General features: G+C 38.1%; 2 protein-coding genes across 3 annotated transcripts in view; both read left to right on the top strand.

Annotated features, from left to right (window-relative positions):
- The first annotated feature begins 12,744 nt into the window (after positions 1–12,744).
- RECK (reversion inducing cysteine rich protein with kazal motifs) lies at positions 12,745–58,745 on the top strand. Its single transcript, XM_053467616.1, has 21 exons — positions 12,745–12,906; positions 32,925–32,983; positions 34,604–34,678; positions 38,041–38,077; positions 40,060–40,145; positions 40,587–40,634; positions 41,756–41,789; positions 42,107–42,304; positions 44,042–44,309; positions 45,147–45,326; positions 45,793–46,005; positions 46,959–47,095; positions 47,177–47,317; positions 48,495–48,677; positions 50,753–50,875; positions 51,081–51,252; positions 51,527–51,719; positions 54,958–55,168; positions 56,124–56,197; positions 57,423–57,578; positions 58,107–58,745. The coding sequence occupies exons 1-21, from the start codon at positions 12,807–12,809 to the stop codon at positions 58,320–58,322; spliced, it is 2,904 nt and encodes a 967-aa protein (XP_053323591.1). The 5' UTR covers positions 12,745–12,806; the 3' UTR covers positions 58,323–58,745.
- Positions 58,746–68,765: 10,020 nt separating this feature from the next.
- Positions 68,766–72,089, top strand: part of TENT4A (terminal nucleotidyltransferase 4A) — a 17,193-nt gene continuing 13,869 nt past the window's right edge. Inside the window, exons 1-2 of one of the 2 annotated variants that reach the window (XM_053467612.1) lie at positions 68,766–68,955; positions 69,412–70,789. In XM_053467612.1, coding sequence (XP_053323587.1) covers positions 69,927–70,789 — 863 coding nt within the window. In that variant the 5' untranslated portion in view covers positions 68,766–68,955; positions 69,412–69,926. Of the gene's footprint in view, positions 69,036–69,411; positions 70,790–72,089 lie in introns of both variants that reach the window. The other variant, XM_053467613.1, reaches the window with a different exon arrangement.

Raw genomic sequence — 72,089 nt, 5'->3', positions numbered from 1 at the left:
AAACTAACTAGACCCTCCACGTACATGCATGGAAAGCGCTAACACTGATTTTAATGGCACACTTTACTGCAACTGATTAGAAGCTATAAACAGCCAATCAGCTGCAGCTTCTCCTTAAGATAAGTATTTTATTATTTTTTAAATAATGCATTTGAATACTTCAATATGCATTCATCTTTGGTGATCGAGGCTGTCCATTTAATCCTTTGAATGCCAACCATGGATGAGAGACATATGTGGGCCCAGGAAGCCACCCATGCATTCCCCAGCCATGACCGCTCAAAGAGATTGCTAAGAAAAAAATTAATAAGGTCCTAAGAATGCTCAAAGAGCATCTCAAGCTGAGTCGAAAACCACTTTATTTATTAATGTATTTATCAATTTATTTTACTTTCACTGTGTGTCAACCTGGTGCTACCCCCCGGATAATGAGCCCTGACAGACACCCTGGGTTACTCATAGATACATTAATGTTAAGCAAAAGTGCACATCAACAGAAAAATTCAAGATAATGTAAGGTGCTGATGATATAGAGAGACGTAACCAGAGTCACAATAAAATGTTACAAAACAAGGTGTGCCATGCACATTTACGTTAAATAGTTTGTCAGGGCCTATACAGCTTAACTTTGCCCTGACGAAGGTCTTGTATGGCGGAAATGTTGGTAGGATAAATAGGTATTTCAACTATTTAATCTAAATTTGAGTGTGCATGGTATTTACCCTGGAATTACTCAAGCTGTATTGTATTTATCCCTGGAATGTTTTGACTCTTTCATGAAGAGTCATTGTCATTTAATGGAATTAAATATTTTGTAATGTACAGCTTCAGCACTAGGGGGACTCAAGTACAATCGAAGCAGCTACCCCCTATCTATCTATCTATCTATCTATCTATCTATCTATCTATCTATCTATCTATCTATCTATCTGTCTGTCTGTCTGTCTGTCTATCTATCTATCTATCTATCTATCTATCTATCTATCTGTCTGTCTGTCTATCTATCTATCTATCTATCTATCATCTATCTATCTATCTATCTATCTATCTATCTATCTATCTATCTATCTATCCAGCCATCTATATACATAGATTTATTTGGTGTATACTCTACATGTAATCTAATCAGTGGATTCATTTATTTCAGCCTGACAGATGTATAGTGTCAAGCACATAGCCATACAATCTCCATAGACAAACACTGCCAATGGAACGATTTATATTGCATAGGATGCTACCTTTCCAACAAGTCAGTTGCTGCCCTGCTAGATATGCCCCATTAAGTGCCATTATTGTAACATCAAGGAGCAATAACAGCTCAGGTCAGAACACTTACTATCAAGTTCCAAACATTCTCTGGAAGCGCTGTCGGCGCAAGAATTGTTAATTAGAAGCTACATGAAATGAGGCTCTATTGCCTAGCAGCTGCACACAAACCTGAGTGATAAAATCATCAGAATATGACCCTTATAAATGGACACTTACATTTCTTTGTCTAAATGATGTGTGTATATACAACACTGTTTTAAGTATGGCCTTTTGTAGATGTTGCTTTTTAAGAGTGTTTATAGAAAAGATGGAAGGGACCATCTTCCTCCTCAAAATGAAGTAAACATTTTTCAGATTTAAAAAAAATATATTTTACATTTCATAACAAATAAATATTTTAAACACAATTGGGTTAATTTATTAGGGAATTGTGGTTTCAAGCCCTTCAGTTCACTATACAGTATGGAGGTATGACACTGGCAGGATTCTCCCACAAGAAGTGCTGGGCTAACCCTGTATAATGCATGATTTAATGGGTTTTGAGACATTGAAGGATCTCCACATTGTACAGGGCCAGCCATGAGCTCACTGAGGTTGACTCCATGAAGTCAAGGAGTCCAAACCACAACTCTCATGCCCTCTCCTTTCACGGGTCTCTGGGCCTTATTTAATTGTAATGTTTGCTATAAAGTAGAAGGTACTTTGCTGAAATCTCCAGGATGTCATTGTAATCTGCTTTGAGATCATTCCCAATACTCATTTGTGGGGAAAAATGGTTAATACAAATGATGAGTACACCTGAACATTATACATAAGTTAGATATGTTTTAATTCAAATTTCTTTGAAGCGTGTTATAACAATTTTCAGTTAAACATGTTTTTTTGTGATATTTGTCATAGGTGTAGGAGAAGTTAGCTAGAAGAAGGACTGGATATAAGGTGCAATGAAGCAAATACAGTGCTCCCAACGTGATGACCATTAAAGGAACACTTCAGCAATCATAAGAACTGTTAAGTTTAGTGTCCCTTACACTCCCACTATAGAAAACTAAAACAAATAAATACAAAGCTCTTATTTGGCACAGATCTTCTTTGTGGCAGTGTCATTTTTCTGTGTGGTTAAGTATAGATTTCATATATTTTTTTAAGTCACAATGATTGTCATTTTAGTAGATATTTAAGGAAGATTCATGTCATTTTTTCGATGTGATGCTTTATATGTTGAATTCTAATCCCCCAGTTCCCCCCTCCCCTGCATAGTGTTTCTATGGGAAAACACAGCCCTCATGCTTGGCCCATTGGCCTGACAACATTTCATGGTGCTGGACGGGAGCCACCGAGGTTACATCCTGAAACATGCCGCTAGAAAATAATTCATTGGGTCCCTTTATTGTTTCCCGAAGTTATGTTTTATTCAATAAGTCTGAATATTTTCATTTAACATAGGAACGTACGATTTAATGGAAGATAAGAACCATCTGGCCCATCTCGTCTGCCAATTCTTCCTGATGTAATGACTTAAACCTAAATCAGTCCTTGGTCTCACCTTGCGTCTATGCTATGCATGCACTTCTACTGGGAGGCTGTTCTAATCTACCATCATCCCTGACCCTTAGGTTGTGGATTATGACCTCTTTTAAAATTCCAACTCGTTTGAAAGAAACTTCCCTCCTGTGCTTAGTTAAATTCCTTTATGTATTTAAACGGTAATTCACAGATATCCTTTAACTCTCTTGTTACAGTTAAATAACACACAAACATACAAAATGGGTATGGAAACAGAAAACTTAAAACTGTAAAGTACAGGAAACAAAGAAAACAAATGTAACATCTCAGGTTGCATCTATCATACGGTGGCCAAATCTTTTACTCTGCTGGACAATTCCAACAAACTTGTACATGTGTTTCTATTTTCCCACAGAGGGAATTTTCTTATGAAATAGTTCAGTAGGGGTAATAACGCAGAGAGTCGGGGTTTGTGCATGTGTGTAACTTTTGGGTAAATATCCTCTCCATTCCCTCCAGATCTAAATCTTCTTTTCAATTTGAGATGGATGTAAGAGTGTTTAATGTTTCATGGGAACACAAAATCATTGAACAATGTCAAGTATTACATCACTATAAAATATACTGTATTTTACAAAACAAATTTTGTTCACTTTATACCTTATAATTTATTGGATAGGGTATTAGGATGGTCCTTAAAACCTTGGAAGGATGAATAAGAGTTCCACTGCACCAAAAGTACTTTGTGAAACGTCACCTACAAACAAGAAGAAATATGTATCATCATTATAACAAACCCATCTTGCTCTGAGTTCAAAAACACACACAATATTGTATCATCTCAAAACATACAGTGACAAACAATTTAAATACATGTTCATATTTGAATCTCTACATATATTGTTGTGAAATTTTAATTTGCTGCCTTTTGATTGGCTCTCTCCCCTTTCTAGAGTCCATGCCCCAGGTATGATGACAGTGTCTGATTCATTGCACAACTCATAATTTGGTTCCCATGCCCACCAATGTTGTCTACATTGAGCAACCTCTTAACCCCTTAATGACAATGCCTGTACATGTACGGGCTCAAAATGCATTGTTTTCAATGGGTTTAGGGGCCGCTCATTGTCCTTAAGGGGTTAATGGAAACTGTGGTAAATGTAAATACTCTAGTGAGGTTGTTCATGCAGTCCATGTGCCTGCAGAGCTGTGGTCCGTGGGTACCACATTATCTGTGACATAAAGAAAAGCATGGGTCAGCAGAGTTTGTACAATATATCTTATTTGTCTTCATTTGAACAGTAATTCACTAATATAAACACTGCACTTATCATAGTAAGGAAAGCCAGCAGTCTGTGACATCTTATAGATCCATATTATTTTTTCCAGTAAAACATGCTTAGATTTCAGGAACAATTCTTAGAGAGTGGAGCTCCCAAAATGGTTAAACCTCACACACTGTTTCATCTCTGGCTTTGTGAAACAAATTTCCCTGGCACTCTATTGATGATCCTGGAAAAGTCTTATGACATAAGCAGTAGCGTACCTAGCGGGGGGCGGGGGGGGCGGTCCGCACCGGGTGCCGCTCATCAGGGGGGTGCCAACTTGCCGGCACCCGGCACCCCTCCAGAGACGGACAGTAATGTCCGCCGCTGGAGGAGCAGGCTCGCAAGAGAGCGGTATCGGAGGTCTTTAACAGACCTCCGGCTCCCTTGAGTGATTTTAAGCCGGTTCCCTTGAACCGGCTTAAAATCACTCAAGGGAGCCGGAGGTCTGTTAAAGACCTCCGATTCTGCTCCCTTGCGATCCGCGCGGCAACTGCTGCTGTGCAGAGGGCACTGTGGGCGCGGCTTCAGTGCTGCCGGGATCTGACAACAAACCCCGGCGGCACTGAAGCCGCGCCCACAGTGCCCTCTGACCCGGAAGAAGACAGAAGAAGAGGAGCGAAGAGGAAGACTGCTGTAAAAAGATAAGACTGCTGTAAGAAGAAAAGAAGTAGAAAAGAAGGTAGGAAATCATTCATTAAGACTGAGTGAGAGTGGATTGGTATGTGTGGAATCTGTGGATTGGTATGTGTGGAATCTGTGGATTGGTATGTGTGGAATCTGTGGATTGGTAAATGTTGATTGGTAAATGTGTGAGAGTGATGGGTGTTATGCTGTACCATTTCCAATGTCTTTTTCATTATAATTATGCTCTAAAGTACATCATAACTCCCATCACTCTATACTGTTCCGTACAGTGGCAATGCTGGGAGACAGAGGCCTTGCACCCCCACCGCAGGGTGCTGGTCAGGTTCTATGTGGGCAATGTGGACGCTGGCTTTGGGGTGTGCAATCTGTGATCTATGCCTGTAATTTAGGGTGTTTTATCTATAACTTTAATGCTGAGTTTTTATGTGAATTCCAATTGATCAATACCTGAAAAGCTGGGTTTGTGTGTTAATGTGTTGGTCTATATCTGCTATGCTATGTTTCTATACATTATTTATGTTTACCAGCAAATACAGGATTTGTATGTCTTATTCAGTTGATTAATACCTGGGGTGCTGTTTCCATGTGTTGTTTATTTGATCTATACCTTCAGTGCTGAGTGATTTCCAGTTGATCTATACCTGCAATGCTGGGTTTGTGTGTTCTGTTGATTTATACCTGCAATGCTATGTTTCCATACATTATTTATGTATACCTGTAAATACAGGATATTTATGTCTTATTCAGTTGCACGTGCTGTTTCCATGTGTTGTTTATTTGATCTATACCTTCAGTGCTGAGTGATTTCCAGTTGATCTATACCTGCAATGCTGGGTTTGTGTGTTCTGTTGATTTATACCTGCAATGCTATGTTTCCATACATTATTTATGTATACCTGTAAATACAGGATATTTATGTCTTATTCAGTTGCACGTGCTGTTTCCATGTGTTGTTTATTTGATCTATACCTGAACTACAGGGAGTAATTAAAAGAGAGTTGTGGTTTAGTGACGTAGGGGACAAATGGACTTTGGGGATGATTACGGGGAGAGGACCTCCCAATGTCACGGTGCAGTCAGAAGAAGGGAAGGCTGTACTGACTCTCACAGTCTTCCCCTGATCTGCAGTTGAGGGCAGTACAACATAATCCCTATCACTATACATCGATCTAGACATTTACAATAATGCAGCATAACCCCTACCACTATATACTAAGCCAGACACTGAAGTGGTAGGCCTACACCACATCAATGGCTTTGTATATAGTGATATGGGTTATGCTGCATTATTGTAAATGTCAGGCTCAATGTATAGTGATATGGATTACGCTGCCCCACCGTCAATGTGTGCTCAGTATAAAGTGATAGGTGTTATCCTGTATCACCGGCAATGTGGGCCTCAGTATATATTAACAGTTATGTTGTACCACCGTCAGCGCGTGCCTCAGTATATAATGGAAACAGTTATGTTGTACTACTGTCAGCGCGTGTCTCAGTATATAATGATAGCAGTTGTGCTGCACAACTGTCAATGTCTGCCTCAGTGTATAATGATAGTTATGTTGTACTACTATAAGTGTCTAGCTCAGTATATAAAGATAGCGGTTATGCTGTACCACCATCAATATCTGGCTCAGTTATAGTGATAGGTGTTATGCTGTTCCACTGTAGTATCTGGCTCAGTGTATAGTGATAGGAGTTATGCTGTTTCACTGTAATGTTTGCCTCAATATATAATGAAATTACTTAAGCTGCACCACCGTCAATGTCTGTCTCAGTATAGAGTGATAGGCATTATGCTGTACCACCGTCACTGCCTGGCTCAGTATATAGTGATAGGTGTCATGCTATACCACAGTCAGTGTCTGGTTCATATGGTGTATATATAATCATGAGTCGACATGGCAACACCACTATATATGCAAATGCTTAAATAAAAAGAGAACAATGTTATGGTGACTCCTGATTATAATATCAGAATTTTTTTTAGTTTATAGTGTCTTTAGCTGCTTAGCCAGTACTTAATTTGTAATGTTTGTCACTCATTTGTTAGGTCTTCTTAGAAACTTGTTGTGTTTGTTGTTTTTTTTGGGGGGTTATTAAAGAAAGCACTATTATATGTTCAGTAAATGTTATTTAAACATATTTATTTTACTTATAAGTTATTAATTTATTTTTTCAGATTTCTTGTTGCTTACAGTTGACATACAGTTTACAAATTGGTGCAATAAATATTCTTGCCAACATAATTTTGTAGATGTCTTTACATTTGGGGGGGGGGTGCCACTTACAGGATCCGCCCCGGGTGCCAAATACACTAGGTACGCCCCTGGACATAAGTAAACATAAAAGTAATAACAAACCCCAAGGTTAACTTATGGACGTACAGGTAGATCCACATAAGGTGTGGCAAGATTACCTTTAGGCCGTACATGTACGTCCTGCGTTTTTCACAGCAATCAGCATTGCTTCCTGCCAACTGATCATGTGTACACCATTATATAAGGAATGCCTTGATCGGGCATTCCGTTCCAGTCACTAGAAGACAAGAAAGACGCAGCAGGGTCTGTGAAGACCTTCAGGAATCTATGATTGCTCTGCCCCGCTGGCTGATCACCATACCTGGGAACTCTCCGGGGGTTGACCCGGAGATCGCCAGGTGAAGCACCGGTTCTCCGGGTCAAGACCCGAATCCTCCGGGTCGCAGGAGCGGGGTCTTGACATGCCCACTCCCCGCCCATTTTAAATGGGGGTGTTTCCCACGGGAACTCCCCTGATGTCAGTGGGAACTCCCACTGACATCATCAGGAATGGCCCCGACGACAGCGGGAACTCCCGTTGACATCAGGTGGACCTCCCATTGACGTCAGGGGGACCTCCCACTGACGTCAGTGGGAACTCCCACCGACATCACGGGACTGCCCCCTGATGTCACTGGGCAGTCCTGGCCGCGTCCCTGGAGCAAGGGAAGGCTCCAGGTAGCCGTAACCCAAAAGTTCCCAGGTATGCTGATCACACATATTCCGATGGAAGTCTCTGGAGCCCTGTTTGCTGATCACAGTGTGAAGAGGAAAGACGGTGAGAAACAATGTCTCTCCCTCTCCACACAAAGGGAACATGTGCATGAAAAAAACCTTGTCTTATAATCGAGCAAATACATTTTTTGGTACAGATTTTTTACATATGGTTTCAAAAAAATATACATAATTTGAGTGGGTACATCAAACACGGAAGAGGGCAATCTCGATTATGGTAAAAATGGTAAAATTATGGCACTATAAAAGCCTTGCTAAGGAAAGGGTTAAGCTGCAAACTGAATGGCAACAGAGCGCTGTTAGGTGGCACAACCTTATTATAAATAACTGGTTCTCATAGCTGTGTTGTCTAAGCTGAGTTTGCAGGTGAATTGTATCTTTACTATACATTATGAAAGGCCCACCACATGCGCCATCTGGACAAAAGTATTGGGACATCTGACCATTACACTAACAAGGACTTAGATGTCACATTATAAATACATTGACATTAATATGAAGTTGGCCTCCCTTTGCTGCTATAATAGCTTCTACTCATCTAAGATTTTTGGAGTGTTTCTGTGGGAATTTTCATCCATTCATCCCGTAAAGCATTTGTGAAGTCAGGCACTGATGTTGGAGGGGAAGACCTGGCTCGCAATCCCCTTTCCAGTTCATCGCAAAGGTGTTCGACGGGGTTGAGGTCAGAGCTCTGTGTGGGCCACTCAAAGACGTGTTGTCCTTAAGAGGTTAATAAATTGAAAAGATCAACTCATAAATAAGTGCTAATAAACAAGAAGTGACATTATACCAAGGGTTATCTCCATTCTTCAAAAAGCATTCAAAGTAATTTAATCACTAATATAATTACTTTTTACATGTATTAATTGTTATGCCTCTCGTGTCTGCTCACACTCTTTTCTGGCAGGTTTTCCTTGTGATAAAGGGAAACAATTTATAATCTGCCTTTATCATGCATACTTGTTGACTGATCTTCTCTATCAAAGATAGAACGTTAAACTATGTGCCCCAGCCTTCTGAGGCTTCACCATAGGCACAGGTCTGCCTGGCTGTAGGCATGTTAGACAATGATGAACAGAGTGACAAAATGATCTAATCAATGTATTGTCCTGATGTTTTACTACATTATTCACCCTATCCTTATAAAACCTGTCCAAGCCAATAAACAAATTAACAATGATTGCTACAGACTCTGCAGGGGTCGCTGATAACCCCCCTTGCTGCTGATCGCAGAAAATGGGATAAGGAAAGCAGGCCTGAACAAGTACACTTGTACACCCTAGTGGATATACTCTGTGGTATATTTATCTTTGGTGCTGCACTAGGCCTAAACCAGGACAGTGCCACCAGCCGCCCCTCCTTCGGTGTTGCCATTCGAAGGGCAGAAGGAAGCTATGAAGGCTGTGTTGACTAGGCAGTGTCCTCCATAGTGTTAATGGGCTTGTTGAGGAGACTAGTGGTCTCCCTTTTAACCAGTCCATTGAACGGTGGTGCTACAGCGCTCCTAATTGCCCAGCAGGGCGACTGGGTCCCACCACTCTAAGCCTAGTTGGTCTAGGCCAGAATATACCACTAGGTGTACTGTAATGGTCTCATAATTCTTTTCCCTGTCTCTCTGTGTTCCACATGGTCCTTCTTCCTGAGCTCTTGGCAGCAGTCTGGCGCTCACAACACCCACATAGCCAGAGTGAGGCTGTATGTAAGCTCTGTTCTGATTGGCTCACAGAAAGCTCTATCCGCTTATTCCAGTAGGTTTAATACGGCCTCGCTCTGAGTCTGTGCAATGCGGAGTGGTGCTAGCCCTAGTAGTAGACTGAAGGTGCACATGGTTGGGAGGCAGCCATCACATTAGAAGGACAACCCTGGCAGACTGTGCTGCATTGTGTTTTAGAGGAGGGGGTACTAAAATAGTAAATAGTTTACAGGATAAAAATTATCAGGAAATACTAAGGAAGTTCAATAGCTTGGGTAAAAGAAGAGAGAGGGGGGATTTAAATACTTAAGGGGATTTAACAAAATAACAGGAGGGAAGTTTATTTCAGAGGTGAACTGCTGAAACAAGAGGCCATAGTCTAAAACTGGAGGGTCAGAGGTCTAAATGTAATGGAAGGAGTAGATGGAACAGCCTCCCATCAGAAGTGGTAGAGGCAATACAGTGAGGGAATTTAACATAGATGGGAGAGGCATAAAGCTATCCTGAATCTAAGACAAGACCAAGGACACTATGTCTTGAAAAATGGACAAACTAGATGGGCTGAATGCTTCTCCTCTACTGTCAAATTCTAGGTTTCTATGTGTCACATAATGTGGACACAAATAGAGAATCAAGGAGAAACATAGAGCAAAACTTGGAGCTTCCCAGGGCTTCTTCTACAGAGCTCTCCTGCTCCTTTGGAGGAGACAATTCACTGATAACAATAGTAGGTAACCAAAACATAGCAAGAATACCCGGTGAATGCTCATAAAAAAGCCCCACTTATCTAAGGCATAAATCTAAGGCGTTGCTTAGCCCGTCACTACTCCAAGTTTGGTGAGTCCTATCTCATTGTTCATGGCTATGTTGCTTATCAAGGATCTGAATCAATGAGACTACACATTTAAGCCAAAACTCATTGGTAAGCAATGTAACCATGAAAAATCATATAGGACTTGCCAAACTTGGGGTACTTTGATGTAGTGGCGGGCTAAGCAATATACGGCCATATAGTGTGATATTGTTTTGCCCAATCAATGAGGATACGAAATGACAGCACAACAAACAGCAATTTAATCAAGCAAAACTTTAATATAGAATTCTTACTACAGCAGATAGAAAATAGTTGTGTACGCAAACATTTATGTATGTATATATGTTTGTGTAAAACGAGTTAAGCAATCAAATAAATCAATCAATATCACAGCAATCAATACTATAGTGTCAAGTGTCAATACAGTAGTTATCACTCCTCTAGCTGATTAACTCGCAACTCAGAACAGTCTTTTCGAAGAGCCACTTGTCTTGGACGCAAGGATCTCTGGATCCGTCCTGGGCTGCCCGTGCACGTTCTTGCAAACACCACAGGTGAGGTTCCAAAGATTGTGGTTGCGGCCTTAGCTTTTTATAGCCGTCGTGGGGACTTTCCAGAATCCTCCAGTCACGAGTGTCTTTACGTCATGTTGTTATCTCTAGGTGGCTTCTGTTCTGTGAAGCAGGCTGGCCCTCCATCTTATGATGCTGGCCGGGCACCTTAAACAGAGGTCGTTCGCCATTTTCTTCTTATGGGCGTTCCCTTATCTATCTAACACAATGGTCTACACATGTTGATGCCTGATGCCTAAGTCAAAAGACATATGACTATACTAAACTAATTAACCCTATCGTGACCGGGCCCAGGAGTCATATTATTAATCCCCAATCTTTATGCCTTTTATGGTGTTGTTTGAATAGCATTCTCTGGGTATGTCCTGAATTCTTGTTTTGTTTTATGTATTTATTGCTCATTATTATTTAAGCAACCATACCTGGGAACTCTCCAGGTTTGACCCAGAGATTGCAGACTGAGCTATGCTCCTCCAGTTCAAGACCCGAATCATCCGGGTTGCAGGGTCTTGACACGCCCCGCTCCCTGCCCATTTTTTCCTTGAAATGGGGGTGTTTCCCGCTACCATCAGTGGGACTGCCCCTGACATCAGCAGGACCGCCCCTGACATCAGCAGGACCTCCCCTGACGTCAGCAGGCCAGCCCACCGTCAGTTTGCAGTCCTGACCGCGTCCCGCAAGGGAAGGCTCCGGGTAGCCGGGGCATTGAAGTTCCCAGGTATGGCACCAACCCGGGAATCTGACTGTGTATGCTTTTTATGTTTTTTAGGTTGTGTGCTTCCCTAGTTTGTCTTTTCTTATTAATAGTGTGTAACCACTTACTTATTTATCTGCCTGTTGTCAACGGTTCTGCTAATGCTCAGGGACCAGAAGCTCTTCTGGGTGCAAGCATACAGTGTTCTGTTAGTGTTATGCCGTCTGCAGCATCCTGGTTTCAATACACCATTAACTGTATGAAGCATTTTTTACCCCAAAACAGTGTCTGTAAAGTATCAGCGAGGTGTATTCACTAAACAGCGAGTCGCAGGTAAGCTGGAGCAACACTTCTTGCAGGAGAAAGCCTTAAGTCATAATAAATACGTTACCCCCATAGACAAAAATATTATCTCATGTAGAACTTAACAGGTTTTGTTAGTAAAACCCAGTATGATAAAGTTAGACGTTAACATGTAGTAGTAAAAAGAATAAATGGTTGGCACACTGTCTATTTTAAACCTTAATGACTTATTGGTGGACATATGGATACCAACACGTGTGCCGCTCCCTATGCTCACCAAGAAAAAATGCTTTGGGGAGAAAATATTTGGAAATTGCTTTCAAGATTACCCGATTTCCGAGCAACTTCATCAAAAGCAAAGGCTTTGGGTTAATTAGAGCAAAGTATGTTTTATTTGGCTCGCCCGCCTTGGTTGTAAGTGAATTTGAGGGCTGGTCTTTTGGGGGTTTGCAGGGCAATGAATTGACAACAGCCAAGAAAATAAACAAATGGTTGAACCAGGGGCAGCAAAAACAACAGAAATTTGATCCTGTGCATTAAAGACCTAAAATCCTAAACTGGAGAAAACATCTGTACTAATGGAGAACAGAATAAATAAAGTGCTCAAGGATGATGGCTGGAGAGCTGATGGCTGGAGGGCTGATGGCTGGAGGGCTGATGGCTTCTACTGGTGGCAAGGAAGATCTAGGGCGCTATATAGTAGTTAGGATGAGTTGAAAAAAGTGACTGAAAGTTCCGTTCTCTTATCTGAAAGTTAAAGTGCAGAGGAAGGAGGCAGGAATGTGGGGGGTAGTGAGAGAAATAGGGGCTGGTAGGAGGGAGACATCCAAGTGGAGAGGAGGAGTGAGTGGAAGGGGAAGAGGAGGAGAAGGGAAGAAGGAAGGAAGCAGGAGAGGGGATTCTGGCTTTAAAGTGGAGGAGGTCAGGGTAGCAGCAGCGGTGATGTGATGAGCGCGGCTCCTGTGCGGGTCATGTCGGTGGCTGCCTCCCCGGGGCTGCCCGGGCTCTGTCTGCTCCTGCTGGTCGCGCTGCTCCCGGAGGCTGCGGGTGAGTGGCTGAGGAGGGCTATATTGTGCCCAGGGGAGGAGGCAGCTCTTATTGTATGCATTGTATGAATATTGTATGCATAGTATGTATATTGTATGCATAGTATGTATATTGTATGCATTGTATGGATATTGTATGCATTGTATGCATTGTAAGGATATCGTAGCTGTAACCCCGGTTTATGTTAACCGGTAAGTGTAGAGCTGACAGCGCCGATACTTACCGAAATGACAAACAATTAAGTGCAATAAACGCCTCTGACATCCACTGTCGCACCATCACAAGCAGTGACATCGGGCAAACCACACCGAGTCACTTTCACACCGATCACGGAATGAAGTGTCCGTGTCACATACGATCTACGAATAACACTATGTCATGAATATGTTCAGATACAGGGGAGGGACTTTATAACATATTACATATCAGGGGGCTTGAATACATCACATACAAAGGGATGACTTTTGTCCCAGACTCTGAGAAATAGCACATAAAAAATATTAAATAAAAATACTTTTGATCCACACCTATTTTATTTTTATTTTTTATTAAGTTACATTCAGATTAAGGTCAAGTATGTCAGATGCATTGGGCAATCAAAATATTTTAGATCCCGGGGCAGAAAAGGAGTACTTTTGGATATATTTATAGAACTCTCAGTAGTCCTTGGAACCAGATGTGAAGTTGCTGCAGCCCAGCCTCATGGCATTTCTGCTGTCCTCCTGAGAAGGATTCTCATCTTACATTCTGCAGAGCATATTGACCTTCCTTATAATGAAATGTAATATTAAATTAGCTCATTTTAGACGTATCGGAAATCAATAATATATATATTTATATAATAATATATTATATATATATATATATAAGGATGGTTTATAGGCATGTTATTGTTTTGGGGGTTGTTGCTATTTCCCTCCCCTCCCCCCCTGGGGTAACATATGAGATGTGCCAGATGCTTGTTCTGTGGGACAGACTAGTTCAGTACTGTGTGTGATGTATTAATGATGTCATATAGATATTTATCAGAGTTAAATAAATGCTTCAGCTGGTGGACTTTGTCATTTAATAGAGACTTTATAACACATCAATGAATATAAATTATTACATTAAGAATCATTGCTAATTCTATAAAAGAAAAGTGGAAACATCTCACGCCGTGATCATTGCACTGTAGGTGAAGGGCCTTGAATAATATAATTTATTTGCCTCCTGCTAAAATTACTGATATACAAACGTCTCAGTGTTTTGCTTGGCCAGAGATGATATCTCATGCTTCTAGGAAGTGTAACAGAGGGTGATTTCTCAACGTCCATTTCTACGCAACTATGTAAAGTATTTATAGCGATTTATGCTACGTCAACAAAGCTTGATTATTTAATTTACAGAGACTAATTCATACGCAAAAGCTAATGATCACAACTATTGTGGCATAAGTAACAAGTATACAGCAGATAATTCTGCCCGCTATTTCTGATGTAAACACTCAGACCCATAATCAGTCCTTAGGCTTTCCTTTGATTCGGGATACCTTTATGCCTATCCCATGCTTAAATCCCCTCACTGTATTAACCTCTACCACTTCAACTGGGAGGCTATTCCATGTATCCACAAGCTTCTGAGTAAAGTAAGTTAACAACAAGTAAATGTTATCAGGGAAATGAGCCATTACACTATGTGCATAGAGTACATGATAAGGACAAATTTAAGGTATTATTATTCTCACTATTTTCCTTGGATCTATCTTTTTGTTTCAAGCTTTTTTTGAAAAGAGCACAAAAATAAAATAATAAACATGGAAACATATTACAGATAAACATTTAAATGTAATATCAGCATAAATATTAATAATAAATATATATTTATATATTTTAAATGTATCCTTTGATTAAATTATAGTACCTACCGGTAATTACTCTTTCCTTCCTCACTGGTATCGATATTGTTTATTCTCACTCCCATTTATGATCAGCCCTGTGCCCTATATTTGTCTGTTCCCTGATGCGTTAGAATGCCATTTTCATTCACTCACTTTTCCGTCCTATTTGCAATACTAGGACTTCAAGAAAATGCAAACCAAAAACTTCTTTGTTCAGTTATATATATATATATATATAAATATATAACTGAATAACTGAATATATAACATATATATATATATATATATAACTGAATATATATATCTCAGTGTATATATATATATATATCTACTGCAACATTGATCAACTATGCATTTTAAGTAGGGCAGCGAGAACAGCAGCTATTAAAATATTATATTAGTATTTGCATTATTAATAAAAATAAAATAAAAACACTCATATTGTGTTTTTGTTCCTGGATTGCATTTCTAAATGACTGTTTATTTGAAATATTGAGGCAAGTCATGGTATGTTTGGTGGCCTCATCTGTGGGAATATAATGGCTTCTTTTTTCTAACAGTTGAAGTCGTACATATTTAAAAGTTAGCGTTGGATGGGTGAGGGGCTGGATTGATTTCCTGTGTCTGCTTCCTTTGGTTTAGAAAACAGAAAAATGTTTGAACAGCTACATTTTTCCCAAACTCCGAGCTATTTCAAGTAAATGGACGGTATATGAGCAGTGGCACAAGTACATGCTATTTTGTTCACATATAATGCGGCAATAAAAATAAGTGATATTCCAAGTCATATTCAGTAAATGGGAGTTTGTCGCGTACATTGTTGTTAATATTGTGGCTGTGGGGTTGTTCTACCAGTTACTTACATTTTGGAGTGACACCCTCCTGTGTCTCTGAAAGGGTTAATGGATAACTATGACAATGAGACTACCATGTGTGTTTGTGGTTGACTTGTACTAATTGCTTGTAATTGACTTAATGCATGCTGCATGCCTCTAGGAAACTCTTAATAGTGTAACTCTTTTCCAAAAAAATGAAAGAAGAAGGTAACGTGTTTTTGTAGTAGGACATGATGCGCTATACCTTAACAGTTGATGCTTGAGTGAACCATTTTGGACTTTTTTTTTATTTGGTCCAATGGGTATTATGTATAGGAAACGAACCCGGTGAAAAGTGGTTTATTTCTCCATTTCAGCCACTGGAGTGTCCCAGCTCATTGGATCAATTTCTACGGGGATGAGAACAAATTGTGAGACTTTGCATCAGAATCTCATTTTATACGATTTTTTCTTTGGGTAGCGCAAGATGTTTCAATCTAGCATAACATTTTATGGTACGATGGGGCATCAATAGTAAATACACAGAAGCATAGAATTTGACGGCAGATAAGAACCATTAGGACCACACAGTCTGTCGGTTTTTCCTGATGTAAAGACACAGAATGTAATCAGTCCTTGGTTTTGTCTTAGATTCAGAACAGCTTTGTGGATGTCCCGTGCGTGTTTTAATTCCCTCATTGTATTAGCCTCTGCCACTTCTGCAGGGAGGCTGTTCCACTTATCTACCTCTCTCTCATTAACCCCTTAAGGACAATGGGTGGTCCCTAAACCCATTGAACACAATACATTTTGTCATTATGGGGTTAAAGTAAAACTTCCTTACGTTACATCTAAGCCTCTGACCCTTCAGTTTTAAACTATGACCCCTTGTTCTAACATTTCTCCTCCTTTGAAATAAACTTCCTTCCTGTACTTTGTTAAATCCCTTTAGGTATTAAAATGTTTCTTCCACATCTCCTTTCTCTCTTCTCTCCTCCAAGCTATACCTATTGAGCTCGCCTAGTCTTTCCTGATATTTCTCATCCTGCAAACCGTTTTAGTAGCCCTCCTCTGAACTCCTTCCCAAATGCCCATATCCTTCTGGAGATGAGATATAGGAACCAGACACGGGCACGTGTGATTTTTCTTTTAGATACATTTCTGGATACAAACTCAATAACCCCATTGTGTTTTTACAGGGATATTTATAGATTCATATTTATACTTTAGTGCGTTCAATTTATTTATTTTCTATTGGCCAACACTAGCTATTCCGGGACCAAATGAATGTTCTGGGAAACCGCTTTGGTCAGTCTGGCTGTAATAATGCAAGTAAATATTTTACCCAGAAAAAGAAGACAATATATTTTTATCTTGTTTTCTTAAATCAACTGCTTAACTATTTCCCTTGCCAAAGTCCCTTCTTATTTTCTGCTGCCTTCTTACATACTCCTTCTATATTGCGCTCTTTAATTTGGAATACAATGATATTTACAGATTAAAAGAAATATTATATTATTATAAACTGTCCCTTTAAGCTGGAGTTTTTAATAGGAACTAAGCAGACATGGCAAAACCACTTATTATAAGGAGAAAATAAAACATTTCTTTTTTATTAATGAATAACTAAACGTTGAAAAGTGTGGCAGACAACAACAAGGAAATTTATAAAAATACATAATGAAAGGAGATATCTATATAAAACAACATATTTTTATATAGACCAAAACTATATTTTGGGGGTTTACAATAGAAAACAAGAAACACACCAGGATTCGCACTTTTCTTAAGGATTTTGGAAGCAAGGTTAACAAAACGTGTGTCGTTTCAGTTTCCATATTTTTTAAATAGACATGAGCTATATTTTGAGTGCTTACAATAGAAAACACAAGAATTCTGTCTTGCACACTGGAGAATGTGGAGTTCTTGTGGTCTGTATGGAAATCCCAGCGTGCTCACTTTCTTTCTATCATATTGTTTGGCTGAAGATTGCTCTCTGGGGTGTCTGGATCTGTGTGTACATGCTGAAGATGTCCTCTCGGTTTTGGACGTCAGGCAAACACATGTCCTACAAGGATATGGATATATATATATATATATATATATATACACACACACACAACACACACACTGCCGTCGTTCAGAAGTTAGTTTAATATGCATTATTTGGCTGCAAGATAAAATAAAACAAAACACACCTGCTGAATAATCTGCAGCTCCAGAGTGCCAGTGCCCAGTGTTAATGTGTTGGACATTCAGCCAAACACATCTCCTGGATGTTCAGTTATCGTATGGGTTAAAGTGCATGTAAGGGCTAGAGTGTACCTAATGCGTTTGTGATTCTCTCTAAAACCTTTATATAAATATATATATATATATATGTCAAAAAATTATTATAATTTTTTTATTTTTATTTATTTTTTTTACCAAGAAAATTCTGAAGTACAATTCTAAGAATTGTAAAACAACAGCCCGTTAAAATCAGTTCAGTTCAATTCTGCAATAAAACTACAGGAAGTAAGAATGTCTCTGTGAGAATTCTTTGGTTGCCAAGGGAGAGAAGTATATATTTTTATGATCTTGCACCAGATTTGGAACAAAGGGTACATATAGGTCAGACAGGGGTTTTACAAGGATATCAGTGTAAAGAAGTACACCGTAAAATATAAAGGCGCCTCGAGTGACAGATTGGACATATCTTTGCTCTCCAATGGCTGTTGCAAATCTCATGTTTTTAGCTCTAGAAGATGTCATTGTGCTCAGAACAAGTGTTTTATTAAAGGATAACTCCCACCATGTTTTTTTTTAAAATACTGAGTTTTTAAACAGTTGTTTTTTCATAATATGTTGTTTTCAGTGATCTGCATACGAGCCCCTAGTTCTGTTGTCTCCTTGCCATACTGCTTTGTGGTAAACAATAGGTTGGTTCTGTCTTAATCACTTAGCCAGACAATCTGACCAATTACATTTTACGGAGGAACAGACTTCATTAGCAATGCCATAAAGAATTGGCTTAGTGTGGTGTTTCATCAAATGAAGTGACCACAAATATCATACGACTGACAAAAACAATTGATCCCCGTCGCCTATTGAATAAAAACTGAATAATGTTACTCATTTCTTATTTTCAACATACTTTCAAATAGAACACTGGGCATCATTTCTGTTTTAAATGCGGTGGAATTTCAACAATATTATTCCAACACTCCCTATAAGGTATGTTGTGTTCACAGAACAGATACGGCTCAGATGAGTCTATTTTCATGCTACGTTTAACACTTCAATCATTGCAACAAGCAATGGGTTTTTATCTTTGCTCTTGGATTAATTAAAGGGACAGTTTAGCATCCTGTACAGACCTACCAGCAAAGACTTCATATAAAAGCTTGTCATAGACATGCAGAGCCACTACCTGCCAGCTCTACCATGATGTTAGGGTAACGGCATAAAAGGGTTAAATTAAGAACTAGCCATCAGGCTCAGTTGTTCCTCTCCCCACAGGTCCCAGAGAAACTATACCTTAACCCAGACTTATTCACCACTCCACCCCAAAAAATGCATTTGCTGCAACCACCAAGTTCTATTTAAGGTTTTAAGAATACCCATTACAGAAAACCCAGTTTAGCCAACAAGGTATAAAGTCTTAAATAGAAAAATGGCAACTTGATAATCCCAGACATTCCTGAAAGCCATGAGTTAGAACCCAAAGTAAGAATTTACTAATTTTACATTTATTCTAAGTAAAGATAAACACAGTGCTTAAACAACAATAATGGTAAGAGATATGAAAAGGTGAATACAAAAGAAGGTTAAAATAAACAAGAATTAAACACAGAATAAGTACACTAAACAAAAGCAAAGGAAGACCCGTGTCCAACTGATATTCAGGTAAATTCCCTGAATATAGACATTGTGTGTATCAAATGTACTTTGGAAATATTCCAATATGGATTCTTCAACCTGTAGGGAAAACAAAGTTTCAGCTCCAGAGCTGTGGCATACAACCCCCCCCCCCCGGTCCCCACCACTTGTGGCTACTTCAAGAAGCCAATCAGTGGCAGGAAAATGCTCCTATCGAAATCAGTGGGGTCACTTTTTTTGTCTTGTAAGATCCCCTGGAACTCTTGTGTGAGCCAACATTAGAGCTAGTTGGCGGTAAGTATATTGCGCAAGTGCTTTGGCTTGCAAAATGTTGTGTTTGGCCAAACGCATCTTCTGCAAGCCTAGGGGGAAGCAAATGCATGAGGTTGGGGCTCTGTAGAATTCCCTAAATGCGTTTCTAAGTGGGAACATATGGGAATTTAAATGGGCCATTCAGCTATGATGCCCAGAGCGTCCCCTTTAAGACGCCTTTTGTCAGTATCACCATTTTTTCCGTTTGTGGTTTTTATTTTTTTTCTCCAGGCATCTGTGGTTGATGTGTGGTTGTCTGTCTCTCTTGCAGTGTCTTTAATCATATTTCTTTGAGATATATCATTAAAGGGCATACTTAAATATGTGAATGCTTGGCTCCACATCTGCTAAAAAGAGATCTGTACCTTCTCAGCTTACTGTTGGATGAACCATACCTAGGAACTTTCTAAGTGAGCTGACCCTGAGACTCAGGAAATATTAACCTTTTAATAAACCATCATGAAGATTCTTTGAAGTTTCGCCAAATGTGTTACCCAAATGGCTCTAATACTGGTCCTGGTGGAAACCTTGACTTGTCATTTAAGGATACACTTAATTGAGTCATGTGCGTTCAAGCAGAGATAACAACCTATAACATACTAAAAGCAAAAGAACCAATTGGGAGTCTTACATATGGTCCCAACAGTGTGTAATAGAAGGAGTCAGCTCCAGACTATGAACAGGTCAGAAATATCAACGCAATATATAATATTTTATTAGAAGCCAATAATGTTGCATTGGTAGGTGAATTCCAAACGTCTATCTCTCGTGGCATACATAGGTCTTCAGTCCTTATTAATGTATAACATATAAAAATAAGCAAAAATCCTATCAGTTTACTGGAATATTGGATCATTTAATAATCCAGAAGTAAAATGCTGTAGAATATGATTATCTTTGCCTATTTGATGTTTGACGTACATCTAGTATTTACTAAACTGCTTAAATTGATGGTGCCATAATGTGAATATACACATTATTATTTATTACACAAAATGCAATGTTACAACTAAAGCATAAGAACTTTTATCTTAGGGGAATGATGTTTTTGCTTGTAGTACAAAAATTATAGGAAGAAAACACATGTTTGATTGTCTGCCCTGATTACTAAGGAGTTACTACTCACTTACTACTCACTGTCAGTCCCAGGAGCAGGTGTAACACAAGGATTCCATTCAGTGAAGGTTGTTTTAAAGGAGGACTTGTATACAAAGTACTTCTTCCAACAAATCTAAACAAACAAAAAACAAAGACCTTGCACTGCAGTTTATTAAGAATAGATTTATCTATGGTTGAGAACTAATAGAGTAGGCCCCCCACTCAACACAATGTTCTACGCTACAATGGCCCCTAACGACAGATGCAGCACATAGAATGTCACGGTAAGCTTGTTTGAGTAAGGCCCTTCTTACATTTTGTTTGTGTGTTGTATTATGCACTACTCGTGATGTTTACCAGTTGTACAGCTCTGCCGGATTTGATGGCTTTGTATAAGTCAATTATAATAATAAAAGTCACCTCTGGTGCGTTGCTGTTGTGTCCTGGAAGAAAAGACTGCAGTCCCCCAATCTTGTAATGTTCAATTACAGTGATTGCAACCCAAATAGCAAAGCCAGCCACACTTGATTGTGAAGTAGAGAGCATAGAAACTGTACAAAAAATAGCCAGGTGACCCCCAATAAAGATTTAACTCTTTGATTCTTGTTTTTGACAATGAGCCGTTAGGTAGGTGCACATGTTTTTGGTTTTTTTTTTTTTTTTAGCATTTTTTAGTATTTACAGAGTAAAAACAGTGGGAGAATGTTTTAAAAATTTTTAAAAATCTCATTTTTTTGAGTGTAGGCTATATTTGGAAGAATAGTGTTTGTTTACTGTTGGGAATTGCAAGGTGGTTTATCATTATTTTAATTAGTAATTTTACTGTAGGCTTTAGTGTTTAGTGATGGGGGTATGGTGGTTAGTTTAGCTGGTTTAGCGTTAGATAAGTAACACACATGGCCATCTGGCACACCAGGCAAATGTTCCAGCACCAGCGTCCCTTCATGATCTCCAATCTAGCACCTGATTTATTATGCCTCTTCTCATATTTGTCTTGTAATATCCAAAACAGATTAAGCTCCAATTCAAAGTGAAAACTTGATTGAGATTGAAAATTTAAAGCACATCACTCTGTCAAAGGCCATATAGCTGTTAATTTTAAGGTGGAAATCTAAGACATAACAAAGTTCAGTTATCTTACACAATATCACAAATAAAATTACGTCCATGGACTTAGTAAGAACACGAAACTAAATATATGTCAAGTTGTATTTTAAATAGCATAAAAGGGAGATGCACCTGAAGGCCTATTGTTTTTCCACAGACCTTTCAATTTGCTGGTGAACACTTCCTTGTGTGAATGTAGTGTTGGCACATCATTTCAAATCAGCATAAATTTTACTCTCGACTTCAAAGCTATCTGTGCTCCTTTATCTTCTGTTAACACAAGTCTCTCCACCACACATACCATCTGTAGAGCATGTGACCTCCACATCTCATCTCATGGCAGCTGTTTGGCCCCCTGACTGGGATTGTGTTCTTCCTTTGAAATCCTTCACTGCAAATAATTTTTGAAAGCTTTATTGGAGTGCTGGCATTTGCAGAGTTTATCTTAAAATTTGTTAGGCAAGTGCCACATAGACTTGTTTTTGATGTTAGTTTTCTTCTGGGTGTGGTCCCCTCGAATTACTACGTAATGCACACCAGAGCTGCTGCAAGCTTGGAACTTGAACCACAAAGATAAAACAAACATGTTATTAGCATTTTGTTCTTGTGTGATTTACATATTGTTGATGAGGGAGCTTCAATCCAAAATGGCCCATTACACGCGTACCGGGTGACAGACTTAGCGTTCAGTAATACACATTCAACTAAAGGGACACTATAGAAAGCTACCACTAACTACTAACTACTGTTAGGATTCATTGTTGACTTAAATGGAACCTGTCCTTGTTACTTCTAACACTGTAGATCAGTGCTGGATAAATTAGTATACAAGGTAGGCGTTAGAGAAATCTGGGAGCCAAGTTGATATTTTTTACGAGAAAGAAAGAGACATCGACTGTAGAGATCAACATAAAATGGCAAGGAGTTGATAGGCGCCTGATCCAAAAAAAACAAAAAAAGAGCCATGGCGGAAGAATATAATAAAACAACAATGCTAAAACATACTGATCAGTTTCTAGTCTAATTCCTGATCAGGTTATGATGAAATAAAATGTAGAAGGACCTTGATCCAGGGCTTTTTTGTGAAGGTATGCAACCTAAACGGTTTCCTCCAAAGGTGGACCGAACTGTACACCACTAGAGGAGCAGCGCCTGTTGGTGGAGATCATGGATGTTCCTCTAACCTATTACTATAGACCTGTGTGTTAGTGCTCCCTCTCACTGTGCTCTGGCTATTGATGCTGAGCTCCTGCATATCTAGGCATTCAGCATTGAAGCTGCATGCACCATGAGGGAGCACTGAAACAGATGTCAGTAGGAACAGATCTTGCATTGCCTTCATTTTCGTCCAGTAGGAATAAGATAACTAGGTGGCTGTGGAGTGGTGACTTGGGGGCTGTGGAGGGATGAGAGTTTGGGGTCTGTTGTGGGTTGACTTGGGGACTGTGGCAAGGTGGGAATTTGTTGGCTGTGGAGCTTGTAATTATCATTATTAGCTGTTTGTTTGTTTTGTTTTTTGTTCTGCTGTGGTCTGCATTGGCTTAACCTTTAGGATCCAGTAATTTTTCCTCTTTTGTTGTTCTCGTTGATTGGCATGGTCATCCTGCAGGAAACTGACAGACTTAAAGTTAATTGCCCTGCACGTCAGACCGCTGGGAACTCTCCATGGTTGATTTTGTCAGATATGCTTACATCAAGTTGCTCCAACTGCTGAGTTTCAGCCTTCCCAGATGCCGAAAGCTCTTTAATGTTACGTATGGGGAGTAGAATAATAAATTAACATGGAATAGTGGGGAGGGGTGAACAAACCTATAACATTGCATGCTTATGAGGGTATCTGTTATTTTGTATGTATATATACACTCACTGGCAACTTTATTAGGTACCCCTGTTCAATTTCTTGTTAACACAAATAGCTAATCAGCCAATCACATGGCCGCAACTCAATGCATTTAGTCATGTAGATGTAGACTTTCTGAAGTTCAAACCGAGCATCAGAATGGGGAAGAAAGGGGATTTAAGCGACTTTGCATGTGGCATGGTTGTTGGTGCCAGAAGGGCTGGTCTAGTATTTCAGAAACTGCTGTCTACTGGGATTTTCACGCACAACCATCTCTAGGGTTTACAGAGAATGGTCCAAAAAAGAGAAAATATACAGTGAGTGGCAGTTGTGTGGATGAAAATGCCTTGTTGATGTCTGAGGTCAGAGAATAATGGGCAGACTGGTTCGAGATGACAGAAAGGCAACAGTAACTGAAATAACTACTCTTTACGCAAAATACCGTCTCTGAACGCACAACACGTCGAACCATGAAGCAGATGGGGTACAGCAGCAGACCACACCGGGTGACACTCCTGTCAGCTAAGAACAGGAAACTGAGGCTACAATTCGCACAGACTCACCAAAATGGACAACTGAAGACTGGAAGAACATTGCCTGGTCTGATGAGTCTCGATTCCAGCTGTGACATTCGGATGGCAGGGTCAGACTTTAGCGTAAACAACATGAAAGCATGGATCCATCCAGCCTTGTATCAACGGTTCAGGTGGTGGTGATGTAATGGTTTGGGGGACATTTTCTTGGCACACTTTGGGCCCCTTAGTACCAATTGAGCATCGTTTAAAAGCGACAGCCTACCTGAGTTTTGTTGCTGACCATCTTTTGATGGCTACTTCCAGCAGGATAATGCACCATGTCACAAAGCTCACATCATCTCAAACTGATTTCTTAAACACGATAATGAATTCACTGCACTCCATTGGCCTCACCAGATCTCAATCTAATAGAGTACCTTTGGGATGTGGTGGAATGGGAGATTCGCATCATGGATGTGCAGCCGACAAATCTGCAGCAGCTGTGTGATGCCATTATGTCCATATGGACAAAAATCTCTGAGGAATGTTTCCAGCACCTTGTAGAAAGTATGAAAGCAGTTCTGGAGGCAAAAGGGAGTCCAGCAAGGTGCCAGCAAGGTACTTGCAAGGTGTACCTAATAAAGTGGCCAGTGAGTGTATATTGACATATTGTTATCAGGGGACGAACTTATGACTATTTTGTTCTAGGTTCCTACCTATTCTCAATACTTGCTTGACTTCTCACCTTACTCTTACATCTAGAAACAAGACTTTGCCACAGAGTATGTTTGTTAGGTTGTTAAGTACAGATTAGATGTCTTTCTAAATAGAAAAACAGATTTAAATATTTTAATGAGAGGTTTGTTGCATGTGGTTTTGCCGGAAGCAGAATTTTGAGTTTTACATCCCTAAATTAACTTTGATTCTTGGCACATTCTAATTTATGCTGCAAAGCATTTTCAAGCCTGTATTATTTTTGTCTTTGCCACTGTTTTTACAACCTTTTAATTTAAGCGTGGCCCAGATGTGCAGGTCTGAACCAGCTCACATTCCAATACAATGTTTTATTGCTAAGTGAGTTGCATCCAGTGTCATGCACATTATGTCAAGGTGCTTCTTTTACTGATCTATTATGTATGGGAACATTTTGGTACTTCTTTTTCATTATGTGAGTGGAGAACTAATCAAATTCTTGCTGGGGAGGGCAGCTGTAACTGGGCTATGCCGTACGTCCCAGAGGACCCAGCGACTCTGCACTTCTCGGTGCACTTCCCTTTCCCAATTCACGACTTAGGTTTCTGGTGCCGTAATTCTGAACTTCGACTCCTGACATTGTTGACATTTGCTTGATTATAAGACACGGTTTTTTCTTATTTTCGAGGTCGTCTTATAATCAGACCTCAAATAGAGGTCTGTCTATAAGACTAATATCCAGATCCCCCGCAGCGCTGCAGGGGACCTGGATCCTCCTCTCTCGCAACCTCCGCTGCTGCTGGCCCTTCCCCTGGGGCTTCTAAGAAGGAGCGCTGGCATCACATGACCTTTCCGGTGCTCCATCATAGAAGCCCTGCAGAGGATCCTCCTCTCTGGTAGCAGGGAAACATCTGCGCGCAGACAACCTCCACTGCTGGCACCTCCACGGCACTTCCACCGGGGCTTTAGGGTAGTCTTATATTCAGGCTTCTTTTTTTTTCCCTTAATTAATATTCAAACTTCGGGGGATTGTCTTATAATCAGGGTCGTGCAAATGTGGTACTTCCTCACTATATCATAAGTGATGATGGCACCTTGGCACGCCTTCACTCAAACTGCTGAAAGTACAACAACTAATCAATAACACCATAGAGCTTTACTCTGCTATATGGACAAGAATATATGCTGGTGTAAATAACCACTGAAAGTGCGAGATAAATCTCATAGCTAATGTATCACCAAATAATTAGTGGATATGATAGGGCTGTTTCACACTGTGCTTGAGAAAAAAATGCAGATTCTATTTTTATAACCTCACAATTTCCTGATTTTTACACTAGGTTAAAAAAATCCATTGTTTGCAAACTAATGAACCCAATAGATATGTTAAAACAATCCGTTCTTGATCCTCCCCTTTCATATGGTTACCTTGGGATGTCCTATTTTATTACAGAGACGTTACCAGAAAACTAAACTATAACAGTATCTATTCAACTACATGAAAATGGCACAACTTGCTACAATGTATCAATGTAACGCACAAGATGGTTTCACCAATAAAGATTGTCAGAATGCTGGTATAATGCTCAAATAAGCAAATAATCCTTGCAATGATACTTTTTTAATATATCCCTGCACTACAAACACTGCACTAATCTGTATTTAAAAAGAAAAACATTTTGTGTGCTTGAAACTTTGGCCTAGGCTAGGTAAATAAAGTAACAAAGTTAAAAGAAAAAAGAAAACATTATATCTGCACTTAATCTATATTTACTGGGCGGCATTAATGACATGAAAGTTAGCCAGTATTTATATTAGCGCACTAAGTACAAATGCATCATTGAACTTTTCCAGTGCTGTTTCCCTCACTGACTGCTTACCGGCAGTTCTGATGAAGTTCATCTCTGTACATTTAGCCATAAACTTAAAAAGTGCCTATAATATATTTCATTATAATGATAAAAATGTGTTGTTCTACAGCTATGTATTCCTTTGTTGCCAGATCATAACATAGATAAATCATGTATAGAAGTATACTTGGACAAACAAAGCAATTACAGTGAAAATTGCAGGTTACTAACGTCAGCTCGCTAAGGATAACACAAAATAATGGGCTAAAATTCTATAATTGAACTAAAAAGGCTTTGCGCCAGATTTGGAACACATTCTGGGATTATGTAGTTACAGTAGTATAATGTTTTTAACTATTTGTCTACAATATGTATATACGGATATAATACGTTTTGAAGAATAATTCTTTATAATTGAGACAGATGATAGCACCAGAAAAACAGACATCAAGGTCAGTTTGTAAGCAGTTTTTCAATACAGTTGATGGCAAAATAGGTAATTTATATTTTTGAAAAGATATGAAATATAAAAATATAGTGATAGAAATTTTGTTCCTGTTCTTAGTTAGACTTCATGAATCCATTGGTAGTGCCCAGCTCCGTACCCCCTTTAAAATTTGTCAAGTACAGACAGAGGGGTCTATCCACTAAAAGGAGAGTTGCGGTATCACAATACATAATGAAGGGCCCATCCTATTGATCTTTTGCTACAGGAAGAGCCTGGCGGGACCTGTATAGTCTACTCATCCATTAAATTATACATGGCTAACTCGTCCTTTCTTTTTTTGGAGAAATTGGCATGTGTTGGGTTTGTCTAATGAATAGTGAAATAGGGAAGTTGACACCACAACTCTCACTTTAGTGAATAAACACAAATAAATCATGTAACTGACATAAGACCACTTTAGCTACAGAAGGAATTCCAGCATTTAATAGGCACTGTTTGTTGATTGGTACTTGCTAACTACAAGTAAGAGGTTTCATTTTCTCAGATACCAAATGACTCGAAGTGCACCCCAAAAGTACACAAGATTATACTTCTTGATGTGACCCAGAGTTTGAGGATTATTTCCATTCCAGGCTGATTCTCAGGAAAACACAGTTGTGTAGAATTCTACATATTTGGTATCAGATGTAGTCTTCATGAATTTGAACAGACTACTTGTTGGTTTCCCAATTGGTGCTTTTCGTACTAGTATGTCAGTAAATTGAAATCTGCTTGAATATATATGACTCATTTTAGGATATCATCAAAATAAGGTCTTACTAGAACAGTTGGCAAATCTGTCTTTGTGATGGGCTATCAAAGTATGGGCTCAAAAATATTTTGAGATTCTGAGGGATAAACAAGTGGCTGCCTAAAAGTGTTGATAATTTGCTTAGAGAAATTGTGTTCAAGCTTGGAAAGGAAAATGTGTCTGTAAATCTGTATATATATATAGAAATAACCAACACAAAAGGACACAATACTTAACAATGCACTATTATCCCCTTGCAATCATTGGGAAGATAAACCTTTAATCTGACCTCTATTTGCTAGACCACTTGATAGAGAGAAAATATTAAAGCAAACATCTTAAAATTATTTTTTAGAACATTATTAGCACTGCATTAGACTAGTCAGAAGGATTTGTGACAGACAACAAAAGTGAGAGTCACATAAGCCGAGAAAGGACATTACAGAGAATGTGGCTGCCCTTGGGAAATCATGTATGTATGTATGTATGAGTATTATAAATTAGAGCTGAGGACCGATTAAGATCATAAGATGAGCGGAGAGACCAAGTAGGGGTATGCTTGAAGATAAGTGAGGAGATAAGTAGGGGAACCACCATGAAGAGCCTTATAAGTGAGAGTAAGGATTTTGAATTGAATCCTAAAGCGCACAGGCAAACAGTGAGGAGATTGATGGGGGAGAGAAGTAAGTAGAGGAGTCTGGTAGCAGCATTAATGATGGATTATAAAGGGACAAGGCAGGTATAAGGGAGACTGACTAAAACATAGCTATAGTAGTTAACAGAGTATTACTGTTAAATATGGTATATTATGTGTGTCCTGTGTAACTGAACTCATGGAAAATGGTACATGGCATAAAACTGAGAGGTTGACAGCTGAAGCGGAGAGTGAGAGGCTCTCAGGGCAAACCACTGGGCCACTGAGGCTGAGTGCTGGGATATGACTTCATACCACGCGCACGCACGCTTTGTATGGGGCCAGTTAGAAAGAGATATATAACCCATAGCCCAGAATGGAGACTCATGTGTACTTTAACCCCATAGTCTCCATTTGGGGCTATGAAGTTGAAATTTGGTGCTTCAGCCCTGGTAACTCCCCCGGACACCTGTATGATATCCTTTTAGATGTCACCACAATGTGTACACAGCAGCAGTTTCAGCAACTGTGGCAACATCTATAATGTCTCTGTAGTAAAGGTAAAGGAACAGAATTTGTACATATTTTTTAAAAAATTTAATGTCTTGATTTTTAGTATTTTTCATTTCCATGGCCAAGAAGATGTTTTGAAAAAGAGGAATGTATTACAATAGCAGATCTGGCAGAACAGATCAAGATCTGTATTTGAGTAAAAGAACAAACATACCAATAACTGCTAATGGATGTCCTCCAAAAATGTCTCTCTCTGAATTCGAAATGTGGATTTATTCTTGTGATGACACTGGTAAAGCCTTTCACAACTTCTGTGGATGCTGGAACCTTTTGAAGGTTTTTTATATGACACTCAAAGGGCCAGAAGGAATGAAACTTTTTTGTTTTCCTCTCCAGAAGCATTTTTCAGGCTTTGCTTATGTCTTTTGAAATTGTGGCCCATTTAGATGAAACTGCCAATCCAAGAAAGTAAAATAAGCTCATTTATGTGCATGGCTGATGTTCCAGTATTAACACTCCTGAGAAGATCACTGTGTGCGTAACACTAGAGTTTAGTAGGGATTCTTTATTGTGTTACACTGAATGGCATACACTTCTACAAGGACTTTTGTTAATGTTACACTTTGCTGTAGAAAATAAAATGTCAAGGGCAAATTTGACGTCTTCAAAGAAAAAAAAAAGTTACTTATTTAAGATTGTATCTGAACAATATCCTTTGAATTTCCCTTTTAAGAAATACATTTTCTCATTTAACCCCTTAAGGACCAGGCTGTTTTTTACCGTTTGTACCCTTTGGGACCCTTTTGCGGTGCTCGTGTTTCTCCTCACTCATTTAGGGTACCCATACAAGTTATGAATTGTTTTTTTCAGGACAAGAAGGACTTTCTTCAGACACCATTTTTGATCATATTATCTAATTTCCCATAAAAAAATAATAAAATATGATGGAAAATTGAAAAAAAAAAAAAATTCTGACTTTTACCCGAAAAAATATTTTACTCATCCAAAAAAGCTAATGAAAAAACCTGCTAACTAGATTCTACTATTTGTCCTGAGTTTAGAAATACCCAATGTTTTTATGTTGGTTTGTTTCTGCAAGTTATTTGGCAATAAGTACAAGTAGCGTTTTGCTATTTTAAAACCATTTTTTTCCAAATCTGGTCGTTCTGCCCCATGTGCTATTTCGGGTATCTTTGAAGCTGGCCAATGCAGTTTACCATATATTTTTGAAACTAGTAACCCCAAAGTATTTCAAATGCTAGTATTTTAACTTGTTCCATGCATGAGATTCTACCACCAGCCTTTGCCAAAGTTTGTGGTAGTATTTGTGGTGTTTTTTTCACACAAATTGTACTTTGGGTATAAATTTATAGCTCCAGGTATACATCAAACAACACCCCAATGTGTGTTCAGCAACATCTCCCAAGTACAGTGATACCACCCATGCATGGGTTTGTCGGGTTGTTAGGGAGGTAAAACGCCACATTTAGGAAGTGCGCATTTTTTAACTTGGAACTTTTTCATCTGGTCCTACTGCCCCCATGTCCTAATAGGGCCATCTTTGAAGCCAGCTAATTCAATTTACCCCATCGAACCATATATTTTTGAAAACTAGACACCCCAAGGTATTTCTAATATACATCACTATCAAACAACACCCCCAATGTGTGCTCAGCAACATCTCCCAAGTACAGTTTGGGGTTAAAAGGCTACATTTGGGAAGTGGGCTCCCCCCCCCATTTTGGTCAGTCTGTGCCTATGCCCTATCTATACCCCATCAAACAATTCATTTTTTTAAAATTAGACACCCCTTCGGTATTTGAAATACTTTTACTTTAACTCTTTCCATGTCAAGATTTTTGGGAAGATACAGCGCTAATTTTAGCACTTGCTCATAATATTAAACTTTATTTTATTCTTTTTGGGCTTTTTTTACATTTTGGTGGAACTGGATGGTTCCTCTGATGCATAATTATTTTTAAATGTTACCACTTTTTTATTTATTGTTTCCATATTTTTTTTTTTACTATTTTTTCTCCGGGCGTCCAGGGGTGAGTGTTCGGTGTCGCTGAATGCCTCGTGATCGAGGCATTTCAGCGACACCATTGAAGTGTATTGCGGATGTTGCCGCCCCAGGGAGGGGCCAGACATGGTCCCTGATGCCGATCTCTTTGTTGCAAGAATATCTTCAGACACACCTCCTACCAACTGTCAAACACCATGGTGGAGGGGTGATGATTTGGGCTTGTTTTGCAGCTAAAGGGCCTGGGAACCTTGCAGTCATTGAGTCAACCATGAACTCTGTATACCAAATAATTTTAGAGTCAAATGCGGGGGCCATCTAAAGCTTGGCCGAAATTGGGTCATACAACAGGACAATGATCCCAAGCACACCAGCAAATCTACAACAGAATGGCTGAAAAAGAAAAGAATCAAGTTGTTGGCCCAGTCAAAGTCCAGACCTCAACCCGATTGAAATGCTGTGGTGGGACCTTGTGTATAAACAAATCCTCACAAACTTTAATGAACTGAAACAACATTGCAAAGAAGAGTGGGTCAAAATTCCTCCAAATTCCAATGATGTGAGAGAGTGATAAAGTCATACAAAAAATGATTACTTCAAGTTATTGCTGCTAAATGTGGTTCTACAAGCTATTAAATCATAATGTGTACTTAGTTTTTAACACATGGCTTCCCCATTTTGGCTTTATTTTTGTTAAATAAATCATTACACAGTGTAATATGAACATGTTTGTTGTTCATCTGAGGCTGTATTTACCTAATTGTTAGACCTGCTAAGGAACAGGTGATTGTTATGTCCTGCTATGTAAAACCATAGAATTCAAGGAGGGTGTAGAAAAAAATTGTTGTTTTTTCACATGACTGTACATGCACATAGATAAGTACATACGTAAAAACAGCTGCATTTTTTAATACGGACATTGAAAGCAGCTCATTCCAGAGAAGTCAACAATGAAAACTGTATTGATTGCAGACCTTTATTTAGTGTAAGGACTCAATAATCATCACTTTAGCATTAGCAAAAGTAGAAATTATGATATTGATAGCTCCAAGTTTTAGTTACAATTCATTATGATAATGTACTGTATATAAAAAAAAATTCTGGTGCAAAGTGATACCAGTGATAAAATGACCATAGCAACTACGCAGTTTCTGCTGATTGGACCAGTTGTATTATGTTATACCAGATTTACTCTTTATGCCTAACCCCCAATAATCCCATCTTTTCCCACTGACCACACACACATTTTCCTTACAAAACAAATATCGAGTCTCACAGTGCTTCTGTTGAAATCTCTTTTACTGGTCCACAGTCTGAGTCCCCAAGGCTTATAGAGCAAAATGTTGATTAAAAATAACACTAAAGAGGGACAATGTCGATACCTCTGTCATGGTATTAAATTTATTTTAACACTGTCTGTTTCTTATCATCATCTACCATCTTGCATTTCTGCAGTGCTTCAAACTGTTCAGTTAGTAACACATTCTTTGTATTTAAATCTAAGTACATCAATGTGGTTCTATTAATGCCAAGTAATTATTGTTACAATGAAGAATATATATGTAACCTTGGTTAGAATCCAGATTATATACCGTAGTTTAGTGCAAATTTACATTTTAAGTTTTTTTCCGGTTTCATAGATACTTCATGCTGTTACCATGCAAAGGATAATTCTATGTGCCGTGATGTGTGTGAGCAGGTAAGCACTGACTATCTTTGTGAATTACAATAATATCAATAATATTAGAAATATTATTTTTTCATTAGTTCTTTATGTAGCATGCACATTTCCACTATACCGTACAATGGGGATATAACGACTGGTATAAACTGGGGGTTTTCAAAACAAAATTATATACCCAAATAAGTAAGGTTATCCTGTCTTTTTTTGTATGTGGAAAACATATAAAGTGTAATGGCTAAAGGTTCTGAATCCAACATGAAAAGCAATGGTGAGAGGGGACCTGCCTATGTGATTCAATTTCAAATACTAATTGGGTCAAATAGGAAACCCAAATTTAGAATTTTGTTAATGGGATTCTAGTATAAGCATGCAATTGCAATGATAAACTGGGAAAACCAATACATGCTAAGATCAGCTGAGGCGATCAAAGACGCTAAAGGCAAGAAATATAATTAAATTGGTAAGTGTTGTCAGATGGCTGCCTACCCTGTGCAATGCCAACCTGGTCATTACCAATTTGCAGTGGCAACAAAACACATCTGTATTTAAAAGAAAACAGTAATCAGAACACGGGGTAGTCAATTTTCCCGGGTTTGAGTATAATTACATTAGTGGCCTGGAGAGTTTCTTGTGGGAAGCTGCCCTGCTACAAACTGTAGGAAAAACATATTAAGACATGGAGCCATAATATATTTACATTTCTTATGATATGAATTACTGAAGCCTGAACCTGGTTTATGATGCTTCAGCGGTCTATCACAGCAACAATCTCTTTCTCCAAAAAAGGAGCCATTAACGTCTCCCACTGTTAGGCTGTCAACAGAGAGAACTCAACAGAACTTAAAAAAACTCTTAGTATCTCGACTAGTATGACAAAAACTTTAACCTTTCTGCCACACCCAGCTAAACCAGGTTCTGTTCTCTTTAACTGGAACTTCAAAAGCCAGCATAGATTTCAGGTCTGCTCTAATAGGAGGGGGCGCTGGCCAGTCTTCCACTCTAATTGTTCCACATAGGGAACCATACACATGGAGCATATGCACACAAAATCCAAATAAACGACCCCTCTCTGGGGATGTACAGTGTCAAAACACCTTAAGCATTTTAAAGCATGATTACTGATGCAGGTAACTCTCTTTCATACTAAATTTTCAAATAAGTGCTCTGAAAGTATATTCATATTTACATTTTTTTATATATTTGTCTTTCTTCTTCAGTCATACTAACCTAAATCTTTTAATAAATAATATATATATATATATTAAAATAAAAACAAAACTCTAATGGAGGCTTTTTTGTGTTGCTTAGCACTTTGATAATAAATAAATTGTTCATGTCTAACTATATATAGATAGATTGATATATATACTATATAGATGGGTAGATAGATAAGTAGAACATTAGTAACATTCTACTAGCTGCTATCGCCTTTTTTAGCCATTTTATATGAAAATAAAGTAAAATGCTAAATATGGAGCAGTCAGCAAGGTTATTCCATTTGTTTCCATAGTAACAGCCCCAAACTTAAACCGTTGCCTCTATTTTTTTTCTTTTGGTATTTTACAAATGTAAGACTTCCGTCTTCTGTTATCTAAGAGATATTCTTGTTTTTCTGTTTTTTATTCTTCCATGTAGATTTTGACTTCAAAAAGTGAATCTCGGCTGAAACACCTGCTGCAGAGAGCACCAGATTACTGTCCACTATCTATGGTAATGTTATTATTTAATTCATCAAATAAAAATCATTGCGGATCATTACGTTCAATGTTTGCTTTATGGGATTATCTCTAAGTTGTTCACGACACAGACATCTGTACTCAGAGCCGGCCTTAGGTGTTCTGGCGCCCTGTGCGGACTACTCCTCTGGTGCCCCCCCATCCCAAAAAAAGAAAGGAATAAAAACTTGTAACAAAACCCCAATCACTATATACTACGCCAAACATTGATGTGGTGTAGGCCTACCACTTCATTGTCTGGCTTAGTAGTAGGGATGCAGCGAAACGAATTCTGGACTGAAACCGAAAGTGCAGCATTTACCTGGCCAAAACCGAATATGACCCCCCCACACCATAAAGAAATCTAACACTTTTATTTAAAGTAAGTAACACACCAAAATAGGACAAAACAATTAAATAACAATATTATATATATATATATATATATATATATATATATATATATATATATGATTAACAGCAATCACATTCCTATCATGCCCAGGCATGCCCAGATTCCAGGATGTACTCGCAGACTTGGCATGATAGGAGTATGATTACCCTATCTACCCCTTCTCACTCCCTTCTGCCCTATCTACCCCTTCTCACTCCCTTCTCCCTATCTACCCCCTTTCCCCTGCCTCACTCCCTTCTCCCTATCTACCCCTCCAAACTATCTACCCTTTCCCTCTTTGAAGTTCACTTACCTTTCAGGAGTCCTGCGGTGGGGGTGCAAGACCTCTGCCTCCCAGCCCTGCCACTGTATGGAACAGTATAGAGTGATGGGAGTTATGATGTACTTTTAGAGCATAATTAGAACATGAAAAAGACATTGGAAATAGTACAGCATAACACCCATCACTCTCACACACTTACCAATCCACACATATACTAATCCACACATATACCAATCCACACATACACCAATCCACACATATATACCAATCCACACGTATACCAATCCACACACATATACCAATCCACACGTATACCAATCCACACGTATACCAATCCACACACATACCAATCCACACGTATACCAACCCACACGTATACCAATCCACACATATATACCAATCCACACATATATACCAATCCACACACATACCAATCCACACATACTAATCCACACGTACACTAATCCACACATATACAAATCCACACATATATACCAATTCACACATATATACCAATCCACACATATATACCAATCCACACACATATATACCAATCCACACATATACACCAATCCACACATATACACCAATCCACACATACTAATCCACAGATACCAATCCACTCTTACTGAATGCTTTCCTACCTTTCCTCTTTTCTCCTTACAGCTTCTTTTCCTCCTCTTCGCTCCTCTTCTTCAGTTCTTCTGTCCTCTCTGTCTTCTTCCGGGTCAGAGGGCACGGACAGCGGTGGGCGCGGCTTCAGTGTTGTGCGCCGGGATCTCACAACAAACCCCGGCGCACAGCAGCTGTTGCCGCGCGGATCACAAGGGAGCGATATCGGAGGTCTTTAACAGACCTCCGGCTCCCTTGAGCGATTTTAAGCCGGGTTCAAGGGAGATCCTTGAACCGGCTTAAAATCACTCAAGGGAGCCGGAGGTCTGTTAAAGACCTCCGATACCGCTCCCTTGCGAGCCTGCTCCTCCAGCGGCGGACATTGCTGTCCGTCTCTGGAGGGGTGCCGGGTGCCCCCCTGATGAGCGGCACCCGGTGCGGACCGCCCCCCCCCCGCTAGGTACGCTACTGGCGGCAGCGGACCCCGCGGCGGCGGCGGACCCCGCGGCGGCGCCCCCTGGAGTGTGGCAGCCTGTGCGGTCGCACAGGTCGCACACCCCAAAGGCCGGCCCTGTCTGTACTTGAATAATAATAAAGTGTTCAAGGCAAGGTAAGTGTTCTGTACAGGCTGATATTGTAATATCATTAGAATTCTAAGTGGAGATGGGGAAAAAAAGGTTAAAACAGAGCAGAAAATGTCATAGCAGGCGCACAGGGGGCCTTTGATCAGCATAGGCCTGGAAGACATGCGCAGGATGGATCTACCCGTGCTTGTGACATGACAGCCTGAAAACAATTATAGTTAAGGACCACTTATCCTTAAATATATTCATAATGCTGTGCAGATCTACTGTCCCCATCATCTTATTGAAATCTGTCCGTAAAACAAAGCTTTACATACTTTTTTTTTCTGTTAGCAGTGCTCTGAGGACAGCCGAGTTCAGACTTCAAAATCACAAGACTATGTATCATTTCCACTGATATGTCTTACTGCCGCCACAAGGAATTTCCTATGTTTATTTCCAATGTTTATAACACATGGCATTCCTGACTGATGCACAGTCATTTGTAATTTCCAACATTTTTTCAACCCGCCACATCAAAGCCTAGAAACAACATTGCGAAATAGGGTGCAAAGTACGTATAGATATATTTGTATTGTGCAAACCTTTAGTTACATCTGATTCAGAACAACAAGAAAAGTTCTTCAAACTTTGTAGATGTAGATTCACACTTTGGAGATACTATTTCTTCTTTCATCTCATGTTGCATCTAACCACAGGATATTAATAACACGAGTGCCCTGCCGTCGACTTGCTGCTATAGTATTTAACTTGTAAGATGTAGTAATAGATTATTTTTGGATCCGTTTTCTGTTTATGGACTGTGATACGCTGGGATCCAGAATATCATTCCTGATATAATTAAAACATTATGTTGAGGTTGAATATTGTTCGGTCTGCTATAGTTTTACACTAGTGGGTGGGCACAGGGTGGTTTTTAGTAGGGTTAGCTCCACGGCCATCTATACCTTCTTAAGGTATGACATAAAAAAAAGTTGTTGTAAAGGGTTTGTTTGATATCATAGAGATTCATGAACGTTTATATTTACTGTCTATTAATAATGAACTGCACAAATGTTGATGCATTCAAAGTAGTGTCTGCTCAGATAGAGGTAAGCTGTTACGGTATTAACTGCATTGAAGGATATTTTAGCTATTAGCAAAATAATATAATTAAGCATTTCTGTAAACACAAGTCTGTGCGGTGATGACTGATGGCCCACAATCAGGTGGACTAGAAAATTCCATAGAGAAAGTGCCGTGGACAAGTATTTGCCTCTTCACAATTTCTTCTATTTTTGCACATTTTGTTATAGTTAAATGTTTCAGATCATCCTAGTTTGATATTAGACAAAGTAAACACAAGATGCGGATTTCAACTTTCTTTTTTGTTTGTTTTGTACGTTTAGCTCCAGTGGTCTTTGTTTTGAATGTTGCCGATATATATTTTGACCAAAAACATATCAATTTAAAACTAAAATGTCTTCTGCGTTATTTTTTTCCAGACAGAAATGTGGACCTGCATAAATTCCTCGCTGCCAGGTAAGGTGATGATTACAGCAATCTTCCACGATATCCTCCCAGGCTCTAATAGCTGCAATTTTCAATTTATACACGATGTCAAACAAAAAAACAAACTAACTGTTTTCCTACCTTTTTGTTATTCTGGCTAGCACAGACATCCATTTAACCACTTACACAGTGATATAACACAATGTGAATGCTTCCTCTGTAAGCCATGCAACTGTTAGAACACAGCAAGCCACTAACAAAATCATGATCCCCGAGTGTCCTTTTGTGATAATAAAAATAAAATGTATCAAATTCTATAGCGCTTCTTTAATGACATATGTATCGCTTTAATAGCTATTCATTATACAAAACCACGCACCTGACAAGCAAATGCTGATAGTGTCTGAGAGCCATAATAACCTGTGGTTCTTGAAGGATTCGCATCCGAATCTGTAACTTATTATCCTTACATGGCTTTCACAAAAAAAAAATATTACCTCAAATAAACTTCTTGCAATCCATAGCAAGCCATTGTTTCTTGAAAAAAAGTGTGAGGTTTACGTATCGTGGAGTTTTGGCGACCGTACGCCATTTTCAAGGCTGGCAGCAACATGCGGCAACCATCCAGCAACCAGCATTATATACCAATACAATGAAACCAATGGAAAAAAAATAAAACAAGAGACCAATCCTAGGCACGCTGACCAATACAGTTCCGTATTAACCCCTGCTTGATTTAAAGGCCCAAGTTCTATAATCCAAAATGCTTCTGTTTTCTGTCATTGCCTCTCTGTGACAGGGGTATTGCCTCTATGCCAAAAATTGTTAAGTAGAAGGAGATCCATGCCATACCCCTTGATAATGCATAGCACTGGGGTTAAGTTTTTCTTATCTGCAAGGACAAAAATGTATATACGCAACAAATTCTGAAGACCAAGTTATAAATTGATTTATATATAGTCTCCAGTATAAAGGTGATTCATCCATTTAGCTGGGCGAGTATGACATTGGGTGCAATGCCCTCTTGGAGAGCTGTTAAAAGATGGATTATAATCTAATACTGGTATATTTGGCATTCTGTGAAATGTTAATTGTGGTGATGCAGAAACCAGCGTGATCGATTTAGATTCCTGTAGCAAGATATGCCAATGTTTAAGTACAGTATTTGATTTGCCTGATGGTATCCTTATACCATAATAAGTCAAATAAGAATGATTTGGGGATAATTAAATATGTGTCATCAGAGGTACCAGCTAATCATTATATTAGATTTATGTCTGTCTTCTTACCACCATCATGCAAAATAGACCTTTTGTGTGCTGAAAACTATCACATGTTGGAACAATAAGCTACAGATTTGTAAATGGCATTTACTTGTTAGGTGTGTTGTTTTGTATATATTAATTCATTGCTTCAGGTCGGATTTGGAGCTGCCTCATTTATAACAAATAAAGGATCAAATATATTGTGGAGTGCATCCGTGAACGTATTCATTAATAGAGAATGTTGAGGTCCAATGCTTAAGCCATACCAATACAGCAAAAAAAACCTACTCTGGCTATTTGCTTGAAGGAGAGTACGCATTTTAAATGTCTAATGCCTAAGTAATTAACACATTTAATTCAACTTTGTTAATGGTAATTGTTGGACATATTTTCAAGATGGGTCATAATATCTTCCTCTATGACACATAATATTAATTACTGAAACGTGTTTGCTAGATTTGTTTTATGCATATGCTTTTTTTTTTTTTTTTTAATAAAAAGCCAATTACGGATATTTCACTTGGATTTGAAAACATTACTTTAATGCATCTAATGCAACTGTACAGCACCTTTTTAGATTTAGTCTATAACATATATAATAATATTTTTTTATATATATATGTTGGATAAGGATTGTCACAACTGTCTTTTACTATGTATAGTATTAATAGGTATAGTAGAATCAGTTTAACGTGTCCATCTGATTTGGTAACTACCCATAATTGTTTTGCCAATTTTACTCTAAAGGTGCCAGTAAGAAATCAGATGGGTGGGTTGGCCTTGGATGCTGTGAGCTAGCAATAGCAATGGAATGCCGTCGTGCTTGTAAACAGGTGAGAATCCCATACCATTGATCTACCTTACTCAATAGCAGGGATCAGAGTAATAGATGTATTCCTATAGAACATACATAAGGTATAGAGCTGTATTCAAGAATGTACTGCAGGTTCCGTTTTAACTTACAAAAGAGCAAATTAATTGAATCTAAAATATAAATACATCCAATATTGAAAAGATTTTATTCTAAAATCCACAACAGAAAACACGAAGATAAGGAGAACAAAACTACTTAAGTAGAAACATTATTTATTTTCCTTTATTATTTGGTCTTGCGTCCACATTTCTAAGATATAATTACATTTTCTTTAAAAATGTTGTAAAGGTTGCATAAATGAACATGTTTATAACTCAATAGAACATTAGAAACACCATGCATATTATTGAATCCCAAAGCCCAGATATTTTTAATTACTTGTATTATGTTTTTATTTTAGGCGTCCTCAACAAATGATATATCAAAATTTTGCAGGAAACAGTATGAGGTAAGATATTAAAACTTATTATTTTACATATTATTTTATTGGATTAATTTTAAATTTTTATTAACATAAATAATTTCCATGAGGAATTCATATATATATATATATATATATATATATATATATATATATATATATATATATATATATGTATATATATATATATATATATATATATATATGTTTATTTTTTTTTTACACAAAGTGTAGTGTTACATTGCCATCTAGTGGATCAATGGAAATATTAATTGAAATGGCAAATATTGTCATTGGTACAGACACTTTGGGCCTGATCAAGTGATCCGTCTAAAAATTAATTGCTGTTAAGTTTTTTTTATTTTATTAAACTCCATGGCTAAAACTCAGAAAGCTATTATGGATTTTATATTGGGGTCACTAACAACAATGCATTGTAATCTATGCCTTTAATATTATCAGGTACATTATGGTTTAGAAACCGGTCATTGAAAAAAAAAAAATTATTAAAAAAATAGTTTTTGGTTTTAGCATTCATTCTTCATTTTCGGCAAAAGTCTGGATTTTAAACTGGTCATTACATCAATCCTATTACCTCTGTAATGGTAAATTGTCACAGATTCCAACTACCCAGCTTTTCTCACATTATGACATAAACTTCATGTTGTCAGTTCCACTCAAAACACCTCCCCAGCTATGTCCTCTTTTGATAGGGGAGACATTCACCTTAAGTTTGTGAGCCTGAAGCTATTCCGTAGTCATATGGCATCGTGGACCATACAACTCAGAAAACAGAATCCTAAAGTATATAACCCTGTGCTTTTAGGTCATTAAGGCCTTGACTGAATATATAGGGTACTCCTGAGCTGGGGCCCATATTTCAACTGAAGCAAGCAGTCAGGGCATGCGATCACATTACCCCTGTATTGCCGTACTTGACATTTATAGGGGCTATTAGAAGTCACAGTCTAGCCCCAGGGTTATTGTTTATGCTAGTGACTTGTGCCATGATGCAGTGAGCCCTTTGTGGAGGAAATGTCTAATCGATCTCACCCACGTTTTTATTTTTAGTCTTAACTAACTTTTTTGACGGCGTTGTAATATATTCATACTGTATCTAATTTGCTAATGGGCTCGTTTTGTTTTAGACTGCACTTATCAGCTGCGTTAACAGAAATGAGAGTAAGTATGCAATGTATATATAGTATGCCAAGTAAACTAAAGGTAACTGCTGCTTTCTTGACTACATGAAAATAACTGGCAAACTCACTGCATGACATACTTTCTGAGATCATATTACTATCCTTCATGAGAACAATTGACATAATGGACTCTTTAGCTGAAGTTGATATTTTGTATTGCATCAGTGTAACCATGTAAAGGTACACACACTTTTGGGACATCAGAAGTCTTCTGATAGAAAGTGATTCCATCTGAAGAAGATGTGTTATTTTCTAGATTAGCATTGTGTTGCCTAATTGTGTCTGCTCTGCTTTCAGTGGGATCAGTTTGCTGTAGCTATGCTGGCCGGCACACCAACTGCCGAGAGTACTGCCAGGCCATTTTCCGTACAGATTCATCGCCGGGCCCTTCGCAGATCAAAGCAGTGGAGAATTACTGTGCCTCAATCAGTCCTACACTAGTGCAATGTGTGAACAACTACACGCAGTCATACCCAATGAGAAATCCTGTTGACAGTAAGTTGAATAGAAAAAAAATGCCATTTATGGGGGGCTTATGCCTATTCGGGAAATCTATATTATTATTCTTTTATTATTATTCTATTATTATGACTCTTGAATTAGATTTTTTTCCATTCCTTTTTTGAACATAGGTATATCAGTATCATAAATGCATACAAGGTGTTCTTTATCATCCCATACATTAAATGTGTTAATGAGTGAGTGGGTGTTCATTGATCGGTGCTCAGAGTAGGAAATCCATAATGTTTTGCTTGGGAGCCATAACAGCAGTCTCATCAATGAGTAGAGTTTAGACTCAAAGCATTATGGTTCTCATAAAAACATAATGTTTTCTATAGTCAAGACTATGGGGCTTTAATATTTGAATTTTGCCAATCAAGAGACAGCTAGAATTCTAGAAAATGCACAATAAACCAGTGACAGCCCCCTTGAATATAACTCAGTATGATCTTTGAAAAATACATTTAAGTTTTACACTGTGGTACGTCAGTGTTGACGTCTGCTGATTAAATGAAATCATTAGGCGTACAATAATGGATGATATTTGCTGGAGGTGCTGACATTAATTTCCTTCCAGTAACTATCCGTTTTATTGTCAAGTTCCCGTGACGATGAGGAACATATATTATAGTCATAATAAAATGGAAATATACAGGCATGTGACACTGAAAATCAGGTACCTAGCCTGGTGGGACCATCAATCAGGCTTAGATGTGATTAGAACATTAATCATCGCATTTGTGCCAAATCAATATCACACAAATTAGGATACCACTTGGTTACAGACATTTCATTTTGCCTTTTACTGCGAAAACTGCCAACGGTTAAATCTCCATATTCAAATTTTCTGTACAATACCACTAATGGAACTAAAGAGACTAATGGAAGATGTTGGGTGGTAATAATGGTTTAACAAAATGCACTTGTGTAGCATTAAGCACATGTTTAATAAATATGTGCCAGAGAAAAAGGTAAATATCAATTCTGGGCAATAATATTAAATTAAGGTTTAATTGTCGCATTCTAGATTATACCCAGTCCCCATTATTTACAACATATTTATTAGCACATCTGGAAACTCTCAAGGTTGGACCCTGTATTTCAGTTATTTTCCCCCTCTAGACCCATGGTCATGGCAGATGATTCTCAAGGTGACACACGTTGGAGCTATTTTCTTCATTTCCTTTCTGATGTAATAATATCTAATTATTTCAGTTGGTGCTTTTCTCGATAATTTGTCACAATTGAAATCCCTACTTGAAAACAGGTAACTGTAATCCTTAGGATTGTTACCTTTGAGAAGTAATGGGTATCTTAAAGACCGTTACAGCTCTCTGGTTTTGCTGACAACAGGGTTCCAATGCAATCTATCCTGAGGGATTACAGGTAGAAATTCACAAGAATTGCTCAGGGTGTGCATTTGTCGGAGAAAGATAAATTGGAGCATTAAAGAAAAATGGTAATAATATAAGTGATTGTTTTTTTTAGCAATGGATTCAGTTATTGTTATCTCAGATGTGGCTATTCTCTTAATAAATGCTTAGCATCTTGTGTTTATTTTTGATATTATTATTTTTATTTATTTATACATTTCCTCCAGTATTCAGATTTTACAAAAACAAAATCACATATATAGATTACAACAGGTTTTTCCACGATCTTTGTTTATGAACAACCTAGATGAAGCCTCATATACGAAATCTGGTCTAAAAAATGTGTTTTATGTTCCAGGCCTATACTGCTGTGACAGGGCAGAGGATCATAGCTGTCAGTCTGCCTGTAAAATGATTCTCATGTCTAAGAAAACAGAGATTGAGATTGTGGACAGTCTTATTGAAGGGTGTAAAACACTGCCTCTGCCCCAGGATCCTCTCTGGCAGTGCTTCCTGGAGAGCTCAAGGTCATCCCATCCAGGAATTACAGTAGCTCCGCCGCCTTCCACAGGACTCGATGGGGCTAAGTTACATTGTTGTTCAAAAGCCAACTCTGCAATGTGTAGGCAAGTGCATGCCTTCATTCCAATATCTTGTTCCACTCATATTTGTGTTCTCTAGACTTGCTGAACTAGTCATCCATATTATATTGTTAATCAGGGCCGGCCTGAGTATGACGAGGCAGCACTGGCACTTTAAGGCCAGCAGCCACCAAATATGCACAGCCACATATTATGTCTTTATGCTCACAATAGCATGTGGCCGGGGCATATCCAGTTGGTAGCACACATTGCAACACCCGATCTCCAACCGCAGTATCAAATACTATTTTCCCAGTGTGCCAGATAGCCTGTCCAGGCATGTTATTAATAGTTTCATAAATGGACTGAAATCATTGTGACCTCAAAACATGCTCCTAATTTGCTGGGGGGTTTTTAACTCAAATTTTTTTCAATCAAATCACTTAAGTGGGTGTTTATTTTCAATTATTTTTTTTCTTCAATATTAATGCACTTGGTTTAAAGAGAAAAAAAAGATTTAAAACCCGCACAAAGGGCTGAAAAGGCCTGTTTAATGCATAGTTAAATGAGCGATGTTACCTGAATGTTTTATCACCTACAATCTCATGGTTTCTTGAATAAACCCACTTATTAGTATTTGATATTATGGCTATTATTGAAATACGTCTTGTTTGGGAAGGTATTCTGATATATTATTATTCTTTCTGTTCCAAGTTCTCATTATTTACTATTACTTTATACCACCCAACATTTCAAATGAGACATATTTAATTTTGCGGCTCCTGGAAAGGGGTTTACAAACACTTTTTATGTGACTCTGTGACCTGTTGATGGTTGTTTATGTCTTTAAGCATTTAGATTTTTTGTCTTGTTTTATTACAGGGACCTGTGCACTAAGTTATACAGCACAAGCTGGGGGAATACCCGTAGCTGGCAAGATTTTGATCACAACTGTGAATATAATCCACTGGAGGTGGCGATGTTAACATGCCTAGCAGATGTCAGGGAACCTTGCCAGCTTGGCTGTCGAAACCTCACCTACTGTACCAACTTTAATAACAGGTAAGTGGCGTCCACTTATAGCTGAACATATAACTTAAATGTATTCTTACGATATGTTTGCAAGATGGTAGTTTAAAGAAATATGCATGTCTGCCATGTGTTTTGATATTTGTGTACCCAATATGCAAGAACAGTTGCTTTCAAGAATGAATCTTAAAAACTAAACATTTGGTTGAGTATGTCGGCTAATATCATCTCAGTAGAGGGGAAAAGTTTAAAATGTATTCATTAAAGTAAGTACCTACCTAATTAAATTAATGTTTATAACATGCCCTAAAGCATTGAATTTACCAGGTAAACAATAAAAGTTTCATATGGGATAAAGTTGCACACACATCATGTAAATACCTAATTTTCCTGATTTCTTTTAATAATTACTAATGATCAATAAGTAATATTAATAATCAGTGTTACGGAAAATGGACAGGAATATTGTTAAATAATATGTGATTGTGTTCTGTTTCAGGCCAACTGAACTGTTCCGAAGCTGCAATGCTCAGTCTGATATGGGAGCTATGAATGATATGAAATTGTGGGAGAAGGGAAGCATCAAAATGCCGTTTATGAATATTCCTGTCCTGGATATAAAGAAATGTCATCCTGAGATGTGGAAAGCCATTGCTTGCTCTCTTCAGATTAAACCTTGTCATGGTAAATCTAGAGGAAGCGTCATATGCAAGTAAGGGACTCTCGTTACCTTTTTATATAGCTCCATATGTAGACCTAGCAAAACGTATCAATTGTATATGAAACTGGTATTCTTTTATATGTTTACTAATGACATTTGTGCTAATTTGTGCTAAAATTATCAGATGAGCGAAACCTCTGTAGCGCCTTTCTGTAAATTCCAGAAGAGAGTGTCTTTAATAAACCAACTTCGTAGAACTACATTTGATGTGAAGTAATTTGCTGCTATGTAGTGTATCTAGTTAAGGTTCTCTCTGAGAAATATAAACATAACCATTGCCCAGAAAGAGCAGCTTGTAAAGTAGAGGATGCTGGCTTAAGAACCTTAGGGTATTTTAAGGGTTAAAATTGTGGGTTCTTAATATATTCTTTTAAATCCCGTAATAGGGCATTTTGTTGGCATGAACAGTTTTTATTTTCTTGTAATTGTTATAATACTGTATGTTGTAATCATTCAAGTGGAGTTTTAGTTTGATAATGATCACCCTTAATATTTGGTAAGATGTTATTCACAATAACTAATTGGTAATCCATTATCATATAATGACACTTGAAATTACTATTCTAATACATCATAATATTCAGTATTTTGTGGATCATGTCTTAAAACCTTTCGCAACCCTGCATCTTCCTCTATGAATAACGTTACGATAGGGAAGAGATTGTGTATGCTAGTTTTGCCATCAGGTTACAGAAGCTAAACTAGTGACCTAAAGATAAAAACACACAGAACAAGTAGTTTTGATATATGTACCAAAAATGCCAAAAGATGTGACAGTGGTAGCTGTTTAGTTGTAAAGCTTTGTGGTTGATATATGAGAAAATCAATGGGTTACAGAAGGAATAACCCTACAAAACATTCTTACATTCTTCTGAAATTAGAAAAAAAAACATATATATTTTTGATATATTGTTTGATTTATTTTTTACATTTCCTCTCTGAAGAACAGATTGTGTAGAAATTCTTAAGAAGTGTGGAGATCACAGTAAATTTCCAGATGATCACACTGCAGAAAGTATTTGTGACCAGCTTTCTTCAACGGATGATACAGAAGATTGTATCCCACTGTATATATATTTACGTAAGTGGTCATTAAAGGGGATGTTATATTTGTATTGTCAGTAGGGTACCTAGCATTACAACTGTAATTACATTTTCTAAGGTTCAAGTCCATTGGACAATGCAGTTGAAGAAGTTACCCATCCCTGCAACCCAAACCCTTGTCCTCCGTACCAATTGTGTGAGGTGAATAGGAAGGGATGTCTTTCTGGTGAACCATGCCTTCCATACTTCTGTACGCAAGGTGGGTAATATAACGTTTCTAAAGATCTTGATTTAATCACTTGAGTGCTTACTACATTGGAGATATGTAGCAGGCAAACAGGGCTCAGAAACGTATCTCTTAAATAGCGCCATTTTGTCCCCTGCACCAAGCAATCACTCAAACCAATCACTAAAGCGCCTTTTCTTTAGCGTAGTGCCCGTTGGCTGCATCTTCTCTTATCTTCTCATGGTATGCATAAAGTTAAATTATCTCCACATTTTAAATATATGACAGTGCTTCTGGAAAAAAAAGTATCTTAAAATGTGTGGTCTATGGCAGTGTGTGGTCAATCCACCTGAGGAAATATTTCGTCAATCCCTCTACCCAAGTTTTATTTTGCAAATAATAATAAATGTGCATTTAATGAAATATCTATAATATGTTTAGAGGTGCAGTTAAGCCTATATTTTCCTTTTTAGAACACCAGTTCACATTGTATTCAAATACACACGCAGCCAATGTGCTCCACTAGTAGCAGAGCTTAGCTCATCCATGATTCCTTCATAACCGATGCATACAATCCCACTGGACAAATAGCATGCTATATCATAGAAGGAAGTGTTCATACAGAAAATCAGCTAACTCACAGACATGATGGGCCTACACAGACAAGAAGCATATCTCAAACATGGATTTTTTATTATTATTATTACATTGTTACTTTTGTGCCATCATATCGTGTTTTAATGCACAATTTGCCAGTCAATAGCTTGATCTAACAAAAATAATATATAACATAAACTAGCCTGCCAGGAGACAAAATGTGTCTGTCCTCAAGGAACTATTAGAGTCTGACTGCATGACACACAGATGGAAGGTCATTCAATTGGGGGTATGAACAAAAAAGTGAACATTTGGATGTTGGTTCTAACACCATAGCAATCTATGAATTGTTTCTGTTGGACCACTCATTGATTGCCCTTAGTGTAAGTCCACTTTTTAAACTTTACTCTATGGTCACATTTTATAAATAACATAAACTTTTTGAAAGTCATCAGTATTTTCTGGGAGAAAACACCTTCAACAAACCATTTTGTGGTCTTCATGTTCTTATAACTAGGATAGGCACGATTGTACAACATGTTATCTATGTAAGCTATTATGTGGTATTTCACTATTGAGATTGTTTGTTCTGTTTTATTTGAAATAATTGTAGCTTGTAAGTTGGGAGAAGCGTCAGATTTCCTTGTTCGACAAGGGGGTCTCATTCAGGTACCTTCAGGAGATGTAGGCTGCTATAAAATCTGTACTTGTGGACACAGTGGAATCCTGGAAAACTGCATGGAAATACAGTGCATCAACCTACAGAAATCCTGTGTTGTTGGTGGTCAACGGAAAAGTAAGTGCCATTAACTGAAAACAAATCACTGAAATACCCAGAGCACTGTGGGCTGAAAAAAATATAGCGATCATTTAATTTACAAATTACGAGAACATATAATCAACCAACCAGACTCAACCAGGGCTATCTATCTATCTATCTATCTATCTATCTATCTATCTATCTATCTATCTATCTATCTATCTATCTATCGATCTATATATATACAATATATATATTAGTGGGGCAAAAAAGTATTTAGTCAGCCACCAATTGAGCAAGTTCTCCCACTTAAAAAGATGAGAGAGGCCTGTAATTTTCACCATAGCTACACTTCAACTATGAGAGACAGAATGGGGGGAAAGAATACAGGAAATCACATTGTAGGATTTCTAATGAATTCATCGGTAAATTCCTCGGTAAAATAAGTATTTGGTCACCTACAAACAAGCAAGATATCTGGCTCTCACAGACCTGTAACATCTTCTTAAAGAATCTCCTCTGTCCTCCACTCGTTACCTGTATTAATGGCACCTGTTTGAACTTGTTATCAGTATAAAAGACACCTGTCCACAACCTCAAACAGTCACACTCCAAACCCCACTATGGCCAAGACCAAAGAGCTGTCGAAGGACACCAGAAACAAAATTGTAGACCTGCACCAGGCTGGGAAGACTGAATCTGCAATAGGCAAGCAGCTTGGTGTGAAGAAATCAATTGTGGGAGCAATTATTCAAAAATGGAAGACATACAGGACCACTGATAATCTCCCTCGATCTGGGGCTCCACGAAAGATCTCACCCCGTGGTGTCAAAATGATCACAAGAACTGTGAGCAAAAATCCCAGAACCACACGGGGGGGGGCTAGTAAATGACCTGCAGAGAGATGGGACCAAAGTAACAAAGGCTACCATCAGTAACACACTACGCCGCCAGGGACTCAAATCATGCAGTGCCAGGCGTGTCCCCCTGCTTAAGCCAGTACATGTCCGGGCCCGTCTGAAGTTTGCTAGAGAGCATTTGGATGATCCAGAAGAGAACTGGGCGAATGTCATATGGTCAGATGAAACCAAGGTAGAACTTTTTGGTAGAAACTCAACTCAAAGAATGCGGAGTTGCATCCAAAGAACACCATACCTATGGTGAAGCATGGGGGTGGAAACATCATGCTTTGGGGCTGTTTTTCTGCAAAGGGACCAGGATGACTGATCCGTGTAAAGGAAAGAATGAATGGGGCCATGTATCGTGAGATTTTGAGTGAAAACCTCCTTCCATCAGCAAGGGCATTGAAGATGAAACGTGGCTGGGTCTTTCAGCATGACAATGATCCCAAACACACCGCCTGGGCAACGAAGGAGTGGCTTCGTAAGAAGCATTTCAAGGTCCTGGAGTGGCCTAGCCAGTCTCCAGATCTCAACCCCATAGAAAACCTTTGGGGGGAGTTGAAAGTCCGTGTTGCCCAGCGACAGCCCCAAAACATCACTGCTCTAGAGGAGATCTGCATGGAGGAATGGTCCAAAATACCAGCAACAGTGTGTGAAAACCTTGTGAAGACTTACAGAAAACGTTTAACCTCTGTCATTGCCAACAAAGTATTGATATGAACTTTTGTTATTGACCAAATACTTATTTTCCACCATAATTTGCAAATAAATTCTTTAAAAATCAGACAATGTGATTTATGGACTTTGTTGTCTCATTCTGTCTCTCATAGTTGAAGTGTACCTATGGTGAAAATTATAGGCCTCTCTCATCTTTGTAAGTGGGAGAACTTGCACAATTGGTGGCTGCCTAAATACTTTTTTGCCCCACTGTATATATATAGGCAATTGATAAGGCCCTGCTTTGAGGTAGGTTGTAAGACAGGGGTGTAATATTATGCAGGTAATATTTTAAACGCTGGATGGCACTACCTATGAAAGTGTTGCAGTGGATGGGTAAAGGCATTGTAGGACATTCTAAATAACTTATTGTGATTTAATACATAGCAAGTATACTGTCCATACACTTAAATGTTTTTTTTAGTTGCCCTATATAAAGTTTTATGCATTGTTTTTCCACATATTTAAAATACTCTCTTAATCATGTTTTAGATCATGGAACCTCTTTTAAAATTGACTGTAACATCTGTTCATGTGTTGCTGGTACAATAAAATGTTCTGATCGCCAGTGCTTCAACGAACTAATTTCTGAAGATGATCGAGCTATGTTTACAGGTATATGTCTTGCGGTTCCATTTGTTTGTTGTGTGACTAGAAATAGAGATTACTAGGTGTTATAAATTGACATATTTGAGGTTAAAATACATTAAGTATCACATAGAGAAATGAGTTATAGATAGGTATAGTCCAGTTTACTACATATGCATATGAAGTTGAGCAAATTACTTATCTTCATTATTGCTTGCCTTTCCTGTTCTAGGGTTACCTTGCAACTGTGCAGATCAGTTTGTGCCTGTGTGTGGGCATAATGGACGTACCTATCCAAGTGCCTGCATTGCACGGTGTGTTGGCTTACAGGACAACCAGTTTGAATTTGGACAGTGTTCTTCAAAGGATCCCTGTAATCCTAACCCATGTCAAAGAAGTCAAAGGTAAAATCACTGTCTTGATTTTCTTTACTATAAGTGATTCTGAAAAGAAATGGACACGATCCATAACGATTGCTGAGTAGCATGGTGACCTCAGAGTGTATACCATCAAAAACCACAAATCTACCTGTAAAACATGTTTAGGGAGAGTGTAAACACTATATAGTATTGTCAGGAGTTTGCTTCCTGTAAGGCCAAACTCTAGGAAGTGGGGTTTTGCTTGATGTCATCGACCACCAGTTTTCTGTCCTTAATCATGTTTATGTCATTTTTATAGATGCATTATAAAGAGACAAGTTTGCTTAACTAGCTTTGAGAAGTTTGGATGTCCGCAGTTCGAATGTATACCACGTCAGCTACAATGTGAACATTCCCAAGACCCTGTGTGTGATACTGAAAATGTTGAACATGCCAGCATATGTACTTTGCATCAAAGGGGAAAGCAAATCTCATATAAGGGATCATGTCAGGTAAGTGAACACTATATTTTAAATGTTGTGAAATTTGCAAGAATATTTTCTGTATCGATTCTCACTAAATATTACCTTTTTTCTTCTAAGCATTCAATGGATATCACTGACACAGACACTGATTCGAAATCTTAAGTTCTTAAGTAAGGAACTTTTGTTACTGTCACCACTTCTTCATCTTGTTTCCATCGGTTTTACATTTGTGGTGTCTTCTAAATTCATTTTTATGACAATTAAATATTCCTAATATGGCTTTGACAGTTCTGTTTGTGATAATATCACACTAGAAACACTTGTTTGTCTTTTTCATGTCTGAATACAAGATGTATTTATGCAACCAACTTCAATTCCATTACAAAAATCATGATTTGAATAGAAATCAGCCTATATCACTGCATCTTCACATCGGCTTTTTCTTCATCCTTTTAAACCAACTATTGCTCTTCATGATATGAATAATGTGGTACTACAACACCTTCCAGGTGACACGTAGGCACAATCCTTACGGCTAACTGGTTAATAATTGGATTCTGAAGTTTGTTGCATTTTTTAAAACCAATATAGGTCTTCATTCCATTTTATTCATTAAGATATATTCATAGCATACATTTCTAGAGAATTCAAAAATGTGCTTAGTGGTCTTGCTATTTCTGGTGATCCTATATACTTTTCTGATCTACTACATATGTGCTTAGGTACAATTACGTCTATAATATGCTTTGGGTTAAGGGGTATCTTCCTCAGACATATGAAATGTACTTTTAATTACACGGTTACATATTAACATAGTTAAGTAGAAATTCAGTTTTGCTTCTGTGATAACTAGCTGGTGGAGTGTAACAATTAACACATTACTCAAAGGAGCCGATTCCCTTAGTACAGGTAGAGTATTAGCATTACATACTCGCTGTCAAACTGACGCAAAGGTGGCATTGTGACAAATTCCTGTTACGTATCGAAGTAAGGCACTCATTTAAATACAGATCGTATTACTGGTAGATGCATCAAATATAATAAAAATACTTGTATTTAATACTTAATATTTATGGGTAATTGCCACCACATTTAAATGAACATGCAAGAAATATAGGAGAGAAATGTCCCATTAACCTGTGTGACACATGTCTAATTCTGCCTAACATCGAGCAGACTAATTACTGTTGTAATCCAGAAGTATATACTTTTCTGCTGGCTGGTAAACCATGCTAATGTTTTCCCACACAATTATGCATATTCCTATAAATTTACTAGTTGTTGAGATTATAAACTGCAGTATTCACAAAACATAATAAAATTATCATTTCTTGCATGAAATGTTATCAAATAATTTAAACCTTGGTCAAATGATACATTTATAATAATTAAAATGACAGCGCTATCTGTGTTTTAGCTAAGTATGGATACCTATTTATGGGTTATTTTGTACGTCTTTAGTCTCGTTATATCATCTTTTGATGTAATATTAAGACTAATAACAGAAGCTTCAGAGGGAATGACCCTTTTGTAATTCAGTAGGGTTAGTTCTGTATTCTATCTTTATAAGCAGGATAAATTAGCTCTATTCAGCCATATTTTTTGTGAACTCATAGGAGTGTAAATAGAAATGCGTCACAGTTTTCAATCTCCTCAAGGTGTTTCTGCTCCATAGACTGGAGAATGAGCTTCAATATAGTCAGTATCATGACCCTATAAGAATGGCACAATTGTTTTGAAGCATAGTTATTCTTACATACTTTTGACTTAATATTCAGTCGGCTTTATACTGTAGTCTGTGAATTTCTTTTTCATAAGGTCATATTCCTAAGGTATGAGGTAGTTTCTTCTGATGGCCATTGAAAGAACTGTTAATCTTTCATTATGTTCCTCATATTGCAATGTTAGCCTACAGAACGTATAATTTGCTAGAACAAAAAAAAGACGATAAAACATAGTAAATAAAACATTTTCCAGACTATAACAAATGGTGCTAACAGCACCCTCGTAAGGACTGCCAAATCAAGATAAACCACCTGAGCACTTAGGAATACGTGTTTACGCGTAGAGCTGAATGAAAGCGTCTGGCTACATCCAAAACAATTGGAAAGTTGCACTTTCCACTCTGCAAGAAATCTCAGAAATGCTTGGCTCCCACCTAAACTATTTGTGAGAGTAAGCCAGGCAAGAGGAAACTGGGCTTCGGTTATTATTTGTCATTGGTGTCACTATCTTGTCATCACTGCCAGCGTCATTGTGAACCACCACCTGTATAGTAGAAGAATCTGACTCACTAAGATCCCCTAGTCTGTCCCTAGCTGCCTGTACTGCAGTTCTCTGTTATTCCTGCCTCTGTGTCTTAGGCTAACCTCTAGTGTCTATGAAAGTTAAAAGTGACAGGTTCCTGTGGCATCACACATGGGCACCTTGGTTATTCTTGCCCCAAGGCCAAAATGTGTCAGCCGTCTCCTGAACACACGATCAGACTTATAAGTGGTACAGCAAGAAAATGGTAAACAACTCAATAACATGGAAGGATTTCATTGCTGAGGCACACGCTAGTAATATGGCCACAAACTGTATTCTGAAGTGCTGGAGCCCTTCAAGAATACATTCACTGAAACTACCCTAAAACTTACAGAATTTTACCTGTCAGGCATTTCCATGTGTACCCAGCATTTTAGTGAATCCTTAACTTGACTGACCTCTTGACTTCTTAGTGAACCAACCCAAGTGGGTATCACCAAATATGAAATACCTTCATATGCACAACAGTAGTTCCTCACCAAAACCCAGGAAGTGATGTAACTATCGATTATCACTGCTGATATCCATATATGGTGAATGTATAATATAAATGAGTTCAATGTCTGAAGATACTCATTCAGAAAAGACTGGCCATTGAGGTTGTTCTCTTATAACATGTAGTGTCCTGAATTTTAGGAGGTATCTAGCAATGCCATAATTATGTTCATCTTCTCTAATACCATTTCAAAACATTTATTTTCATCAGCATAGTATTGCCATTGTCTTGTTCCTTGTTTTAATTAAAACTCCCATTTAATCCAAATTGTATTTGAGATTACAGTTGATGTGATTTGATTTTACGTGCATTATGGCATTTGTATGTTAGTTTATTTTTTTTATACTTTAAAAACCTGTTATTGTATTAATGTTTAAAAGGAATCATAAATAGCTATGTGTGTATTTTATTTCAAACAATCTTTGATTTTTAATCATTTTGTAATATTTCACATATTTATAGCCTTTCTGTGAATCCCTGGAACCTGTTTGTGGACACAATGGAGAAACCTACAGCAGTGTGTGTAGTGCCTATTCTGATCGTGTTGCTGTGGATTACTATGGTCGCTGTCAAGATGTGGGTGTCTTCTCACACCACACCCTTCGCACTGAATGCTCATATATAAAATGCCCCCAAAATCCTGTACCAGGTTATAAACTAGTCACACCTCCTGGTAAGTCACTATGTTTTTTGTTGCTGTTGTTAACAAAGGTTTACGACAAAAGCAAAACAAATAATTATGGTCTTCATTGGACCTATTTTTTCCAAGGAATGAAAAATAACAAATTAGACTTGTCCTTTTCTGCATATTTTTACCAGGACTATAAAATTAAATCACTACCTCCACGTCACATTTGGGCAGTCAATAAGTGTATTTATTTTAATTTATGAAACTAGTGATTAATGAAGGAGATGGTTTAATATGGATGACATTTCAAGAATGATAGCGTTTGCATTATGGGTCAAAATGGATTTGGAAATCTAGTACTACTGGTCTTCCTGCACATTCAAGATTTTTTTCAATAAAATCCAGAAACAGACCTAAAGAGGTTACATATAAATAAACTTGAATTTGACACTACTTCTAATCGATTATAACAAATTTGTTATTTCTGGGTTATATTACATATAATAAAAATGGCTGATACGGACATATAATGTTGATGATGCCAAATGCCTTTTGTGGCATTTAAATAAAAATTATGGATTTCAACAGGTTTTTAGCAATCAGTCTCAGGGGCAAAACATTTCCAGAGACTTAAGTCTAAAGCAGGGACTATCCTTTGGAACCAGGGATGTCTGGTCACCCAACCCATGGCACAGATCGTGTTTAAATAATATTAAGAGAAAGTCTTATTTTGCATTATAAAATCTGTTGTTAATTCCCCCTTATTCTATGTACTTTTGATGAGAGTGCTGCTCAGGGCACTTCAAAAATAAACATACACATTCAGCAACTCCTTATTACTATGAAATACTATAGTTTAACATTGCGTGACAAGTGGGAAAAAAACCTTTTATGGAGTTGCTGTGTTTGTTACTGTAAAAAATTCCTATGTTATAGACAAGTACTATATGGTAATACACAGTGGTGTGCATTCTGACCTTGATGTATTTTTCTTACGCAGGAGCATGTTGTCCATTGTACGCTGGTGTTTTAAGGATTTTGTTTGACAAAGACAAATTAGACATCTTTGCTAAGGTAATCAATGCTTCATAAGATTGTCAATGCATTGTATCATTTTGTCAAATAAGAAGTCACGTTACGTGTTATTCCTAGGGCAATCTGACAAATGCAGTTGAATAAATTATTGCTTTATTTCAGATGTGACAGTTTTATGCGCCGTACGTTAAACAATAGTTAGTTACTTGTTAGAATCTCAGTTGCGCAAAATGAGTATATTCATCTCGTAAGTATACTTACTATGTGTGTTTATGTGTAGAAATACTCACCAAAGTGTGACATACTTTAAAATATGATTCCTTCTAATATTATGGGTAATTATTCAATGGGTAAAATTGTAACTAATGAACAATCACCTATTGGATCTGACTGGATGGTCTTGCTGTTTACTCCACATTTTGCACTTTGGCTCCAATTATCTGTTTTTAATCTGTCCGGTTTGCTAGATGGCCAGTCTGGGCCTGTGTGTGGCTATGGGTTATATATGTTTATACAGATATATATATAAAAATATATAAATATGCAGAATATCAGCACAAACATCTCATATCAACTGTCAAGCATGGTGGTGGAGGGGTGATGGTTTGGGCTTGTGTTGCAGCCACAGGACCTGGGAACCTGGCATTTATTGAGTCGACCATAAACTCCTCTTTATACTAAAGGATTCTAGAGTCAAATGTGAGGCCATCTGTCCAACATCTAAAGCTTGGCCAAAATGGGGTCATGCAACAGGGCAGTGATCTAAAGCACACCAGCAAATCTACTACAGAAAAGAATCAAGGTTTTGCAATGCGATGGAAATGCTGTGGCGGCATGCCGGCAAACCTCAATGAACTGAAGCAACGTTGTAAAGAAGAGTTGGGCCAAACTTCCTCTACAACGAAGTTATTGTTGCTAAAGGTGGTTCTACAAGCTAATGAATCTTAAGGTGTACTTAGTTTTTCACACATGGCTTCTCCATTTTGGCTTTATTTTTGTTGAATAAATCATTGCACAGTGTATTATGTCATGTGTTTACCTAGTTTTTAGACCTACTAAGGAACAGATGATTGTTTTTATGTCCTGATATGTAAAACCATAGCATTCAAAGAGGATGTACTTTCTTTTTCTCGCGACGGTATTCTAATGAAATGACATACTTTGCGATAAGGTCATATTCTTCACAAAACTAGTGAATATGAAATACTGAAGATACGGTTTTAGTTTAGCTTGTAATATAATTAAGTCTTCTTTCATTTTAAAGGCAACAAAGAAGACACCCATTACTGTCCTAGATGTTCTTGAAAAAATAAGGCTGCACATATCTGTGCCCCAGTGTGATGTATTTGGCTATTTAAGCATGGATTCGGAAATAATTGTACTTATTGTTCCTGTAGACACACATCCAAAACCCATACAGGTGAGACATTCATGGGAAAACTTATCATTAAATAATAATTCATGAATTGATTCCAATATACACCCAAAAAGAACAATTTGACTTTAATTTACCCCTCAATATAAATGCATATTTTTTTTATTAAAGGTTCTTTGTACCCTAGTTGTTAAACCATTAAATACAGTATTTTGTCCTGATTTTTGTAAGTCACCTTAAACATATTAAATATAGATTAACATAAAACTAAAAGCAAACCATTAACTTACACATAGTCTGATTTTTGTGGTTGAATTTGTTCTACCTCATGTATCATATGAAGCATAGTCTAAATATGCCACAAATATTATAATTATAATGATGGGTTAGGATTCACATAATATTTAATGTCACTTTAACACACTTGATTTATGTAATTCCTGAGTAAATGTCACTATTGTGTATTAAGTGTGTGGCAGAAACACACAGAAAACACCTGAACTAGATAAGGGGGATTTATAATGAAACAGACATGTATAAAGTGATGTCAAATCTTTGTTTTTCTTTAAATAGATTGATGCCTGCAATAAAGAGACAGAAAAGATAAATTCACTTATAAATTCTGACAGCCCAACACTGGCATCCCAGGTTCCACTGTCAGCCCTCATCACATCAGAAGTTGAAGTATCATCAGCATTACATTCTGGATCTACCCAGACAATCACTGCTCTCTGCTATTTATATTTATGTATTTTAATTGCGCTGTCTTTTGCATTCTCTCATGCGTAACATACACACATTTTAATCTGACAATTGTTCCTTGGCATTCAGAAACATGGCAATGATAATCAATGGACACACAAAATATTTTCTCTGCAATGAGTGAGCATCATATGCATCACATTGTGTCATTTGCATCACAAGTACTAATGTTTGTTTTTCTTTTTATTAACATTTGTGTTTTCTATCTCATCCCTTTATAGATAGATAGCTCTATCAGTATAAACATCAATTTTAAAACTTTTTAAAAATACCTCTTAGATTATATGTGTATAATGAGTCAGCTGCTCACTTATTTTTTCTGTATATACCAAATAATCATTGTGCACAAACTTTCCCTTATTGTCGTTAACCAACTGTTAGGTAGTGCACACTTTTATAATATGCATTAATGCTCATTTTTTCCTTAAAAAGGGAACAAAATGACAAAAAGGATAGACATTATTTTTTTTAGTCAACATTAGGGATTAATAGGGCAATCATGTAGGGAATAGGACAACAGGCTACACTAGATGAAGGAAAATACATGTTGGATACATTTTTTGTGTTACTGATTCATAATTAGAAATTCGAAGTTATAATGTCTGTGGATGAAAAATTAAGTGTAAATTTTGAGTTTTGTTGTCATAAAGTCTTTAATCTGATGTCAGGTAGGCATAAACACCCATAGAGTAAAAGGGCCGTTTGGGAGATTTTTCTTTGTAATCAACCCATTGCCACTATAGTTCTAGTCAGCCTAGGCCAGAATACACCTCTGATGATCATTGTAAAATGCTTTGTCAGTAAAAGAGGTGAGAGTCTTCAAACTTTTGAAGACAATCAAAACATAAGCAAAACGGACTGGAGTGTTTTATGTTCCCCTTTTAAGCCATTTTAAGCCGTTGATTGTCAAAATATCCAGCTATAATGGGCCCTTGACAAATGCTTTGGATCATAAGCATGATATTTCCACCTTGCCTTAAATATACCCTTTTCCAGTGCATTGAATTACCTACTCATAGGCAATTTTCTAGACCTACAAAAAAGTAAAAAAAAAATTGCTTGCCCGTTGTACCATTCTCTAAGGTTCTACTGTAGTATTCAACTTGTTTATATTATACAAAATAGGAAACCTTTTTCCTGTGCTTACAGCCATTCCATCTGATGGTAAATTTCACTTTACTGGTTTCAGTGTATGTATATTGAGCATTTGTGCACTTGTATTTTTAAATCTTGCTGACTATGGTACATTTAACATTACAAATAATATATATAATATTATTCTTCATTACAAATATATCATGTAAAATTGTAATGCTAATTGGTTATGAAGAAATTGCTACATTTACTAATAAGCTATAAATTATAAAAGTTTTAAAAATTGCTTCTCAAAGAAAAAAAAATGCACATTAGTAAACATTTAATTTCTGACATACAAAACCTTTTTTTTTTTTTTTGTGCTCACACGTGGAGTTTTTCCCCCAAAAGGTAATAGTGTGATTGGGTATAGCTCATGTAAATAAAAATGATACAGAATGTTTAATAAAACATATGTATGATGGTGGCTTTTCCTGCTAATATCTGAAATGAAGAAGCTCCCTCTACTGCTATAGAAGCAAAAGTCAATATTGTGTCACAGAGATGAAAATTAGTCAGTCCTCATAGTCATGCCCAATTATTTTGGGGCATATTTCTTATAGCTAGTTATTAAAATGTTTTTCGGCATAGTAGGTGGGACTGCAACTTTAATTTTATGTCACATTTTGTATTTCTTAAACTGCTGCTAAAAATGTTTCTTCTTCAATGTTTTTTTATGTACCAAAACAGAGTATTACTATTATTAAAATGTTTGCTTTGTAAATTGTACATTATTTTATTAGAAAATGTAATAATGCAGTCATTTGACAATCATTTGCTATATAATGTGTCTGTAAAAGTGTACATATGCAGTATTTTTCTATGGTTTTGTATATTGTATATGCTATATATCTGTTAAATGTATTCTGAAATATGTTATTTTGTGAATTGTATCATTGACATGCTTCAATTTTTGTATTATGTATGTAGATTTTATATACATTTTTATGTCCTATATATTTCAGGCTATAATGTTTTTGTTTTGCACAGTAACCCAAGGCTACATGCAGCATTTCCAAACAGTATTATAATATTTTCAGTGTAATAATTATGACATTCATTTTTTTAGGAACCTGCATACTTAAGCATGAATTAATAGTTTAAATCCTAATAAATATGAGCCATGTGTAGAGCTACAGTATTGTGTCTTATTATTAGTCATTAGCATTAATTATCGTTATAAATATACAAGCTTTGTCACTATGGGAATTTATGGTCACGTTTTAAAGCAAAGTGCACTGTGATCGGACCTTTGCTGTATGCCTCACACAGCTTAACTGAAAATTTGCCCAAGTGGCTAGTGTTGTGTGCAGGGAGGAGAGGCGGCTGCCAGATAGCGTTGTGAAAGTGAGGAGGAGTTCACACATAGTGTTGTGCGTATTGAATGATGAAGTGCTGCCAGATAGGGTTGTGTTCAAGAAAGCAGAAAATCCAAAAAAAATAGAGAAGAAAGAATGGGGGGTGAGTGTGTGAGAGAGAATAAAGTAAGAAAGAATGATAGAAGGAGAGAGAAGAGAAAGAAAGGAAAAAAGAAAGGGTGGAGGGAAGAGGGATAGAAGAGAGGGCAGTGAATATAGAGAAGACTGATGGGAAAAGGTGTCATTTTACACTAGTAACATATCAATATTTAATAAAAAGGGAGGAGAAAAAGAAATTTACATTAAAAATGGATTTCAGAGCTGTAAAAGGAAGGTTGGTAAATACTAATGGGGATAGGAAACAACAGGATATGGAAAGCAGTGGCTCCTAAGCCAAAAATGCAAAGGGTGCATAAGGCTCATTTTGGTGGTTTTGCAACATAATCTTTTGGTGGGATGTTGGTGTCTTGATGACTGCATGAAAGTTGATAGAATAACCCATATGAAACAGCCAGGTTGTGTACATTTCAAAAGGATATACTTTTGTATAACACTAACATACCTAGTATTTAAAGAAGAAGTAGTTCCAATGACTCGTTGGTTCTCTCCTTGATCCCATTAGTTTGAGGGTGCTAGGCAAAGGAGAATGCTAATGAGATATCCATTGTGGAACAAAAAGTCCAACTGAAAACAGCCATAAATTGTACCCTTCAATGAAAGACTATTTGAAGACCATGTAAACTTACAAAACTTGGAAAAAAATAGGAACCATTTCTGGGGCAGAGGGTAGCTTGGGCAAAGGAATACAATTGGATAATTTAGAAAACCAATACAAAATCATGCCGATGTTACCTTCAGAAGAAGGAAGATCAACAATAAAATCCATGACCAGGTGGGTCGATGAGGTGAGGCTGAAGTAGTCCAGCAGGTCATGAATGAGAGGTTTTATTGATGGCACAGGGAACATGAACTTCCACAAATTCTGCACAGGTTGATTGCACTTCAGGCCACCAAAATTGTCTGGAAATGATGTTTAGCGTGCGCTGAACAAAAGGATGTTACGTGGTCCCAAGTGAATGAGCCCCTACTAACACTATGCCTTTTTTTGATTCTGGAACATACAGAGTCCCGTAGGCTGTTTGGAATGGACTGGGGCTTTAGATTGGAGCTTTAAAATACAAGTGAATAGGGGGGCAACAACTGGGTTGTAATAAAGACAATCATTTGAGCAAGGGTGATGTGTTCAGGAGTGGTTTTCTCATTGGTGTCTGCAACATATTGCCTAGATAAAGCATCAGCTTTTATATTCTTAGATCTGGGACAAAATGAAATAATTAAATCAAATCTAGATATAATTAATGACTAACAAGCTATTCTTGGGTTTAATCTTTTAGCTTTGCTGAGATATTCCAAGTTCTTGTGATCCATAAGAATGGTAACAGGGTTTCTTCATTGAATTCAATGAGCAGATAAAATCACCATAGAGGATGCACTGGTGAAATCTGCTCTGAGATGGGTTATCCAGGGGACAGCAGCATAATATTAAGGAGAGTGTGGCTTGTTAGATTTTGAATTGTTAGGGACACAAGGACTAATTTATCGGTAATTGTATGTAAGGGTTTCTTGTGTTTTCTCTTTTTTTATTTCATGGACTGTTTTGCCAACTTGTAACCTTTGTTTCTGTATGTCATTTGTTGTTGGGACAAGTAACAGGTAGCCAGGGATCTGGTGTTGTTAGCCCTTGTACTCCCACACTCTTCACACTATCTCAGCCAAGCTTTTAGCCCTAGGTCATGACAGGGTCCTTTTCAAACCCAGATGTGGATATGATGTATGCTAGGAAAAGAGACCTTAAATTGACTCTTGCTTGGCATTTAAATGATTTTGACTTCACCGCTGAAGGACAATAGAGAAATGCTTATGATTCATGATGACAAAGTCAGTTAAACAGCTCCCAAGTCTACATGGAACTTCTTCAGCCCTGAAACGTCTAACAAGGGGTTGAGCCCCAAGCTTGGTGGGGACTTAGATGATCCGAAAAGTGAGGAGGCTCAAGCGGATGCTTGCGATAGGTCCTCTTTAAGAGAAAAAATACCTTTTATCATGCCCCCCAACTGTCCCGATTTAGGCGACCAATGACGGTAGGTCCTAATGCTAAGCCCTGCATACGAACGTACTGATAAACTAAACATGAACCAAACATGAAATCCAAACACATAGCACTGAAACATACCGTTAGACTGCTGACTGACACAAACACATGGGTGGGGCACACCTTATAAAGGAAACCGAGCTGAAGCAAAGAGCAAGACTGGAATCCAAGAATCAGAAGTTCAGGACAGAGCATATGGAAATCCAGGAGTGGACCACAGCAAAACATGGGAACTGAGGCAAGCCAGGGAAAAACAGAGATATACAGCTCCGCAGCCTGGATGGACCCTGACACCAGCATGAGTCAACTTTGTCCCCAAACAGCCCGGCCTGTGCCATCTCTGTACCAATGGCTCCAAAACCCTGCTTGTGCCATTTTTGCCTTTCCACAATGATACACCTGATACACACAAACAATTTTACAGTCACTCACTAATTCATACTTTCATTCACATAATTCATTCACACAATCATTTATTCTCTCACACATTCACACAAATCATTTACATATATTCATTAATACATTCTGACAAATTCATTAATTCACTCCCTCATTCAGACAATGCATCCACACATTCATTCATTAAGTCTCTCCCTCATTCAGACAATTCAGCCACACATTAATTCATACTCACTCATTCAAACTTATTTCAATATTCTTACTACCCTCTTTCTCACTATCTACCCCCCCTTTCTCACTATCTACCATCTCCCTCCCTTACACATTTTCTACCCTCTGTTCCCCTTTCTATCTACCCCAACTGCCTCCCTTATCACTTTCTACCCCCTCTCCCTCCCCTACCCACGAGCTCCCCTACCCACTATCTTTTTCCACGCGGAGGAGAGGGGTGCCGAGCGGTCACTCATTAGGTTTTCAGCAACCCTTCCGTCTCCTCCGCGAGGCCTTTAGCTCGGTTGCAGTGCCGGTATGTCATGCTGAGGGCCAGAATATGACATCATATTCCAGTGCTCGGCAGTAAAGCAGCGCACACTGTGGCAGAGCAGGGAGACAGAGGCCTTGCACTCTCACCACAGGACTTCTGGAAGGGAAGTGAACTACAAAGGAGGGAAAGGGTAGATAATAGGGATGGATGGAGAGGGGTAGATAATGAGAAGGGAGGGAGAGGGGGTAGATTATGAGAGGGGGTAGATTATGAGAAGGGAGGGAGAGAGGGGGTAAATAGAAGGGAGGGAGATGCTGGTAGATAGTGAGAAGGGAGGGAGAGTGGGGGGTTGATTGTGAGAAAGGGGGTAGTAAGAATATTGAAATAAATAAAGAGTGAGATTGAGTGAGAGAAAAAATGAATTCATGTGTGGATGAATTGTCTGAATGTTGGGGAGTATTAATTAGTGTGTGGATGAATTGTCTGAATGAGGGAGAGAATAAATGATTATGTGAATGAATTATGTGAATGAAAGTGTGAATTAGTGAGTGACTGCAAAAGTGTATCATAGATGTATAAGTGATTTGTGGAAAGGATTTGTGTGGATTTGTGGAAAGGCAAAGATGCTTGAGCCTTGGGGAACAAGATGATGCAGGCAGGGTATGGGACAAAGATGGCACAGGACGGACTGTTTGGGGAGAAAGTTGACTCATGCTTGGCTGTTTGGGGACAAAGATGGCAAATCTTATGTGTGTTATCTGGGTGCTGGTCAGGTTCTATGTGGGCAGTGTGGACGCCAGGGCTGGCTTTGGGGTGTACAACCTGTGATCTATGCCTGTAATTTAGGGGGTTTATCTATAAGTGCCGTGCTGTTTCCATGCCTTGATGCTTGTACCACGTATATATATATATATATATATATATATATATATATATATATATATAATGTAAAAGGGTGAAGCCGTATTAGTCCAGTAGACACGATGTCAAAAAATAGACAAAAAAAAAAAGGATAACACAAGCAGGATCCCTCTGGTAGTTACCTACAACCCAACTCTTGAGGAAATCCGCAAAATTATTAAACACCTACAGCCGATATTCTCAGAAGACCCCATACTGAAAAAAATATTCCCTCAGCCCCCAATACTGGCATTCAAACAACCACCAAACCTGAGGAAAAGATTAGTGCGCAGCAAACTGGCCCCGGAACAGGAGCATACACAGAATGGCACTGTACCATGCAAAAAATCCTGCTGCAAACTTTGCCAACATATATGTGACAGTAACACAGCCAGTCACAACAACAAAACATACAGCATCAAAGAATCTTACTCATGTACATCGGCAAACGTGGTGTACATGATACAATGCTCTGCATGTGACAAAGGGTGCTACATTGGAGAAACTGGGCTTAAGCTGCACCTTAGAATGAACCTGCACCGAAGCTCCATCAAAAACCATGAGGAAGAAAAATATTGCACCCCGGTAGGACATCATTTCACACAGAACAATCACTCCATCCAAAACCTAAAAATTAAAGTACTCAAAGGAAATTTCAGAGACTCTCAGGAAAGAAAAACATTTGAGATGAAAATGATTACACATTTTAACACCATAAAAGAGGGACTTAATGTGGATTCTGGTTTCCTTACACACTACCAGAACTTCATATGAACTTCATCTAGTCATCCAATGTCTAATTGCTGTTATCTTTGATGTTTTACTGTGGTTATTGGTTTCCCTAAGTTTATTTGTTCTGTCCCTGGGTTATCTCTCTACCTCTCTGCATTTTTCACCTCCAGACCTATTATTTACGACACCCCACTCAACCCCCCCCTTCTCTTATACCATCACTTGTGTTAAGTTGTAACCTCTATCATGTTGATTAGTATTGCTTCAGACCTGATGAAGGGAGGATAACTCTCAAAAGCTTGTCTTTTTAATATTTTGTTAGTCCAATAAAAAAGGTATCACCGCATACTCTGCAATACTCTATTTTTTGACATTATATATATATATATATATATATATATATATATATATATACAGGGCTGGTGCAAGGATTTTTTCCACCCTAGGCAAAACATAATTTTGCCACCCCCTGGCTCAAGCCCCACAAGCCCCTCTAGGTGCCTACTTTGCCTATAGGTGGCTTCGGCCCCATATATATATATATATATATATATATATATATATATATATATATATCCCTAACCCCTACCTAATCAATTCCCCACTGAAAAATTCCTTACTATCTAATAAATTCCCCAAAAACTAACCACCCACCCACACTAAAGGAATTTTTAGGAAAAAAAAAGAATTAACCCCTTAGTGTACTTTTGATCAGAACACTGATGATCAGTGGAAAAAAAAATGTATTTGTTTTATGAAAAAATCACTCAGAACATGCTTCTGGAATGTTTTCTGTCTTTCTCCAACTCGCAACCACAGTGAGGAGGAGGGAGACAGGGTAATACATTCAACAGATACAAACATTGTATCTGTCTGTTTTCAAATAAATGCTATCACGTGCACGGAACTGAGGAGGATTGGCTGCCTTACGATCGCTCAGGTTACCTGGTACGTCATGGAACTGCTTGTAACACGTACCTGGTACGTCTGCAGACACAAAGTGAAAGCTCTACTTGTGCTGAAAGAAAACAATATATGATTTGTGTGGGTGCGCTAATTGAGAAAGAGAAATTACAGTTGAAGAATGACATAGCAAAGTATGAAAACTGCTCTGGTCATTTAGTGCAAACATAGTAAAAAAAAGCCAAAAGGGGTTGACAGGAGTCTTGTTTGTAGACTTAAATATGCAACACATTAAGAATAGCTCATAGATGGAAATCAATTTCTGCTCCAAAATCTAAAATGGCAAATTATTGGAAGCCAATAGATTGACAGACGGGATGCTGCATGTATTTTCTTTTAATAATTTTTTAAAATATGATATTGTTTGGAGACCCCAGATACTCAGTAATGAAAACATAAGTGCAATAAGAGTGATCTGGCTTCACCTCCCCACCTGTTTGTCCAATGTGATAAACTCCTTTTTGCTTATAAGTTTCTCTCTTTTCTGTCCCTTGGGCTGGATGATTATCAATGATGGTTTTGACTATGTTGTTTCTTTGGCTGTTAAAGTGATACAAATATATGAGAACCCTCAAATTAATGAGGTTTTAGCATTAATAATGTTTTGTATCTTCAAAAAATCTTACGTTTCAACCAAATAAAATAAATGTGCAGAAGAATCAAAAAAGATTTCTCTGCAATTTTGTGCTGTGATCCCAAAGTGCTGTGGTACACAACTGGCACTCACTCTACGGTTTAAACAGGAACTGTAACCACCACAGTTTTCAGCATAACTACATTAATTAAAACTACATTAATCATGCTTTTTAGTTTGGTAGTGTATCTAGTTTAATCTTTGTCAGGACTTTTGGTCACATTTTGCACCCTAGTTTAGCTATAGGTACATTATCATAAACCTATTTATGAATTCATTCTTTAAGGCAACATTATTATTATTTATTGTTTTATATAGTACCATCAAGTGCCGTAGCGCTGTACATTACTTAATAGAATAGTAAAAATGTAAAAAAACAACAAAAATGTACGTAATATTTCCCAAACTAATGAAATACTGACAAAAAACCCTTGTAAAAAACATATGTGCTTGTTTGGGTAGATTGGGTTAAATGTCACAGCGTGGACTCCCCCCTGTCAGCAGAAGACAGCATTGCTTCTTGTGTGTAATGGGTGTGATCAGGCATTCTCTTATGGTAGATGTCACGTTTGACAACCTCTGATTGTGCCGCCTGCTGGCTGATTCCACACATTGTGTTAAGCAATGCAAGGATATAGAACTGATGTTCTATTGGATTTCAGGTACTGAGGCCAATGAATCCTTGAAATGACTTTTCTTCAGGGCCTGCACGGTGACAACGAGCACAATGGCAGCCATTCCCTGATACCCTCTCTCATTCACTACCCCCGAGACCCTTAAGCCAGATGTAATCAAAATAGTACCCTATATGGTGCTATGTAATGGATGGATGTGGCCCTCTCTAGAACATAAAAATACACGTATGTGGGACGTGTCCGTAATCAGAGGATGTTGCAGAACATAAATCATTGTTCGTCAGTGGCACCTACTGTGTGGCAGAAATGTTAAGCTAAATTACAAATTAACATTATTTTTTATAGGTTTTATTTTTACATACCTGTGTGGGTACATTTAAACACAGAAAAGGGGAATATTGATTATACCCACATATGGTAAAAACATGATACGCAGGGTACTAAAACACCTTGGTATGGAGAGCGTCAATCCCCATTACACTGAAACATGTTTTTTGCCTACTGTGACCTACATGTGATTCATATGCAAGCTACATGTTGTACAAAACAGGTATTTAACCTAAATTTACTATAATTTGGTTTATAATTCAATGACAGGTAAAAACCTTTCTGCATACCTATCAATCCAATTTTTGCCTTCTTTTGGATCAAGAGTAGGAAGTTTAATTAGAAGGGTTGAACTTGATGGACTATGTGTATTCATGAGTACCATAACCTATCTTAAAAAAATTTAATATATATATATATATATATCTTAAAAACAAGACAGATCCTCTATAAGGGCGTGAAATATATTAAGATTGATTAGCTAGTCAAAATATTAAATACAATGTGATTAATAAAATACATGGCAACATCTTTTAGTAGTTATTCGTTAGTGGAGGCGGGGAGGAAAAGTCTAGCGTCCACGCAGGCGCAGTTAATCTCGTCGGTTAGCAGATGGGGCTTGTGAGGTACATTGACGACTGGGAGGATAGAAAGCGGGAGAAGATGGGGCGTGTCCGATGGATGCTGTGCGCGCTCCCCGACTCAGCCGGCTGTGAGAGTTTAAAAGGTGCCGCGCATGCGCCCTCGTTAGTTTTGTGACCGTTTTTCTGTTTCCTCCTTCGGCCTGAGTCGTGCACCTGGACGTCAAGCTCTCAGCCACAGAGCTTGAGGGCAAGTAGCGGTACCGCGGGTGAGAGTCGCGTGTCCGCTGTGGATGTGGATTTCTACCTCCGTCTAATCTAGTTAGAGATGGACCTTGCTCCGGGGAGTTTCTGCGTGTAGGTGTGTACCGGTTGTTCTGTATGTGCCCACGTGCGTGTGATAGTCTGTGTGTCCACAATAGCACCAATTTTACCATGAAGGTCAGTAAGTTTTCTCCCGATTTAAGTACGAGCGTTGCGGTATGTACCTAGTGTGCGTCGGTTTTACTTATTTATTTATATACGGTATATATATATATATATATATATATATATATATATATACACTAGTTTAGTGTTCCCACCCTGTGTTTAAGTGGGACACCATTTATATTTGTTTTAAGTGCATTGCCCTTTCTCTTGCTAACCCTTCTACATATGTACATCATGGCTTTTTAGCCCCCCCGCCCCAATACCATAAGGGTTGGCTTAATTATATTAAGGTAACTTCGTGATTGTATACAATTTGTTCCTTGTGAGACTGCTTCTTTGATACGCGTGTGTATATATTTCTAAAGCTGTGCTTTTTATCTATTAGATGGAGTCCAGGTCTGGCTGTCAGAGCCTCCTCTCTTTCTGTGTCCCTCTGACCGGCATCCTGCTCTGATGAAACCTTAAGAAAACTAATAGGTTGAAGCAGTGCTTGCATTATCTGGCTTGGCCAGTGGTTTGTCGGAAGTGTTACAATTGGAGTCATACCTCTATGCATTCAGAAAGGAGACAACTGCCCAGACATCTGTCCTGAAAGCCACATAAGCCAATGACTGTTTTGCAGTGAAGAAAAAAAATCATTTTAATCAGTAACCTACTGCTTTTGCCAGACAGGCCTTTTGTCTGATTTTACCGTCCTAATAGTTTTCAGTGTTTTAACTGTCCCTATTTCTCATGTTTTGCTTTTTTTTTTTTCCCCTAGCTCTTAAGAATTGGTCAGTTTAATTTTTTTTCTTTCTGTGTCGGCTTTCAGTTATTTGTGTTTTTTTTTTTAGTGTTCCTCTTGCAGGCTGTATACTCCTTTTCCCATACAGCGATCTATCCATTTATTGTTTCTATTGTATGGATCCCCGGGTTGCCTGGATCCAGCCAGAGCAAAGAGGCCCTGCCAATGCTCTCTGGATGCAAATTTGGGAGACCTCGCAAGGCAGGCGGGAAAGGTGCCCCAGGCTAACTCCCACACCTGGACCTAGTGGGGATAACTCCAATTTGATTAATAGACCTCCTAATTACCCTGCCTATCTATGTCTCAATACTTTGGCTGTGGACAGGTGCAGTGCATTTCAACCCAGCCCCTCTTTTCGGCCTGGAACACCTTGCTCTTCCTCCTCCTCATCTTCTAGTGACCGAGAACAAGATACTGTACCTCTTGTTTCTGGCTGTGCATTGCCTCCAGCATCAGCATCTCAGATGTTTGACAACAGTTTGGGATCTCGGACCTCAAGGTTACAGAAAAACTCTTCTGTGTCTTCTTGTTCCTCTGACTCTGGTTCTGATGGCCTCAGATGCTCCTCTCCCTGTGGGGTTGGAATAGGTCCCTTCCAGAGTGGGTCCAGCACAAACCTACCTGGTTCACCACACTACAGTTTCACAGATAACGAACTCCATAACAACAACTTGTATAGCCAAGATGCACATCCTGTCACCAATGGCAATCGGGAGGCCTCTCCTGTCTTTGTTCACAGATCTCAGCCTCGTGACTTACACCACAACATTCTTAATCATTTGTCCAGCTGTTATGACCATCTGCATCAGTATCACCCTAGCCGCAGGAAAAGGGAAAACAAAGCCAGCACCTATGGCATGAACTACCTGCTAGCTGAACAGTTTCACGGAGGTCATCCAGGAACTGACCACGGAATCCGTATGCAATATGCGGCTGGTACTCCGTGGAAGACAAAGAACTACAGTCTTGGCTTGCAAGGGTAAGAGGAATGTACTATTCTGCAAATTTAGGTATCTATTCAGTGTGTGTGTGTGCTGACGTAAATTAGCTAAAGTGTGTTTGTCAAAAAGTAAAATGGTTATTGTGGCACGAGGTTGCCTCTTGAAAAATCCTTTTAGACCTAAAAATGTACTTGGTCTGAAGTGTGGGCAATGAAGAGCTTTTGATAATGCTTATTAACTAGATTTGGGGCCCCCAGACAAATTTCCATTCACCCACTCATTTCCCTTAATTTCAGTTACATTGGCTACTACAGAATTGTCTAATGTGCCAGTGCAATAGTGAATTGTAGAACACGGTCAATTCCCCCCCCCCAAAAAAAAAAGTACATACGATGTTGACCTTCTGTCCAATAAGTACCCCTAGTATGAGCTTTGTACACTTATATAGAGATGATACCAGACCATACCTGTGCCACGGGGGTAGATACACTTGTTTTAATCATCAATTTAATAAAGAATGTATAAATGGTGAAAACATTGATCCATTTAATAAACGTATACATTAGATTTAGTAAATAAGGTTACTAATTGATAAATACATTGACAAACACACATTAACACTACACTATCTAACATACAAACACTGACTCTGGCAGTATACATGCTAGTTATTGTGAGTATTTATACACACAGTGGCTAACAGTACAGTACAATACACACACTGTACATATATTCAGACTCCAGCCTGAAACACCTGTATAAGCTAAGGAATATGATGGAACTATACCAAATAGGCATACCTCTCAGTGATTTCTAGTCACCATGGTGACCTGGCACCCAGGATTTTTTGTACCATACTTCGTGAAAGTATAGATTTTACCTGAAATCGCTCAACCAAAATTGTGCTCTCAATTATTGGTTTTTGGTGCCAGATTTGGCTGCTTGAAGTCTTTCTCCCATGCATTTGTAAGTAAGGAAATGAAGCCCATACAGTGGCTTTCAGATATGGCTAGTGTTACTGTCATTTGGTACTCTAGCAATGAGTCTTGACTTTGCTGTAGACTTTTTTTTTTTTTTTTTCTTCTGTTGCTTGGCCGGGTCAATGATCAGCTGTGAGGAGGTAGAGCATGTGGTGTATCAGTTGATATCAGTTTCTCAAATGTGGCTGCAAACATTTGTTTCTCTCCCCGCACAAACTCTGCAGAACAAGAATACGCTTAAGCTAGGTAAGAAGAGGCTGGCTTTAAATCACGGTAGAATCTTTCATAACTTATTAAAGTAGGGATACAGTGCTTTGGCATTGTTTAAATCAAAGTAAATTTAAAGGTGAACTACATT

This window comes from Spea bombifrons, chromosome 5 (assembly GCF_027358695.1).
Source record: "Spea bombifrons isolate aSpeBom1 chromosome 5, aSpeBom1.2.pri, whole genome shotgun sequence".
Classification (NCBI taxonomy): Eukaryota; Metazoa; Chordata; class Amphibia; order Anura; family Pelobatidae; genus Spea; species Spea bombifrons.
Note: the sequence above shows the minus strand (reverse complement) of the source record. Positions and strands in the feature narration are given on the sequence as shown.

Excerpts from the sequence above, each read along its gene's own strand:
- RECK (XM_053467616.1), top strand. The coding sequence starts at position 12,807 with ATGAGCGCGGCTCCTGTGCGGGTCATGTCGGTGGCTGCCTCCCCGGGG. Across the intron at positions 47,096-47,176 it reads CCCACTGTATATATATTTAC|GTTCAAGTCCATTGGACAAT; the intron begins GTAAGTGGTCAT and ends ACATTTTCTAAG. Across the intron at positions 48,678-50,752 it reads TGTTGGTGGTCAACGGAAAA|ATCATGGAACCTCTTTTAAA; the intron begins GTAAGTGCCATT and ends ATCATGTTTTAG.